The 69,601-nt window shown below is 54.6% G+C and overlaps 2 protein-coding genes across 2 annotated transcripts; one reads left to right on the top strand and one right to left on the bottom strand.

The window, feature by feature from the left end:
* The first annotated feature begins 25,733 nt into the window (after positions 1-25,733).
* LRP3 (LDL receptor related protein 3) lies at positions 25,734-37,348 on the top strand. The gene is made up of 7 exons (XM_042970157.1): positions 25,734-25,806; positions 27,711-27,758; positions 32,951-33,089; positions 34,426-34,640; positions 34,989-36,105; positions 36,319-36,451; positions 36,698-37,348. Exons 1-7 carry the CDS (start codon positions 25,734-25,736, stop codon positions 37,280-37,282), a joined length of 2,310 nt encoding a protein of 769 aa, XP_042826091.1. The 3' UTR covers positions 37,283-37,348.
* A 1,019-nt stretch (positions 37,349-38,367) lies between these two features.
* On the bottom strand, positions 38,368-54,598 carry SLC7A10 (solute carrier family 7 member 10). The gene is made up of 11 exons (XM_042970158.1): positions 54,439-54,598; positions 44,400-44,604; positions 42,289-42,440; positions 41,951-42,076; positions 41,727-41,880; positions 40,858-40,981; positions 40,674-40,777; positions 40,235-40,331; positions 39,869-40,018; positions 38,990-39,167; positions 38,368-38,749 (listed from the first exon to the last, which is right to left on the bottom strand). The coding sequence occupies exons 1-11, from the start codon at positions 54,587-54,589 to the stop codon at positions 38,619-38,621; spliced, it is 1,572 nt and encodes a 523-aa protein (XP_042826092.1). The 5' UTR covers positions 54,590-54,598; the 3' UTR covers positions 38,368-38,618.
* Positions 54,599-69,601: the final 15,003 nt, after the last annotated feature.

Raw genomic sequence — 69,601 nt, 5'->3', positions numbered from 1 at the left:
TATTTATTTGAGAGAGAGAGAGAACACAAGCACAAGCAGGGGAGGGGCAGAGAGAGAGAGAGAGAGAGAGAGAATCCCAAGCAGCAGGGGAAAGGCAGAGAGAGAGAGGGAGAGAGAGAATCCCAAGCAGGCTCCACACTGTCAGCACAGAGCCTGACACGGGGCTCAATTTCACAAACCATGAGATCATGAACTGAGATGATATCAAGAGTCAGACGCTTAACTGACGAAGCCACCCAGGTGTCCCAGTTTTAATTCTAACATCTCAAGTGTTTACACATATATTCCAGATAAACAAAAGCTTCTTGGGGATCCTCAATAATTTTTAAGAGTGCAAAGAGATCTCAAGATCAAACAGATTTAGAACCACTGTTTTAATGCAAAAGCTTTGGGGGCCTTGAGGGGTTTTAACAGAGGCAGGATAAGTGAGAGTATTGGGGGGGTGTGGGGATTGCATGGATTCCCCTCAATGGGACAGTTTCTCTGAATTGTGGTGACAGCTCCATTTTCATTGATTGGTGACTCTTTTGATAACGTTGAGTGCATCATCTTGACTCGATCACATAATTATGATTTAAGAAAAGTTTAACCATACCAGTAAATCCCTAGGATGAAAATTCAAATAAGAAATATATAGACTGAAATATATGAGAAGCAAGGCAGTGTACTGGGTAAGAACACAGAATCTGGAGCAAGGCTGCTTTGCCACATACTGGCTGTGTTTATTTCTTGTCAGCGATCAACACTGGGCACGTTTCTCAACCCCTCTGTGACTCAGTTTCTGCACATGTAAAATGGGGATAATAATCATAAATACCTCATTTTGATTGCAGGCTGGCTGGGTCCTAAGGCCCAGGAGGGGTCCCGCAGGACGAGCCAAGAGGGTCCTTGGCTTTGTGCAGGATGAAAATCAAAGGCAAGCAAGCAGTGAGAGCAGAGTTTATTGAAGATACAGAGAAAGCAGATACAGACCGAGCATCTGGGAGACTCAGAAAGGAAAGGGAACATGAGCTATGTCTTTGCTTGGGGGTCAGGAGTTTTTACCGAGGACAGTGGTCTGGTGTATGTGTCCTCTCAGGCATCCAGAAACTGGTCGAACAAGGGTGAGTGCTCAAGTGCCCTCCATGAGTCACATATGCCCTACAGCCAGGGGTGGGGAATAAGTTAAAGAATTCTCGGAGCTCGCACCAGTGGGTTAACAAGGCTTAGGGAGGAAAGCCACCACAGGGTGAAAGCGCCCAGCATAGAACAAAGCATAGAGCAGAAAGCCGCTTCCATAGGATGAAAGCATCTGAGAACAGGTAGAGGCGGAAAGCCACCACAGCAGGGTGAAAGCACCCAGAATTTATCATTAAGTAAAACAAAGCATAGAGCAAAAAAGCCGATACAGGGTGAAAGCGCCCACAGCTAATCAGCGAGAAAAATACCTGGTTAACCCTGAGGTAGCATGCCCTATCTGTCTTAGCCCCTAGAAAAGTTACGATAAACTTTTATCTTAACCAGGCACCACGGTGCCTGGTGCCTGCAGTAAACGGCCATCTGCTCGGTGCCTGGACTTTAATTTGTCTTGACCCAAACCCCTAACACTGCATACCTTGGAAATCACTGGTTTATTGTCTCTTTCTGCACGTCCATCACATATGTAAGCCTTCTGATCCTAATAAATATGGAGAAAGGACCCTCACTCAGGGCTCTTGTCTCCTTCCGGACATTAGCCCCTCTCGTATTCAATTCTGTGTCCACTCTCTTGCTGGACAAGAGAGAACTCTGGACTCAAAATCTGTGACAGCCAGGGATCTTAGCGTCAAGGGGTTTGAAATCAGTGGTCTTGGAGAACATTCATGATGACCTGGCCCGGTCACTCCTTTGATATCTGTTGTGCTGGGGGACTCCAAAGAAATCATTAACTCCTTGACTTTTACAAGGAGGACACACATAAAGGCACGTGTAAGGTGGGGATGTGGGTCCTTGAAAGAAGCAGGAAAAGAAGCACAGGAAAAAACCCAGCTTTTTCTTTCATGGGGTCCCTTCGGTTTCCCTGTCTCAGTTTGATCGTCCTAAGGACTACGTGTGTTATGTTCACCCTTACATCACATAGAGTGAGTGCTATTTGGGGGCTTACTGTTCTGTTTAGGTCTTTGACCATTAGGGAGGGCAGTATGCTCCCCTTGGTCTGCCAATTCAAATGTTGATTTCCTCCAGAAACACCCCCACCGACACACCCAGAATAAGATTTGATCAACGGCTGGGGCACCCCAGTGGCCCAGTCAAGTTGACACATAAAACTAACTCTTTTTATTGGGGTGATGGAAACAATCTTCATCTTGGTAGGGGTGTGGGTACGTATTTATCGAAACTCATTTAATTGTACACTTGAGATTTATGCAGTTCACTGTATGAAAATTAATCTCAATAAAAATATTAAAACAAAGTCACACTGATAGCAATCAGGATCTTCATCCCGGTCTGTCCTCCTCTCCTGCCCAGCCCCCCATCCTCACCGCCCAGCTCCATGCGGATTCAACTCCTCTTGCCTGTTGCCTGTGCCTTCACAACAGGGCTGCCCCATTACCTCCTATTTCTACGTTCGGTGCCATTCCAGCCTAGGGGGTTCCAGGCACAGGTGCATTTGTGCAAGGAGGGCATGGATGTGCACACCCTGTTAGCATCTTTCTGGGGAGGGCTTCACGTACAACGCCTGGAGAGTGGCCTCAGCCTTGGAGAAGAGCGCTGCCCTGAGGCCAGGGAGGCGTCCACAGTAGAGTCTCCAGAGCAGGGTCGGGGGAGGGGTGGGAAGCGGGATCTTGGCGGAGGTGGGGTGGGGCGGAGGTGTTGGCGAAGAAGGGTTGGTGGGGGGCGGACAGAGACAAAAATCAGTCATTGATTTTCCTCACCCCACCCCAGTCATGTAGTTATTTTTATAGATCAAACCTCAGTCATATAGTTATTTTTATAGATCAAACCCTAACATTGAATGTATTTGTACAAACGATACATTTCACACCACGTTTTATTTCTTACAATCAATTAGATTATACTTTTATATAAACAACGCATCAAAATTTAATTTAAATTCAGCAAACATGGAGTGAGCGTGTCTATTAGGGATAGGACGATGTACCACATGCTCTGAGGCTGTAAACATGAGCTTAGAAGGGTCTGAGGGGGCAAACTCTGGCTGGCTGGGCTCTAAGATGGGGAGCAAAGGGCAGGTGTGGGGATTAGCGTGGACTGGTTTCCAGCCTTCCATGTTTTGGTTCCTCAGTGGTCTGTGCTCCTGAGATAGTCTCACTTCCCTTCGAATGCAGGGTGGCTCCTTAGAAGGCTGTTGTAATCAGTTATTAAAAAAAATAAAGCGGCCAATAAAGTTGGCCACCAGCTCAGTTTACTCTGTGTGTGACCTATTACCTAGCGTACCCGCGTGTATCGCGGATGGCGTTGCATAAAGGAGCTTGTGAACCTGGCTTTAAGGAGGCTTCTGGAGGCTGGTTTCTGCTCCAGGGAGAGAAAGTCTCGGCAGAGCTTGCGTGGGTCAGCCCCAAGGACACACAGCTAGGGTGGCCTTGAGGGTGGGAGTGGGCACGTGGGATGGCTGTGAATCCACGCCCGTGAGAATCATGCCTGGAGGTGGCCAGGCTTGACCAGATTGCTGGTGGGGTACATACATACCCCCGATTTCCCTCTTTCAGTGAATCCCAAAGCTCTTTTCAATGTACCATAGTGAAAGGATTTTGTTTGAATCGGGATAACATATAGAAATAGAGTTGTAGGAACCCATTTCATCAAACAAATGTTTCTAGACCATGTTTATAAAACCTCATTACTGAGCTAAGAGTTGATTCTAGATCAACAGCATTTCAAAATGAGCTTGGAAGCTAACAAAGAGACCGGCCATTATGCTTATTATAGTTCTTTTCCCTTATATTCTAAAACCAACAAATTTGTAGCTAGCCAGTGGTAACCTATTAGCTACATAAACATGTACGAGGACTCCCAGTAATTTTGAGATAATGCTGGATTTTGTATTTGCAACCAACCCCAACAATATGGCACATCTACTTTTATTGTTGTATCTTTCAATCTATAATTTTTATAACAATTTAATTTTTTTTTTAATTTTTTTTAACGTTTTATTTATTTTTGAGACAGAGAGAGACAGAGCATGAACGGGGGAGGGGCAGAGAGAGAGGGAGACACAGAATCGGAAGCAGGCTCCAGGCTCTGAGCCATCAGCCCAGAGCCCGACGCGGGGCTCGAACTCACGGACGACGATATCGTGACCTGAGCTGAAGTCGGCCGCTCAGCCGACTGAGCCACCCAGGAGCCCCAACAATTTTAAAACAACACTATAATTCTTTAAAACTACCTTCCACCACCATGGGGCGCTTGGGTGGTTCAGCCAGTTAAGCATCCAACTTCAGGGGCGCCTGGGTGGCTCAGTTGGTTGGGCGTCCTACTTCGGCTCAGGTCATGATCTCGCGGTCCGTGAGTTCGAGCCCCGCGTCAGGCTCTGTGCTGACAGCTCAGAGTCTGGAGCCTGTTTCAGATTCTGTGTCTCCCTCTCTCTCTGACCCTCCCCCGTTCATGCTCTGTCTCTCTCTGTCTCAAAAATAAATAAACGTTAAAAAAAAAAAAAATTAAAAAAAAAAAAAAAAAGCATCCAACTTCAGCTCAGGTCATGGCCTTGCAGTTTGTGGGTTCGAGCCCGGCGGCGTCGGGCTCTGTGCTGACAGATTGGAGCCTGGAGCCTGCTTCGGATTCTGGGTCTCCCTCTCTCCCTCTCTCCCTCTGCCCCTCCCCTGCTCATGCTCTGTCTCTCTCTGTCCCTCTAAATACATGTTAAAAAAAAATTAAAAAACCAAAAACGACTTCCACCACCAAAATGCTAAACATCCAACAGGAGGGAACAGAACATGCAAACGCAAATGCAAATGCAGGAACCAGTGCTTGGCGAAGAGGTTGGTGTAAACAAAGCAGTGTGCTACTGGCTGAGTTGTGTTGCTGAGTTGTGTTGCTGAGTTGTGTTGCTGAGTTGTGTTGCCTGGCATTTCTATCAGCGCCTTCTGGAGGCGGGTCCAGTCGAAGGGGAGAGTGTCAGGCACGCGGAGGGCATGGGGACAGCCTCTGTGGCAGCTTACAGGACCAAAGCCCTGTGGGACGGGAGGTGACCTGTGGCAAACGCCTGGTCTCAGGCTCTGCGGTTGTGCGTGGAGATGCGCGCTCCTCGGGATTCCTTCAACTGAAGGAAAAGAGACTGTCACTTGCTCCTGACACGAGGAAGTCCAAGGGCGCGCGCTGGCTTCTGGCTGGGGTGGCTCTGGGGTCCCCAGCAATGCTATTAGCTCCTTCTCCAGCCCTTGGCTCTGCTTCCTTTGGGGTTGCCTCCACGTCAGGGGGCACTTGGCTGCTGGTGCCTCCAGAATGACATCCTGTTTCCCCACCAGCTCAAAGTGGAGAGTTTCCTGCTGCTCCCAAGTCTTGGACTGAGTCTTGTCAGCAGAGCTGGGCCTCAGGTCTTCTCTGGATGTGATCTCTGAGACCAGGAGAAAGCATATATGATGTGCAGTAATTGGGTCAGGCCTGGGTCACGGGCAGTTCGCTGAGATGTGGCAGGGGGGAGCTGGTCAGCTCATTTTTACCCACTGAGCTGAGCCCGGGGCAGTGAGCGCCCAGAGATAACTAGAGATGCCTTTCTAGAAGGGGGAGAGGGTAGGTGGAGCCCGCATTGTCCTCTCATGGTCCTGGTGACACATCAGCATCTACTCCTGAATGACTTGAGAGACCTTTGAAAAAGACCTTTGAAAATCCCAAGGGACCCTTGGAAATCCCCTTGACTGCTAGAGGAAGAAAGATACATGCAATGTGATATGTGAGTGTTTATTATGCTTAAAAACCCACAAATGGTGTTATTTTCTATGGGCACACGTATAAGTATGTAAAAAAACTTTTTTTTTTTTTTTTTTAGAGTCAGAGGCGTAGATACTAAATTCATTTCAGTAGTTACTTCTGGAAAGGTAGGGAGGAGCCTGGGATGAGGTGTCAAGAGGGCTTTGGTTTTGTATTTAGTGGACACATTTTAAAATTTAATTAGAAATAGTTTACATATAGTAACATTTACTTTTGGGGGTGTATAGTTATGAGTTTTGACAAATGCATGAAGTCAGGCAGCCACCTCCACAATCATGACAAAGAACAGTTTCATCATCCCCCAAAATCCCTTGCAGTTAACCCCTTAGTGGTTAACCCCTCCATGAATCCCAGACTCTGGAAACCATTGGCCCACTCTCCATTCCAGGGGTTTTGTCTGTCAGAGAGTGTCATATAAACGGACTCATGTGGTATGTACCCTTTTGAGTCTGGTTTCTTTCACCCATGTTCAGATTCATCCATGTTGTCTCATGTATCAGTAGTTTGTTTCTTGTTTTCTGCTGGGTAGTATTCCATTTTTTGGGTATACCACAGTTTATCTTTTTTTTTAATCTTGTTTTTTTTAACATTTATTCATTTAAAATTTTTTATTTTAAATTTCATTTTAAATGTTTATTTGTTTTTGAGAGAGAGTGAAACAGAGCATGAGTGGGGGAGGGGCTGAGAGAGAGAGGGAGACACAGAATCTGAAGCAGGCTCCCGGCTCTGAGCTGTCAGCACAGAGCCTGATGCGAGGCTCGAACCCACAATCCATGAGATCATGACCTGAGCCGAAGTCGGATCCGACTGAGCCACCCAGGAGCCCCCACGGTTTATCTTGTTGAAGGAGATTTGGGTTATTTGTCAGCCATTATGAGTGAAATGCTATAAAAATTCCAATACAGGTATGCGTGTACATGAGTTTTCATGTCTCCAGGGTAAATACCTATAAGTGGGGTGGCTGAATCACAGGGTAAGCGTAGGTTTACCTTTATGAGAAACTGCACACTGTTTTCCATAACACCCACATCAGCAATTTTGAGAATTCGAGCGGGCCCTGCAACTTTACCGGCATTTGGTATTGCCAATGTTTTTATTTTAGCCATTCTAATAACTGTGTACTAGTTTCTATCTGTGGTTTCAAAGAAACTTTTTATCTTGAAATAATCTTAGACTTACAGAAGAGTTGCAAAAATAGTGCAGAGAGCTCCCGTGTTCTCTTTACTCAGTGCCCCTGCTACTAACATAGTACCTAATTCACAGTATGTTTATCAAAATGACATTAATATTGGTGCAATACTAGTAACTAACCTACAGACTTTATTCAGATTTCCCTAGTTTTTCACTAATGTGCACTTTTGGTTCTGGCATCCAATCCAGGACCCCATATTGCATGTAGTCTTCGCGTCTCCTTGTTCCCCAGTCGTCGTGACTTTGTGTTTCATGATTTTCACACTTTTCAAGAGTACTGGTCAGGTATTTTGTGGAATGTCCCTCAGTTTATACTTGTCTGATGTTTTCTCATAATTAGGCTGATATTATGATTGGGGGAAGCATGTCACACAGGTTTATTTATTTATTTATTTATTTTTCAATATAATTTATTGTCAAGTTGGCTAACATACAGTGTATACAGTGTGCTCTTGGTTTTGGGAGTAGATTCCCATGATTCATTGCTTACATACAACACCTAATGCTCATCCCAACAAGTGCCCTCTTCAGTCCCCATCACCCCAGCCACCCCCCCATCAACCCTCAGTTTGTTCTCTGTATTTATTTGGGTTTTTTTAAAACACTATTATTTTCTGGGTTTGCCAGCTCATTTGTGTATTCTCTGTCCCCCTAGAATCAACCTCTTCTTCCAAAATTCCTGGTTCCTTATATGAAAGAACAGCATTTAGAAATCAAGATCTGGCTACCACCTTACACCTGTCAGAATGGCTAACATTAACAACTCAGGCAACAACAGATGTCGGCGAGGATGCGGAGAAAGAGGATCTCATTTGCATTGTTGGTGGGAATGCAAGCTGGTGCAGCCACTCTGGAAAACAGTATGGAGGCTCCTTAAAAAACTAAAAATAGAACTACCCTACGACCGAGCAATTGCACTATTAGGTATTTATCCAGGGATATAGGTGTGCTGTTTCGAAGGGACACGTGCACCCCCATGTTTATAGCAGCACTATCGACAATAGCCCAAGTATGGAAAGAGCCCAAATGTCCACCGATGGATGAATGGATAAAGAAGATGTGGTATATATATATACAATGGAGTATTAGTCGACAATCAAAAAGAAGGAAATCTTGCCATTTGCAACTACATGGATGGAACTGGAGGATATTATGCTAAGTGAAGTTAGTCAGTCAGAGAAAGACAAACATCATATGACTTCACTCATATGAGGACTCTAAGAGACAAAACAGATGAACAGAAGGAAAGGGAAACAAAAATAATATAAAAACAGGGAGGGGGACAAAACAGAAGAGACTCATAAATATGGAGAACAAACGGAGAGTTACTGGAGGGGTTGGGGGAGGGGGGATGGGCTAAATGGGTGAGGGGCACTAAGGAATCTACTCCTGAAATCACTGTTGCACTATATGCTAACTAATTTGGATGCATGTTAAAAAACATTTTAATAAATAAATAAATAAATAAATGAAATCAAGATCTGGATGCTGGGTGTCCTTATTGATATTGGAGTGTTGCTGCTTCTAGGCTGTCTCAGCAGACAGAGGTGAGGATTTCTATGTACGTTTTCTAAACATGCATATACACATATCTCTAACAAATGAGTTCATACTGATTTTTTTTTAATTTTATTTTAGAGAGAGAGAGAGAGAGAGAGAGAGAGCATGAGAGCAATCATGGGAGGGGCAGAGGGAGAGGGAGAGAGATATAATCGCAAATAGGTTCCATGCCAAGTGCGGAGCCCAATGCAGGGCTCATTCTCAGGACTATGAAATTACGACCTGAGCCAAAATCAAGATTTGATCGCTTAATCGACTGAGCCACCCAGGCGCCCCCATGCTGATATTTCTGACTCCAATCCAGCACCATGGTGTTCCCTTCTGGCACCACCCCCCCACCCTTGCGTCTTTTGTAACTTCTTTCTGAGTAAATAAAAAGACTTTCATAATCTCCAATATTGTCTCCAAATATCTACTTATTTGCTCAACTCTAGTGTACGTGTAACATACCTTTGGAATTCATAACCGGTATCTGATGGAGAAACAGATTTACCAACCAGAGCGCAGTTTCTATGTAGTTCTTTTTTTCTTTATTCTTACAGAATCTATCAAAACAGTGTCTTAGCTCCTTCCTTCCTCACCAGGTTGAGTGTGCTTAAGCCATCCGTCTTAGACAGATTCATTTGTCACTGTGTGCATTCTATCTTGGATGCCTCTGATGTTCTGCATGACTTCTAAAAATTTTCACACAGTAAAATTGACTCTTTGTGGTATACAGATCTATGGATTTTTAAAAAATGTTTATTTATTTCTGAGAGACAGAAAAAGAGCGTGAGCCAGGGAGGGGCAGAGAGAGGGAGACACAGAATCTGAAGCAGGCTCCAGGCTCTGAGCTGTCGGCACAGAGCCCGATGTGGGGCTCCAACCCACAAACTGCGAGATCACGAACTGAGCCCGAGTCGGATGCTTAACCAACTGAGCCACCCAGGCGCCCCTGGATCTATGGTTTTTTGACAAATGACACTGATTTGCCTATGTTGAAACTGCCTTGCATTCCTGAGATAAACTCCATTTAGTTGTGATATACTATCCTTTTCATAGATTGCTGGATTAACTTTGCTACTGTTTGGTTGAGGATTTTGCATCTGTGTATGGCGTATTGGTCTGTAGCCTTGTAAAGTCTTTCTCTGGTTTCGGTATCAGGGTAAATCTGGTCTCATATAGTGAGCTGGGGAGTTTGCCTCCTGTTTTATTTTCCTGAAAGGGTTGTGTAGGATTGGTATGATTTCCTCTTTAATTGTTTAGTGGAGTTCACCAACAAAACCATCTGGGGGTAAAGCTTTCTTTGTTGGAAAGTTTTCATTAAAAATTCAGTTTCTTTAATATATATAGCACTGAAATAGCTTTATCTATTTCTTTCAGTGAGCTTTGGTAGCTCCTTATAAGGTTAGACATATATTTACCATGCAATCCAGCAATCCCACTCTTTGGTATTTACCTAGGTGAATTGAAATCTGGTGTGCATGCCAGGAACTTTCTTGTTCTTTTTTTTAATTTTAGTTTTTTTTTGTTTGTTTGTTTTTGTTTTTTGTTTGTTTTTTTTTGGAGAGAGGGTACACATGAGTGGGGGAGAGGAGGCAAAAGGAGAGAGACAGAGAGACAGAGAGAGAGAGAGAGAGAGAGAGAGAGACAGAGGGAGAATCTTAAGCAGGCTCTACACTCAGTGAGAAGCCTGACTCAGGGTTCAATTCAACGACCTTGGACCATGACCAGGCCCAACGACCAGGATCATGACCTGAACCAAAATCAAGAGTCAGACACTCAACAGACTGAGCCACCCAGTCACCCTCTCCCTTTTTTCACTTTTTAATTTTATTATTATTATTATTATTATTATTATTTAGAGAGAGCATGAGAGGAGGAGAGGGGCAGAGGGAGAGAAAATAAAGAAAGTTTCAATTCGGAAGTTCATGGCAAGGATTGCCTGGGTGGCTCAGTTGGTTAAGCATACAATTCTTGATTTGGGCTCAGGTCACGATCCTGGGTTGTGGGATTGAGCCCCGCCTCGGGGTCCGTGCGGAGTGTGGAACCTGCTTAAGATTCTCTCTCTTTCTCCCTCTGCCCCCTGTCTCTGTCATGTGCTCTCTTTCCCTCTCAAAAAAAAAAAAAAAAAGTGCATGGCAAGTTGTCAGACCCACTACTGGAATATCTAGGAATGGCTTCTGCTTGTTGCGAATTCCCAGGGCTTCAAGGTCAGACGACCCTAGCCTTTGACCACAGATGAACACCTGATCCAGGATGGCCTACGGATCATCCATGGCTAGGAAAGCAGCTAGCTAGGTCAGGCTGGGCCAGTCAGAGCCCTCCCATAGAATTAAGAACTCGAGTGGCTGTCCTGTAATGCGCAGACCCAGGTGCTGTGGGTGATGGTGTTGGTGGCCCTGGGGTACCATGTTTTCTGCCACGAGGTTTCAGGGAACCGAAGATGCTGGGGAAGATGCTGGGGGAGAGGGGCTGGGATGAGAGACCGAAACCACACAGTTTGCTCCCACATGGCTCTGGCCTTGCTGTGTTGAGCTTTGAGGCGCACCCCAGGCCAGAGTCCCATAGGACAAGTTAAGTTGGGTTTCTGTTACTTGCAATTAAAAGTATTCTAATGCTCAAATATCTTTCCTTAGACCCTTCGTGTTTTCTTCTGGAGAGAGAGTTTTTCTCTCTCCTGTCACTTTCACCTGTCACATGTCACCTGTCACTTTCCCCCTTTGATCTAAGTGGTAGAGCACTGTGGCCAAGCAACACCATGTCGCTCCTTACTTTTCCTTTTCCTAAAGTGAAGAAAATCCTTTCTGGCCGACTACATAGGGGTCTTGCTTGGAGAGGGTGCTCAAATGTCCAGGAAAAGGATGCTGTCAGGAAGGACACGAAGACGTGCCTTGAGTTCATCTGAATTGGGGCTGAGATATATCAAAGAGTGACAGTGACAATGGGGATAATGATTTGGGACTTTTGTCTACCTAGGAGCAGGAAATGCACGTGTTGCCGTGAAGGTGTTACAGTTCTCTTGAGCAGTTATTATTATTGCTGGCTGTCATTGTCACTGTTGTCGCAACCAGACTGGAGGGAGCACTCTGAGTTCACCGTGGTTCTGGGTGTGCCCGTGTTCTCCCTGCCTCCAAAACCTGACTCCTTCCCACTTGGCTCCCTGTGGCCACACTTTCGATTGAATCCCATGAGACTTTGGCTCTTGCTCACAAAACTAGGGAAACTGGGCTTATTTTCTCCTCTTTATTTATAAAAATTAAAAAAAAAAACAAAGAAAAATGTAAAGAATCACCTCTTGGTTTTCTAAGTGACAGAATGTTATCTAAATGAATATTGGCATGAACTTTTGGGAGGGACATTTCTGATGGTCATTCTGTGGCGGAAGCAAAGGACTCCCCTGTTTTTTGTGCGACTTCTTTTGTTGACGGTACAGGGACTCCAGTGGAAGAAAGCACACCTCAAGGATTTCAGTGACTTCCTCTCTGCACACAGCTCACCAGGTGCCAGGCTTGATGTTAAGTTGCACTTGGCCTCAGCTACCTAAGGAAATGTAAATTTGTATTTCCGGGGCCAGATAACTTGCTTTTTTTCTTTGTTATCTGAGATTTAGGAGCTGGAAGGAAACCTTTAAGCTTCTTGGCGCTGATTATTTCAGCCGCTGTGATGCTAATGATTCACATATTGAACAAATAAAATACCCTGGAAGCCTGCTAAAGGAGGAATTTCCAAACACATTCATTCTGTTGACAAAGGTGCCCTTCTGAGAGGCTTAAGGAGGCACAATTCTATTTGGTCTTGTTCCTGAGGGTAGCACACATACCTCTTTATTTCCGAATATTTTTTTTTCCTTGAAAAAGTTGTAAAAAGTAGAAACAGGCAATTCACCAAGGAAGAAAGGCAAACGGCCAGAAAACATATGAAAAGATGCTCAATCGAATAGAAGCAAATTGAAGCAGTGAGATTTTTTTTGTCCTCCAGCCACATTAGAAAATATTACATAAAGGCTGATGATAACTCCCAGAGTTGCTGAGAAAATGAGCATTTTTATGTCCTACCTTCTAGGTACAATCTGACAATCATTGTGTAAACTGCTCCCTTTGGCTTGGAAACTGTACCTGTGGGCGTTCGTTTTAAAGACCCCCCTCCCCTTTGTGGGGATGAAGACTGAAGTCATTTACTGAAGATGGCTTAGGAAAGAGACTAGAAACAACCTAATGTCCACCAGCGGGGACGCGTTAGGCAAATGACATGCACAGCTCTCTGCAGAGTGTACAGCAGGCACCAACGAAGGTGCTGAGCTCTGTGTGCGAATGTGGACACACGTCACTGATGTATTGCCAAGCAGAAACCATTACAAAACTGTGCTCATTTGTGATTCCACTTGGGTGATGAAATCTGCGTGGAAAAGTAGGGGCGCCTGGGTGGCTCAGTCGGTTGAGCGCCCGACTTCGGCTTGGGTCACGATCTCACAGTTTGCGGGTTCGAGCCCCGCGCGGGGCTCTGTGCTGACCGCTCAGAGCCTGGAGCCTGCTTCGGATTCTGTGTGTGTGTGTGTGTGTGTGTCTCTCTCTGCCTCTCTCCCATTTGTGTTCTCTCTCTCAAAAATAAATAAACATTAAAAAAAAACAAAACCAGAAAGTAGTCTGGCCAGGCACAGAAGGACAAATCCTGCATAATTCCACTTAGCATCACTATAGTCAAATTCACAGAGACAGAAGGTAGAATGGTGGTTGCCGGGGGCTGGGGGAGGAGGGAATGAGTGTTTTTGTTTGACGGGTACAGGGTTTCAGTTTGGGAAGATGAAAAAAGCACCGGAGAGGGATGGTGGGGATGGCTGTACCCCAGCGTGAATGGACTTCCTGCCACTGAACTGTACACGTGAAAATGGTTAAAGGGGTAAATTTTACATTACATATATTTTCCCACAACAAAACATTTTTTTTAAATTTTTTAATGTTTATTTATTTTTGAGATAGAGAGACACAGAGCATGAACAGGGGAGGGGCAGGGAGAGAGGGAGACACAGAATCTGAAACAGGCTCCAGGCTCCGAGCCGTCAGCCCAGAGCCCGACACGGGGCTCGAACTCACGGACCGTGAGATCATGACCTGAGCCGAAGTCAGCCGCTTAACCGACTGAGCCACCCAGGCGCCCCAAAACATTTTTAAAAAATGTTTATTTATTTATCTGAGAGAGAGAGAGCGCGTGCGAGAGCGTGCGTGTGCTCGAGCATTCAAGTGGAGGGGGGAAGGGTAGAGACAGAGGGAGAGAGAGAAGCCTAATCAGGCTTGAGCCCAATGCAGGGCTGGATCTCATGAACCGTGAGATCATGACCCAAGGCGAAATCAAGAGTCTTAACCGATGGCCCCACCCAGGTGCCGCCCGCCCCCCCCAAATTTTTTAAGTAGCTGAAAGGATATCTGCCAGAATACCATTGTTATTTTCTGTGTGATTAGTTTTTGTTTTCTTTACAATAAGCAGATATTCTGTGAGCCCATCCTGGACGACCAGCGAGCTCTGGATTCATTGAATACCTCTATTTTTGTTTATATTTTTTGTAAATGTGGTCATGTGGACTTGGAACCTGCTCCCACACTTTCCCTCTTTCTGTTTGCCACAATTTCCCTGAAAAGCAAATATCTCATTCTTGCCCCCCCGCCTTACCACCTCCACCCCCTCCCTAAACTTCCACACAAGAGGGGCTGAGGGGACAGACTTGGCCATAGGTCCAGACACATGGCCCAGTGGAACTTCGGTCTCAGCCCCTGCAGCCTGCTTTTACCCACATGGGCACCAGCACCTGTTGTAGCCACCAGGGGAATTTGTTGGGGAGGGAGAGGAGGACATTTGGGGGTCAGTTCACATAAGTCACAGCAGCTGGTGCCAGCTGGGCACTGGCAGATCCAAGGGGCGGTCCCAAGGACCAGCGCCAAACTCTTTGTCACCGTCCCCCGCCCCACTTTCTGTCCCCACCTCACGCCTCTGCTCTCTCTGCTCCAGAACCAGTGCCTGAGAGACAGACAGCTACTAGCTGACCTTGGTCGCATGTATGTCAATGCTTTCAGGGGGCAGGAGAGACTGTGTCGATCAGTAGGCCTCTGAACTTCTCAAAATGGCAAGGGGCAGAGCATCCTCAAAAGGAAACTGAGGCATGGGACCAGGAAGGGAGAACCACCTAGCCAGTGAACCTGTCCACGCAGCGATTACGTTCCAGAGCCCAGGACTTCTCCACAAGCTCTTCCCTCTGCCTGCAGCACTCTGTCTCCAAACCTTTGCCCGACTAGCTCCTTGTTATTCACCTCTCAGCTTGAAGGCCACCTCTGCAGGCTGTGGTCCCCGTGGTGCATCTCTCTGCCGGGCCACTTGAGATCCCCCCATCCTGAGCCTCAGTTTTATTTTCTCTAGTACACTTACCTTCACCTGAGGGTGTTGTGCTCACTTACTCACCTGCGCGTTTGGAAACATGGAAATGTATTCTCTTACAGGTCTGGAGGCTGCAAGTCCAAGGTCAAGATGTCAGCAGGCTTGGCTTCTCCTGAGGCCTCTCCTGCGGATGGCCATCTTCTCACTGTGTCTTCACGTGTCTTCACTTTCTCTGTGTGCTCACACTTCTTTGTCCAAATTTCCTCTTTGTATAAGGACACAAGTCAGATTGGATTAGAGCCCATCCCAATGGTCTCAGTCTAATCTAATTACCTCTTTAAAGACCCCATCTCCAAATATAGTCACATCCTGAGGTACTGGGAGTTAGGGTTTCAATGTACAAATTTTGGGAGGATGCAATTCATCCCATAGCAGTCCTCAAGCAGGGTTCTGGTCTTCTTCCTCCATTGCTGTGGAAGAGAGGACTTGCCTAAAATATTGTCTGGTGCATGATGAGGATTCAAATATATTAGGAGAATAAGAGCAAAAAAGAAAGGGAAGGAAGGAAGGAAAGAAGGGAAGAAGGAAGGGAGGAAAGAAGGAAAGAGGAAGGAAGGAAGGAAGGAAGGAAGGAAGGAAGGAAGGAAGGAATTGAGGGAGGGAGGGAAGGAGGGAGGGAGGAAGTGGGGGAGGGAGGGGCACTGTGGAGTCAAGGTCTGACGGGTGTGTCCAGCCTGGTGATGGTGCTGTCCCCAGAAATCTCTGAGGCTGAGTGAGGATGAAATGAGCTTGTAATTATAAGAGATGGTGTCCATGCCTCATCATCGGCAAGAGCTCAGGACCGATCGCTAGCTCTGGAGTTGGGGTGGGGAGATTGGACAGATGTTTATGGATACATTCAGATATGGTATCTGCAAGACAAATTACTGCAAAGCTTAGTGGCTTAAAAACCGATATGTTTTTAAGTTTCATAGCTTCTGTGGGTCAAGAATCTGCTGGGCCAGGTGTCTCTGACTCAAAATCTCTCACAAGGTTGCAGTCAAGGGGCTGCAGTTTCATCTGAAGGCTCCACGGGGGGAGGATTTTCTTCTCAGCTCATGCACTGGCTGTCGGTGGGATTCAGTTCTTGATGACTTTGGCCGGAGACCTCCCTCGTCCTTGCCACGTGGACCTGTCCACAGAACAGCTCACAGCATGGCTCCCTCAGAGTGAGCAAGTGCCTGGGTGAGAGATGACAGGAGAGGGCAACCCAAGATGGCGGCCATGATTTTTTGTAACCTGATCTTGAAAGTGACATCCATCACTTTTGCTATTCATAGAAGAGAATCTCTAGGCACAGCGCATGCTCAAGGCGAGGAGGGTCCACAAGAGCACGACTTCCAGGAGTCTGGGATCAGCGGGGGCCACGGTAGACCACAAATCCCCTGATGTCACGCTAAGGGGAAAAGCCCAGTTATGTGTCCCCATGACTCAGAAGCCATCCCATGAGCCAGAATTACTGGCAATAGCAAAACACTAAACAGTGTGAATGTCCTCAGGATGTAATAAAGCATACAAAGGTGGTGGCAATCTGTGTAGAGAAGAATAATAATGAAAAAGTTAAAAGGAATTGGGTGTTTGGGTTCGTTGAGAAGCAGACACTAAAATGGGGTTAGATCTATAAGAGATTTCCTGGACAATAAAGAGGAGGGAGCCCAGGAAAGGTGGGAGAGCCTTCAGGCCTGATGTGGACATGACCCCCTGCCAGGGGAGGGGTCCCACATCTCACAGCACTGGACTGGCTTTAGTACCCCTGCCGTGCTCAGCTGCATGCTGGGAACAGCGTGTGGGAAGTGAGATTGCGAGCCATGCATTTTCGTGGCCCCTGGATGAATAGACTAGATCTGCACATATCAGTGTGGATAAATCTTGACGACATAGTGCTGGGCGGGGAAAAAAAAAAAAAGCCAGTTATCAGAGGATACAAGCTGTATGTCGCCACTTATGTAAAAGTTTCAAACACACAAAGCGATATGATGCATTGGTCACGGGTACATTGTACGTCACAAAAGTATAAAAAGGAAGAAGAGGAAGAATGTGCGCAGAACTCAGGCTGGGTCAGGGAGGGAGAATGGGACGGGGCGGGGTTCCCTGGTGGTGATACCTGATCCTAGGGGATGTTGGGGAGACTCCTTTCCCACGGGAGACGGGATGAAAGAACAAGATTTCCGGATGTCACGCTCTTGTTTGCTTCAACTCAAGTAGGTCAACACCTGCTGACCATTTCCCACTAGGTGTGAGCAGAGCTGCCTCGGATGGCGGGCACGTAGAGGGCACCTCTAGGAAGGAGCTGACAGCTCAAGGACATGGACAGCCATGAAAATTAGCCTGTAAATTACAAGAGGATGACGTGTGCAGCCCCAGAAGCCTGTTCAAAGTACAGAAGGAGAGGCGCCTCAGTGGCTCAGTCGGTTAAGCGTCTGACTCATGCTTAGGTCATGGTCTCACGGTTCGTGAGTTCGAGCCCCGCATCAGGCTCCACCCTGACAGTGCAGAGCCTGTTTGGGAGTCTCTCTCTCTCCCTCTCTCTCTGTTCCTCCCCTGCTGGCACTCTCTCTCTCTCTCTCTCTCAAAATAAATAAATAAACTTAAAAAGAAAAGTACAGAAGAAGCTGTTAGGTGGTGGTGGTGGGGGGGGGTCTTGTCTCCCTCTGGGAGGGCAGAGTTAAGGCTGGCTTGGGTTCTGAGGATTGAATAGGAGTTTTCCCAGAGCGGGGGCATTCAGATAATGGCTAGTGTTTCTCTTTGTGTCAGGCACTGTTGTAAGTGACTTGCAGGTTTGAACACTTTTAGTTCTTACTGTGACCTCGTGACTTAGGGACTGTCGTGCCCCTATTTATAGGTAAGGAAGCCAAGGCTCATAAAAATGAAGAAGCTTCTTACACGGGGAGTGAGTTGGGAAGCCAGATTGAATCCTCTACGGGTCAGTTCCAGAGTCTCTGTGCCTAACCATGCCACTTTTCCTGCTTGTGGGATGGTTTGGGTGACTTTCGCTGGGACCAGAATGATCTGGGTCAGAACTATTCCATTTTGCAGTAAACACCACTAGACCACAATACAAGGGCATTATTTTCTCTTTCTCATTATTCTCCTCCAGTTTTTCTCATCTGATTGAAGAGAAAGCCTCAGGGTTTTTTTCTTTTTTTTAAGTTTACTTATTTATTTTGAGAGACACAGAGAGAGCGGGGGAGGGGCAGAGAGAGAGAGAGAGAGAGAGAGAATCCCCAAAAAAGAAATTCTCAAGTTTTTTTAAAACATGTATTTATTGTTTTTCAGAGAGAGACAGACCGTGAGCCGGGGAGGGACAGAGAGAGAGGGAGACAGTAGAATCGAAAGCAGGCTCCAGCCTCTGAGTTGTCAGTACGGAGCCTGACGCGGGGCTCAAACCCACGAAGCATGAGATCGTGACCTGAGCCGAGGTCGGATGATTAACCACCTGAGCCACCCAGGCATCTGAAAGTCTCAGTTCTGATGCTAGTGTGCCTTGAATCCTCTGGACTACTTCCTAAATCTCCCTGGTAGAGATTAGCACACACACACAGACAAATGGACCGACAGAAAGACAGACAGAAAAAACAGAGGGGTGCCTGGGGTGTGCAGTCCGTTAAGCATCTGTCTCCTGATCCCAGTTCAGGTCATGATCTCACCGGTCGTGGGATCGAGCCTCGTGTTGGGCTCAGTGAGCGAGGAGCCTGCTTGGGATTCTCCCCCTCTCTCTCTGCCCCTCCCCTCCTCGAGTCTCTCTCTCTCTCTCAAAATAAGTAAATAAAACTTAAAAAAAAAGGAGAGAGAGAGAGGCAACAAAATATACAATGTTGCTTGTATTTATGATGATCCATTTACAGCTAGAGACTGGATTTACAAAATTTCTTTTTGAAGTAGAAATATTGAAATAGAATAAAATGAGCCGATTTAAATGTGGCCATTAAGTCCATAATAAAGGTTTGCTGCTCATAGCACTGCACTGGTCGTCCTGTGTCCCCTGGGGGGGGGGGTGTCCTAGTGTCCCCTGTCCTAGTGTCCCCTGTGTGTGGGGGGGGGGTCCTAGGAGCTCTAACAGAGACAAGTGGCCTCACTAGGAGCCACCTGGAGCCCCTCAGTGGGCTGCTGTCCCACGCAGCTGTCAGCCCAGAGCCCGACGCGGGGCTTGAACTCGCAGACCGTGAGATCGTGATCTGAGCTGAAGTTGGAAGCGAGCTTGGACTCCCTTCCCCTCTAACCCACTTTGACCCACTCCTGCGGGTGGGAGGGCTTGTCCCGATGGCTTTCCTCATCCGTCCAGCCTTGGCTTTCCCGGGTCTGCGCGTGTGCTTCTGGTCTCACACTCTTCCAGCCTGCCACTCTTATCCCTGGGGCAGCAACAAGGTTAAAGAACAAACCTTATCTGTTAACCCACCTCGGGGCTCTGCGGTGCTTTGCGCCATTAATAATTTAGTGAGGTGGACTGAATTGGATTGATTCTCCTCCAAATCAATACACAAATGATTATTGTTTCAGGGCAATTCTGAGTGCTTCAGCAAGGCCGAGGGGAGCTTTTTGATTGAAAATTGGAGCGGCACTCATCATTCAAAATTACTGTGGAGAGGGTCATGTAAACCAAGGGGTGACCTGGTGCTAACATTTTTATTGCAATGAAAGTCTTTTTTTTTTTTTTTTTTGGAGTGGTACTTTTACGACATACTTACCATCACTGTTCCAGACCTTTAATTTTAAAATTACTGCTCAGTACTGAAGGCGAAATGATTTTACTGCCGCTGGTCTATTAAAGTTGTAAGAATCAGCAAGGACTCGGAGAGCGTGGCTGGATGTGCATGGCCGCACCAAGCCCATCACCACGGGTGTGCCTGTAGATGTGGTGGGGCCGGGTCAGCGGGCGAGGGCTGGGGGTGCCTGGGCATCTCAGGAGCAGGCACTCAGCTCCTGCCCCAGCAGCCCCTGGCTGACCATGGCTCCAGGAGGGGCAGCGTCACCAGGAAGCCACTCCAGGTCCAAAGCAGCAACCCAGACTGGCTGCCTCACCCCTGCCCCTCCCCCGAGTTTAGGTGGAAATGTCACAACCCTGAATTTTGCCAGTTTATCTTTAGTATTTTTTTTTCACTCTGGTAGAATATGCATAACACAAAATTTACCATTAAACACAGGGTTTTTTTTAACGTTTTTTTTTTTTTTTTTTTTTTTTTTAATTTTTGAGACAGAGAGAGACAGAGCATGAACGGGGGAGGGGCAGAGAGAGAGGGAGACACAGAATTGGAAGCAGGCTCTGGGCTCTGAGCTGTCAGCCCAGACCCCGACGCGGGGCTCGAACTCGCGGACCGCGAGATCGTGACCTGAGCTGAAGTCGGACGCTTAACCGACTGAGCCACCCAGGCGCCCCTAAACACAGTTTTTTTTTTTTTGTTTCTTTATTTTTGCAAGAACATGAGTGGGGGAGGAAGGGGACAGAGGATCTGAAGCGGGCTCTGCGCTGACAGCCCGATCAGGCGCTCGAACTCACGAACCGTGAGATCATAACCTGAGCCACAGTTGGACGCTTAACCAACCGAGCCACCCAGGCGCCCCACGAAACTCACCATTGGAACCACTTGCAGCATGTGGTTTCAGTGGCATTCAGGACACACTGTTGTGCAGCCTTCACGACTACCCATCGCCTGAAAAGGAAATTCTCGTACCCGTTAAACAGTAACCCCCTCATCTTCCCCCCCACTGCCCCCACCCCAGCCCCTGGCAGCCACCATTCGACCTCCTGTCTCTACGAATCTGATTATTTAGGCACCTCCTGTAAGTGGGATCATGCTGTGTCTGTCCTTTTACGACTGGTTACTTCGCTTAACACAACGTCCTCACGGTGCATCCCTGCTGTGGCACGCGTGCGAATGTCCTTCCTTTTTAAGGCTGACTGATATTCCGTTGTGAGGATACACCGGGTTGTGCGTCTCCGGGGCTCTGTCAACGGATGCTTGCGTTGCCTCCACCCTTGGGTCACTGCGCATAACGCTGCTGTAAACATGAGCGGGCGAGTATCTCCTGGAACTCCTGCTTTCATTTCTTCCGGGTGCAGACTCAAGAGCGGAATTGCTGGGTCCTTACATTCCCATGAGCAGCGTGCATGGGTTCTAATGCCTAGTTATTTTCCTTCCTTCCTTTCTTCCCTCCCTCCTTCCTTCCTTCCTTCGTTCCTCCCTTCCTTCCTTCGCTCTCTCTCTCTCCCTTCCTTCCTGGCTTTCCTTCTCTCTCTCTTTCTTTCCTTCTTTCTTTCTTCCTCATAATGGCCATCCTAATGGATGCAAAGTGGTGTCTCATTGTGGTTTTTGATATTTTTAGTATTTTAAAATCAAATAAACCATAACTCTCTTTCTCTAAAGCTATTTTTTCCCTCTTACCTCCTTTCTTGTCCTCCCGTCACCCTATTCCAAAAGTTGTACATTAGCTGCCATTCGGAAGTCCCTCAGACACAGGTTTCATGCTACTTTCTACCTGACATTGTATATTGTAAATGGCTATTTTAAAATGTCATCTGAGAGGTGCCCGGGTGGTTCATTTGGTTGAGCATCCGACTCTTGATTTAGGCTCAGGTCATGGTCTCACGGTCGTGGGATCCAGTCCTGTGTTGGGCTCTGCTCTGAGCGTGGAGCCTCCTTGGGATTCTCTCTCTCTCTCTCTCTCTCTCTCTGCTCCTCCCCCATTCTCTGTCTCTCAAAATAAACTTAAAAAAATAAAATCAAATGTCATTTGAGCAACTTGGATTTTAATGTGTATGGGAGCAAAATACCCATTTAGGAGACACTGTCCTGTGAGGCTCCTCTGGGGTCCCAGAAGGGGTCTTAGAAATCGCCCAAGGACAGTTTCTGTTCAAGAAGAGACTGACTCAAATGTAGACACAACCGTCTTATCACCTGAGTGAGTGAGGAGCTGGCCTGGGGAGCTTGAGTGCTTTTCTCCAGGGGAGACCGGAAGCCTGGCGGCCAGTCAGCAGGTCCACATGGTGGAGGGGCTGCGCACAGGGAGAGAACCTCTCTCCAAATGCTCTCTGGCTCTGCGTCTTGGCTGTCCTCCTGGCAGGTTGAAGGAAGAGTAGAAACTAGCTCTGGGGCAAAGTGGACATGCTCCGAGGCCAGGACAAGTCGGGTGGAGGTAGGGGTGCTTGGAGAGGCTGATTCACAGGATCACGAAGCTCAGGTTAAAAAGTCTGAGGCCTGTGCTGGAGCGTTTTCTGCAGGGGGCATGATCCACTTTGCATGATAAAAATGTGAGCTGTTGATTGGGAGTCAGGGGACCACGTAGGAGGCTTCTGCAGAGATCTTAGAGAGAGGAGATGGTGGCTGGGACCAGGAAGGAGCGGTGGTGATGGAGAGAAGTGGCAGACGTGAGACACGAGGTAGGGACTAGCTATCCAGACTCATTGATGGATTGGTGTGGAGGGACTGGGGTAGGGATCATTGACTCCGTAAATGATGTGACCGTGAGCTGAGCAGGGCCCAAGGGGAAGGTGCTGACTGTAGAGTGAGAAGTGTCTGGTTGAGAGTGCAGTTTGGACAAAGAAGCGTTTTCCCTTCTGGAAGGCACCTGCAGGAAGACTGGACTAGGTGGTCATAAGACTGTTTTAGTTTTACTCGCCAAAGTCACATTTGGCCTTTGATCCCCAAGTAAATTCTAACTGTCTGAAGTCAAGAAAGACAATGACCATCCGACCTGGCAACCAGTTGGAAAAGAGCGGGCTTGAATTTGCATCTGCTGGTAAGTGATGGAGGACGACATGGGACTCTCCGGCAGCGGTGGCTGCCTCCTCGTCCCGCAGAGGCCCTGGGGCATGTGGCTGGTGAATGAGCATCGGCGGTGACCCCTTTGTTCTGGGCAGGGGTTTATGTGAGACAACTCCGTGCCCCTTCCCCCTCCTCACTCCGGGAATAGATGGCTGAAGGCCTCAGTGGCCCACAGTCCACATCTCATGAAACACATGTGCGTGACAGCAGCTTTGCTTCCTCCTGACTAGGAAGGCCAGCTTCCCGCCAGGAGGACCCAGAGCCCCCGCCTGCGCCCCTCCATCTGGGGCCTCCCTCATCTGCCCCAGCCGGGGTGCAAGTTCTTGGGGGGGGTCTATTGCTGCCATCACCATCTTTCCAACACTAAATTCTCGATTAGTTGGAAGATTTGGGGTTGTGATAGACAGAAAGCCCCTGGTTACAACTAACTGATGCTGGGGCTGATGCAGGATATCTGTCAACAAGTTACAGGATCTTTGAGCTAGGGTGTTGAGTCCTGCAACAGAGACTGGACTGCCAGGAGCCATTTCAGAAGTGCTTACATGGGTTCCCGGAGAGGACTGGGCCAGGGCTACATTGGGGAACCCTAGCGAGGCCTCTGCCCTGGGTGCAGCCTCTGGAGGGCACTAAACTGGAAATGGCGTGTCAGGTAGCTAAGATCTCAATATGGGTAAGGAGTAGCTTTGTGCCAAAAATTTCGTTAATCAAGATAAACCATGTCTTTAAAAGTTTTTTTTTCAAAAAAATAAACGCAGGGGCGCCTGGGTGGCTCAGTCGGCTGAACAACTGACTCTTGATTTGGGCTCAGGTCATGACCCCAGGGTCATGGGATCAAACGCCCGGTTGGGCTCTGTGCTGAGGGTGGAGCCTACTTGGTATTCTCTCTCTCCCTCTGCCCCTTTCTCTCCCCTCCCCCCCTTTAAAATAAAAAAAAAAATTTTTTTTTAATGCAAAAAAATCTATGATGAACAAAACATCAACAGTTTAAATGCAGAGAGGTGGTGGTTTTTTGTGATCCTGCACTCTTGTGCAATGGAAGCCGTTTCCAACCAGCCCAAAGTTCCCAGGTAGCTGTGCTGTCCCCTGCTATGTGGCTTTATGAGGGTTGATAATGGGGTGTGGACAGATTGGGCAACTTGGGACTTTCTATGTAGTCATGTTTTGTGATTGTAGAGCTTTTATTAACCTTTCCACTCAGTTTAAAAGATGGGAGCATATTTTGATACATGTATACATTTTGATAAATGTATACAAGGACTCACATTTTTCCTTTTGCCTCGGGCTCCAATAGGACTCCCCATGGCCTTGGTCTCAACCCTGGATTCTTTTCACGGCTTGGAAAACATGCATCTAGAAAGCAATCCTCAAGTGGAAACAAAACTTTGGACCCTTCTTGTCAGTTCTCCAATTCTGTTGAATATTTTTGCCATGCATAAATGCCCATTACATGAGAAGTCAGCAGTCTGGGGAAATCGTGAAACCAAATTATCAGTAGGCTAGTGCTCTTTACCATAAATGAGTCATTTATCTCGTTATTTGATTCTTAAATCGTTTACTCTGTCTCTCAAGAAGTCTGCTTTGGAAAAATCACCAAAGGAATTAGAAGAGAGAAAACACACACACACACACACACACACAGTTGACCTGCACAGTGAAAGTGGGTCTACAACTTTCACTAATACAGTATCAGTTTCTCTTTACCTTCTCTCCAAAAAAAGGAGAATATCAGGAGGAGTGGTGGTAATTGAAGAGGGGTCCTGAACCTCAGCTCAGGGCAGGCATGGAGCCCCATACCAAACCTCCATGTCAGGACCTCTGATTTCACATTAGTCTCAAGAAAGGGTGGCTGACCCTGCCTGACCGTCAATGGCCTCCTCCACTCTTCTCCCTGTCTCTCCCGGGTTTCTGCCTCTTCGGGACCAGCCCGTTGGTTGACCCCACTCCCAGCCCCAAGCCTGAGAAGCAAGCCTCCTTTCCATTCCCCAGGGCCTTGACCGGCTGATTAGGTGGTCTCGGGGTCCCCGGAAGGAAGGGGTGGTTTTCCAGAGGCCTGCTTGCTAGATGTTCCGCAGTATCTCTTCCCATGCCTTGCTCTACACGGAAGGATTCATTGTAGGGACATGCCAGGGCCAGGTGGGCTATAGCAAACGAGGTGGCAGGTCAGAGGGGCAGGAACAGGGATACCTCACCGGGCAGACGGGCCTTAGCCCTGCGCCACCTCGCGCGGTCCTGCCCTCAGGTGCCCTCCCCTCCCCTGCAAGCGGCCCCGCGGGCTCCGGGAGGGACCAGTTCGTGGGCCCCAAGAGCGGGCCAGGCCAGAGCCGACGGGGCCCTGGCTCGAGGGCGGGGGGCGCCGACTGGCCGGGTCGGCCGCGCGGAGCTGTCCAGCACCGAGGCGGGGCGCGCGCCCCCGGCCCGCCCCGCCGCCTCCCCCGCCCGGCCAGCGCCACTGCGGCTCGGCGGGCGCGTCACGTGGCTGGCGCGGCGCGGCCTCCGGGCTCGGAGCGGGCGAGGGGCCGGCCGCGAGGACCCACAGACCCACGGACGCACCAGCGACGGCACCCGGCCGCGTGGGCCGGGGGCGCCGGGGCCGGGTGGGCTGCGCGCCGCGGGGCATGGGCGCGCCGGGGGCCCCCGGGCACAGGCCGGCGGCGGCGCGGCGCCGGGGGCGCGGGGGCAGCGGCGGGCGGGGGTCCTCCCTGGCGGCCGCCGCTGAGCCCCCGCGGGGCCCGTGACGCCGCGGCCGATGTGGCCCCGCGCGCGCTGCGGGCCTGCACCGCCGCCTCACAAAGACGCTGCCGGAGCCGGAGCCGCCACCCGCACCCGGCCGGCAGCCGCCGCGGGAGCCCGAGCCGGAGCCGGAGCCGCAGCCGGAGCCGGAGCCGCAGCCGGGGGGGCAGGAGGCGGCGCCCGCGGGCGGCCGGCCCCGGCATGGAGAAGCGGACGACCGCGGGGCCGGAGGGGGCGCCGGGCGCCCGGGCACAGCTCGCCGTCGTCTGCCTGGGTGAGTGGGCCGCGCAGGCCGGGTGGGTCCGCGCCCCCGCCTCGCAGCTCCGCGCCGCGCCCTGGGCGACCCCGGCCCGCGCCGCTCCCCCGGGCTCCGGCCGGGGCTTCCCGGACGCGCCCTGCGCGAGCAGATGGCCCCCTGGATCCCCGGCCTGCTGGGGTGTCAGGCCTGGGTGGGGGGCGACTCTGGCAGCCGAACCCCGGCTCCCGCCCGGCTCGGAACAGCGCGCGGATCCCGGGGCGCGGGGCGCCCGGGTGGTGCGGGCGGCCGGGGTTGGCAGGCAGCGGCTTTCCGCCCGGCCTGCCGGGGCTGGGGCCTCCGGAGCTGCGGACAAAGGCGAGGCGGGCGGGTCTGCGGCCGGTAGTCCCCAGAAGAAGGAACTGTTTCCTGCCGGGACTTGAGGCGGGGGCGGGTGCTAGCGGGAGCCGCGTTGAGGATGCCGGCGGGAGGCAGCTGGGAGAGTGACTCCTGTCTTCCCTTTGTGTCTCTTAGACCCAGCGGGGCAGGCCTGTTCAGCCCGAGTGGTGTGTCTGGGGAGGACCCGGGGACCTGTCCAGGCCTGGCACCTGAGGGGGACGGGGAGGGACTCCTGCCCTGTCCGGGAGTTTTTCTGTCCACCTTTCCACCGCCCTGTGTGGGGGAGAGGGAAAGAAAGGAGTTAAATCCTCAACCCACATGGCTCCTTTATTTACCATGAGGAGGAGGAAGGCCATTATCTGAGCTTGGGGTCATCAGGGGACACCCTATGGTGTCACTAGTGAAGATTCTGTAAGCCCCGTAGGTTTGCTGAAGCTACTGAAATGACATAGTAAAAAAGAAACCTGTCAGCGTTCAGCTGCACCCTCCTCTGCCCTTCAATAATCAGGGAGCTCTGAGTCTTCTGGAAGGCCCCTTGCCTCAGCTGTGTGAATGGCTAAGGGCTGGGACCCCACCCCTCCAAAGCGCCCACTCCCCAGTCTGTTAGTACCATGTGCTCTCTGGACTCTGAGCTGCTGGGTGCTGGGCTTCCCCCAGGGGGCCCTCCCTGCCCAGATGTGGCATGGGCTCTGCCTAGCAGAGCCTGGGTGTTTTCAGAGGGGGCATCTATCTGCCCCTGCTTCCTCACCAGTTGGGGGCTGACCTGGGCAGAGATGCTCTCTGCCTCCCTTGGCATCCTTGATGTTGGGGGAAGGGGGCATCCTGAACCCCGGGAAGCTGAGTTTGCCCATATTCCCCTCTTGGTCCTATAACCCCCTTGCAGGAAAGCAGTAGTTGTGAAAGCAAAGGACCAAGGCCATGCAGGTGGATACTTGAGGGGGTAGGTGGCAGATTTCTTTGCCTCTCTTCTCAAGGTCAGCATGGCACAGTGAGTGGACCTTGAATCCTGCTAACTGTGCATCCCTATAAAATGTGGTAATCAGAACTGCTTCTTCCTGCCCTGACTGCTGGTAGACCCCGTGGCTGGCAAGGCCCCTCAGAGGGAGGAAGCCCTTCCAAGTGGTAGGGGCCCCCTTGCAGGCAGAGCCCTTATCCAGGCTGAACCAGGGTGGTCCAGGCATGAATTCCCAAGCTGGACAGGGGAGACAGAAATACACCCCATCCTACAGGAGTTAGAATTCCCAGGCCTGGGGAGCAGCCAGAGTGCAGCCAACCTTGAACCCCACTCTCTTTGGCTGTGGGAGTGGGGGGTGGGTCCTGAGACCCTCTGGGGCCCTCCCCTCTGCCCATCTGGCAGGACCGGGTGGGAGTAGAAGTCTCTGTGGCAGCAGCACTCTGGGCCTTGCCCTGCGAGATGAAGAGAACCAGCCAGGGGTTTGGCCGTGTTGTCCTGTGCCCATCAAGGGCTGCTGTTGGCTCAGTGCAGGTGTCCGGGTCCCCAAGAGTCACTGCTCCCTACTGACTCCTCCCTGTATTTCCCACAGTGAACATCGTCCTCACTGGGCGGCTCAGCAGCGCAGTCCCTGCCTTAGGTGAGTAAGATGCTTCTCTCTTTCTTCCCTTCCTCCCTGTCCTTCTGGTTTAGTGACCTCTGAGGACAGGCCTTCAGGGCCTGTCCACCCCTGAGGTCAGCTGGCCTCTTTCAGCTTCAGTCCTTGTGCATTTTTTCTGCAGCACAAAGGAGCCGTTTGGCCCTGGGCAAGCTTACACCTCCTTGACTCTCAGTTTCTCTTTTTAAAATGGATGCGATAATAGGATCTACCTCAGAGCCTGCTTATTAGGGTCAATGGGCAAATGAGGCAAGGTGCTCAGCATGGCAATGACACATGGTGGCTTAATGCCACTAGCAAACTGTCACAGGTCCAGTAGAATCGACAGATTGTGCTTCCTGTAGACTGTGGGGTTCCCTGAGGCCACAAGGCACCATGAGATGCTTGCCTGTTTTAAAATTATACCTGGGATTGAATTTATAAAGGTATGAATGGGTGATGGCACAGAGAGGCCAATGCCATTGACAGACAAGTTTGTTACCTATGTGTCTTGAGAGGGGGGAAGTCAAGGCAGGGAAGGGGAAACAACTCAGAATGGGCTAGTTTGAATGACTCTGGCAGGCTTGAGGCTACAGGGGTGGGGTCCAGTTGCCGGGTACCTGGTGCCAGGATCACCCAGAGCCGGGAAAATACTGACTTGGTTGTGAGTTAGAAAAGTAGGTGGCTCAGCCTGGGTTCAGCTGGTCTGTCTGGGCAAGACCAGCTTCAGGCCAGCTGGTGTGCAGGAGAGAGATGAACACTTTGGCTGATGTTTTGGCCCTGGGATCGGTGGTTGCCAAGTAGACCTACCGAACCCAAGACACATGGTCAGAACTGCTCCTCCCTGCCTCCTCCTGTCTGAGTGGGTCCAGCCATCCACGGGCCATCTTTGTGCTCTGGCCCAATGCCAGGGCCAGCAAAGACTGTCAGGAGCAGGAGGGGAGACTGAGGCCATCAGGGTGTTTGCTCTTTGCTGAGGGGCTGCTGCGGGGAAGCCCAGGCCCTCAGGGCCCTGGGGCCACCAGGGGGCATCTGAGGAGGGCCTTAGGGAGCTGGGGAGAATGTGTGGTCTCCAACGTGGGGGGGTCGGTGACTCATTTGCTGTCTGCAGGGCTGCATAGTGGTTTGGAGGCACCTGGGACTTCTCGTTCTGCTCAGTGCCTCGTAGCAGAAAGCCACTGAGGCTGGCTCAGGGAGAGGGATTTCTGCTGGCCAGGGTCACTGGGATGGGGAGGCCCAGGGCCCACAGAGGCTGCTTTCAGAGGCCCATCTCTCAGATGTGGCTCCGCAGGCTCCCTCCTGGTTCCCCCTGCACATCATCTCCTGCTCCCTGCTGTCTGGCCTCCTCTGCTGACACAGCTGGCCTGGGGCCCTGCCTTACTCAGCACCGAGCCAGCCCCAGTGCTGCCTGGTGTCCTGGCCCTCACCGCTAACTGCCCAGTCTCCCCATCCCAATTTTCCAGAGGAGGCTGACTGGCCCTGCCGGGGTCAGGGGTCTATGACCACGGTAGAGAGTGGGAGGGAGGGGGGGAGGGGGGCCGGGTCTTACAGACTGTGAGCCCCAGGTGAGGCCTTCTGCTGCTATGGTGGGTGGGCCTGTGACCTCCAACACATCTGCCACATGCCCGTGCCCCAGGTTTAGAACAGTGTTGCTATAGGGACAAGGTTCCCTCGTAGTGCCAGGGAGACAAAGACAGCCATCCAGGTCTGCACATTTGGTCGTTTTTAGCCAGGGTCCACATTGTTCTCAGCAGGCCCTCATTCCCCAGTTTCAGGGGCTGCGGTTCGCATCAGGGCGCCTATGCGTGGCACCCTGGGAGCCTGACTGCGTGGCGGCCTAGGTGGCCACAGGTGGCAGTCTGGGGCCCTAGCTCTCCTGGAGTCTAGCTCTGTCCCGCTAGCATTGCTAAGAGCATTGGAGAGCAGCTTCTGGCTGCCTGAGGTGACCACCCAGACACCCCTGAGGGCCCAGCTGGACTGCCTGGAAACCTCACGGGTGTTGGCCTCTCAGCCCCTGTCCTGCCGCAGGTCGTCACCTCCCGCACCCCGGACTCTGGGCTAGGCCGTGTGGCTGCCGTGGCGCCAGCTTCCTGACCTGGACAGCGTGTCCGGGCTGCCTTCCACTCCCCTGGCAGCTTCCCCGAGCACCGGGGTGGGGCCCCCAGCTCTCTGCTGTGCAGTTAGAGCAGGCAGGTTGTCTGGAGTATTGATTGCCTCTGGAAACCAGATCCGCAAATTGTGCTCTATCGGGCCTTGCTCATGCTTCCTCAAGAGCATTTCATGACTCTTTGGACCGGGAAAGAAGGACGCTCGCTGGTCTGAAAGTGCTCATTCATCCCTTGCCCCCCTGAGCAGGGCCACCCGGGCCTGAGGGCCGAGCGGTCTTCTGCTGGAGTGAACACGGGTCACCTCCATTTAAAGCTCAGACAGGCCTCTCTGCCCCCTGACACCGCACACCCTCTATCCTGCAAACGTACAGTCCTCCTAGCACCTGTCACTACCTGCCCATCATCACACACTCTGTGGGATCCTCACCCCCCCGCAGGGCGTACCCCTACTCACCGCATCACATGAATATCTGCCTAGAGGCTGCCACTTTCCTAGAATTTCCCGACTACCTCTGAGACAAGCAGCACCCATGGGCTCCACTTTACTGATGGACAAGGTGAGGCCTAGGGTTGAATGGAGTGCCTGGCAATGTGGGCCCTGGAACTGGATTTGTGAGGCCTTTCCCCCACCTGTGCCTGGGTCCCGGGGTGACTTGTTGGGGTGGGAGTGAGGCTGCCATCATGCAGAGGCCTGGAGTTGGTTGTCTGAGCTGGTGGCAGCCTCCAGGCTCACGGCCAAGCAGCGTCCAGTCAGGAGGCCCTGACCAGAGCTCACAGCTCCCTCTCTCTGGCTCCACGTTCACTGTGAGTGGGCCAGGCTGATGGCTGCAGAGGACATGAGCTCTGTGCCCCCACTTTGGAGAAGAGCAAACCGAGTGCTTTCGCTGCCGCCTAGGTGGGAATTTCTGGGCAGCCTTGGGGAGTGCTCAGGGGTAAGGCTGTGTGGGGGACATGCTGTCAGGGGCTTTGTTGAGAGGTAGGGCTGGACTGGCTGCTGCCTCGTCACCTGCTCCTGACTTGACTGGTGGTTCCAGAGACAGGCTGCCTGACTCTGGAAAGGAGGATAGACGTAGGTCAGGAAGAAGATTCTGGCTGAGGCAGGTGATGCCTGTAGAAGATGCACGGGCCTGGCTTTCTGCAACCACTGTGGGTGAGGACCCTGGCCTGAGTGTTTTGTCCCTGAGGAAGGCCTCCAGGCCAGGGTAGGTACAGACTAGGCCCTGCTTTGCTCCAGGCCCTGTCCCAGGGGCTGAGGGTCAAGGCAACAAAGGGTGGTTCCCACCCTGGCTGACGGAGTCTCCTGACTTCTCGTTAATCATGTCCTTTAGAGATTTGAGCCAGCCATACTAGGCTCTCCCTGCCTGTGAATCTCTTGTCCAGCACCATCCAGGAGGAGAAGCTTCTTCTGGTTTCATAGCCTCACACCTGCCAGGCCCCCTGGTCAGCACCCAGGGTCTCGGGGGGGGGGGGCTCATCTGTCAGAGGGAAGGGGCCCTTGTCCTTCCCCTCCTGGGTGCTCTACCTATTAATCTACCTATTAAGCAGGTGCAATAATGCTCCTGCTTAATAGGTAAGAAATCTGAGGGTCAGGAAGGCTGGCCTTCTGGGCCACAGGTGAGTGCCAAGCAGAGAGGTCTGGCTGGTGCCTTGGTGACCAGGGACTATTGGGGCTCTAATGGCAGCCCAAGGGTGCCCAGCCGTGTTTTAGGGTTAAGTGTGGTGTTTCTCTTCTAGTCCTTTGATGCTTTTGTGAGCTGTCTGTGGGGGTTTCCACTTCCCTGTTAGTCAGAGTATCAGATGACCTGGACCTCCAGGTCACAGTCCTATGAGCACGGGAGGCGGCTGGAGGCTTCCACTCTCCTTTCTGCAGCCGTGCAGTTTGGGGTCCCAAAGAGTCTTGTTAAGAGCCAGCAGAGAGACCCTGGTTTCTAGGGCGACAGTGGAAGGTGCCAGGCAGTGGGAGAGTGAGGAGGTGGTGTTACTGACCTCAGTTTCTCCATCTGTATAATGGGCCCTGCCTTTGCCACAGGTTTTTGTGAGGATCAGATGAGGTGGTGTGGTGGAGGGCTGCAGGGGCTGGGAGGGGTGGGTGTGGCCAAGTGCAGGGACCTTGCCTGACACCGGGGTCAGCTCTGCAGTCTTCAGGCTAGGCAGGCTCAGCTGGAAGCAGAGGCATGGATAATGAAGAGGGTGAAGTGAGGCTGGCAGGGCTGGGCGTGGTGACACTGCTTCATCATACTGGCTGGAATGATAACCCGCACTTGTCCCTGGTGCGTGGGTTCACGGATGGCAGTGAGAGGCCGATCCTACCAGGGGACCAGGGTCGAGTCTGACTCCGCCACCTACTGCTGTGTGGCCACAGGAAGGTCACTTATCCTCTCTGAGCCTGTCTCCTTGTCCGGTTATGACATCTACCTCCAGTGGCTTCCCACTTACGCTCAGGATGAAACCCCAGTGCCACACAAGGTGGGAGCAGACTCAGCCTATGTTTCCAGCCACATCTGGACACTGGCCTCCCTGCAGGCCTGTGTTATGATCTTTACTCCACCCAGAGATCAGCATGTCTGTTCTCCCGGCAGCCTCCATGGGGCAGGGCTTTTGACTGTCTTACTCAGCACACCTAGTACTTGTGCCGGGCACTTAGTAGCTACTCAGTAAATATGTGCTGGGTGAGCAAAGCCCCTCCCTTCCCAGGGCTGAGGCCTGTATTTATACCTGTACCAGGGAGGGCAGGCAGGGAACCACAGCAGGACTGTCCACGCAGGCTGCACCCCGGAGGTGCCAAGGGGACTGCCGGTGGGTTCATTCACAGCCCTGCCGGGAGTGGGGAATGAGACCTACACTCTGGTGCACGGGGCAGGGTTGGGAGCTGAGGCTGCCCCAAGTCCTTGTGGGTCCTTGGCCCTCCATACGGAATTCCAGTGAAGTCTTGAGGTTGGCCTTGCCCTGGCCATGGCTACCCTCATCTGACTTGATCCCACCCTGGGGCAGGCCTGTGCTCAAGCCATGGGGGGGATCAAGTGGGCCTCCCACCTCACCTCCCACCCAAACGGGAGGACAGCACTTCTCAGCCCCTTCTCCCGACAGCTGCCTGCAGCGGAAAGCTAGAACAGCACACGGAACGGCGCGGTGTCATCTACAGCCCAGCCTGGCCCCTCAACTACCCGCCGGGCACCAACTGCAGCTGGTACATCCAGGGTGACCGTGGGGATATGATCACCATCAGGTAAGGGGACCTAGGGCATCAGAGGGAGACTCCGTGGGCCTTACACAGGCTGAGTGAGTGTGTATGTGAAAGAGTGTGTGGGTGTGTGACGGTACATGCACGTGAGTGCATGTATGAACAGGTGTAGAGGGCATGTATGAGAGCACGTGTGAATGCGTGCATGTGAGTGAGCACATGTATGAACAGGTACAGAGGGCAGCTGTGAGCAGATATGTGTGTAAGTTCATGTGTGTGGGTGCGTGTGAGCATGTGAGCGTGCCCCGGGCTCTGTGGGTCCCTGCAGCTGGTTGCCTCTCCTGCTGGACTTCTGCGAGAGCCTCTCTCATGAGGAGTGGGGGCTGTCAGTCACCTCAGCCCGGCCAGGGAGAGAAGCCCTGGGGACTGGTTGGCGTGGTCCAGCTGTCCCTGAGGTGGCAGAAGTGTCCTGCAGGTGGCTTGAGGCCAGGCTGGCATGGAGCCTAGAGCAGGGTTTTTCCCTCGGGGTCTGGGGGCAGTCTCGGCAGGAGAGGGAGCCAGGCAGGAGCCCGGTGCTGTAGCTGCAGGGATGTGCAGAGGGTGCTGGGATGAGGTGGCTAGACAGTGGAACTGAGGCTGGAACCCCTGGCCTGGGGTGGCCATGGGGTGTCTGGCTGAGGTGTCACTCTCCTACATGCCAAAGCCCAGCAGGCCCGGGTACTCCCTAGCTCCAAAGCACAGGGATGTGATGCACACGATGGGGGTCTCTCCTGGTGGTCCTGCCAGTTTCCCTGTGGCCGCAGGGCCGTGGCTCTCAGGCACTCTTTCTTCAAAGACTCCACCCTTAGTGGCCACTTCTAGGGTACTCCCTGGCCCTGTGGCCTGCCTGCCCTACAGCCTGGGTGGGAGGCCAGCTCCAGCATTTCTCCCCAGGAGACAAGCTGTCACCCAGATGTAGGCTAGGCCAGCCCTGTGTGCGTGTGCCCCCTCACTGGATAAGCCTGTGAGTTTGTGCTAGGTCTGTCCCAGCAGACCCAGTATGGGAGGGATCTGGACTCTTGGGTCTTGCCCTTGAAGAGACAGTGTCAGGGGAAGGAACTGACTCCCCCTCCACTTTGGCTTTGGGGTGGGCACTGTGTGTGCGGATGGAGGGCAGAAAGGTGAGGCCCTCCCAGAGCCTCAATGGGGATGTCCACGGTTGTTCTGATTCTTCATGCAGCCACCCTCAGGCCCCTGGATGGTGGCTGGGGTCCCACTAAGAGGCCCAGCGTGAAGGAGTAGAGGGACCAGTGTGGCTGGCCACCCTTGCCGTAAGCTCAGGTCTGTGGGCTCCCTGCCTGCCCGCCCACACCCATGGTCCTTCTTCCTCTCTGCCCGGCAGCTTCCGCAACTTTGACGTGGAGGAGTCCCACCAGTGCTCCCTGGACTGGCTCATGCTGGGCCCAGCAGCCCCGCCCCGCCAGGAGGCCTTCCGGCTCTGTGGCTCTGCCATCCCGCCTGCCTTCATCTCTGCCCGGGACCACGTGTGGATCTTCTTCCACTCTGACGCCTCCAGCTCCGGCCAGGCCCAGGGCTTCCGTCTCTCGTACATCCGAGGTGATGCTGGCAGCACGGTGGGGCAGGGCACCACAGAGCCCGAGGGCTCCGAGGGCCCAGGCAGTGCCCTCTCTTGGCCCACTCCCTGCAGGGTCTTCCCCTCGAGTTCCCTGACCCCACTTCCTAGACTTGGCTAGAGTGAGTGGCTCACCCCTCACCCTTCGGTCAAGTCAGGGATGAGCCCACTCTGGCATTTGAGGGGTCTCTGCACCTCCGGTGGCCATGGAGAGGCCCTGCCACCCCAGGACAGGGGAACCACCCTACCTGCTCCTGGCCCCCGGTCCCACGCTGGAGCGAGGCTTTGCTCTCCCCTGACTGCCCCCTTCCCCCATGCTCTTCACCCCACAGGGAAGCTGGGCCAGGCGTCCTGCCAGGCAGACGAGTTCCGCTGTGATAACGGCAAGTGCCTGCCCGGGCCGTGGCAATGCAACACTGTGGACGAGTGTGGCGACGGCTCTGACGAGGGCAACTGCTCGGCGCCTGCCTCTGAGCCACCCGGCAGCCTGTGCCCGGGGGGCACCTTCCCCTGCAGCGGGGCGCGCTCTACGCGCTGCCTGCCGGCCGAGCGGCGCTGCGATGGCACGCAGGACTGCGGGGACGGCTCCGACGAGGCCGGCTGCCCCGACCTGGCATGTGGCCGGCGGCTGGGCAGCTTCTACGGCTCCTTCGCCTCCCCGGACCTGTTTGGCGCAGCCCGTGGGCCCTCGGACCTTCACTGCACGTGGCTGGTGGACACGCAGGACCCGCGGCGCGTGCTGCTGCAGCTGGAGCTGCGGCTGGGCTACGACGACTACGTGCAGGTGTACGAGGGCCTGGGCGAGCGCGGGGACCGCCTGCTGCAGACGCTGTCCTACCGCAGCAACCACCGGCCCGTGAGCCTGGAGGCCGCCCAGGGCCGCCTCACCGTGGCCTACCACGCCCGCGCCCGCAGCGCCGGCCACGGCTTCAACGCCACCTATCAGGTGAAGGGCTACTGCCTCCCGTGGGAGCAGCCGTGTGGGAGCAGCAGCGAGGGGGCCGCGGGGGACGCGGGCGAGCAGGGCTGCTTCTCGGAGCCGCAGCGCTGCGACGGCTGGTGGCACTGTGCCAGCGGCCGCGACGAGCAGGGCTGCCCCGCCTGCCCGCCCGACCAGTACCCCTGCGAGGGCGGCAGCGGCCTGTGCTACGCGCCCGCCGACCGCTGCAACAACCAGAAGAGCTGCCCCGACGGCGCCGACGAGAAGAACTGCTTCTCCTGCCAGCCCGGCACCTTCCACTGCGGCACCAACCTGTGCATCTTCGAGACGTGGCGCTGTGACGGCCAGGAGGATTGCCAGGACGGCAGCGACGAGCACGGCTGTCTGGCGGCGGTGCCGCGGAAGGTCATCACCGCCGCCCTCATCGGCAGCCTGGTGTGCGGCCTGCTGCTGGTCATCGCGCTGGGCTGCGCCTTCAAACTCTACTCGCTGCGCACGCAGGAGTACAGGTGGGCGGGGCCGCGCCGCCGCAGTGGGGAGGGGCGGGGCTCCCTGCTCCGCGCTCAGCCGCGAGGGTTGCATCCGCCAGCTCGGGCCGCGGCTGGTGGACTTCTGTGCGTCCTGGGAGGTCAGAGTGGAGGGCTGGGAACCCCGTGTATGTCGGAGGGAGAGTGCGGTCCTGGCCAGCCCCGCCATGCTGCCCTCCTGCCCGCGACTTTCAGGGCCTTCGAGACCCAGATGACGCGCCTGGAGGCTGAGTTTGTGCGGCGGGAGGCACCCCCGTCCTATGGGCAGCTCATCGCGCAGGGCCTCATTCCGCCCGTGGAGGACTTTCCCGTCTACAGTGCGTCCCAGGTGAGCGCCAGAGGGTGAGATCCCGCCCCGGGCGGGGCTCCTGCTTGGACCTCAGAGAACGCCCAGACCAGGAGACTTAGGGGCCAGGTCGGACAGTGCATGGCCCAGGGGTCGAGGGAGGCGGAAGGTGAGGCCGGGGCAGGGTGATGTGGGGGGGTCACCACGGACAGCCACGTTGGGGAGAACGAGTTGGTCTCTTGGGGTCGTGCTGACCTCTGCCCTCTCAGCCACCGCCCCACCCTCCAGGCCTCGGTGCTACAGAACCTTCGCACAGCCATGCGGAGACAGATGCGCAGGCACGCCTCCCGCCGAGGGCCCTCCCGCCGCCGCCTCGGCCGCCTCTGGAACCGGCTCTTTCACCGGCCGCGGGCACCGCGGGGACAGATCCCACTGCTGACCGCTGCGCGCACCTCACAGACGGTGCTGGGGGACGGGCTCCTCCAGCCTGCACCGGGGACCACCCCAGATCCCCCAGCACCCCTCACGGACACAGGCAGCCCTGTGGTGGCTGGGGATGGGCCCCCCGGTGTCCCAGGCCATGCAACAGAGGCGGGATCTGCTGTGCCACCCCCCTCCGGCCTGCGGGACCCAGAGTGCAGGCTGGGGGACAAGGGCAGAAAGGCCTGCAGGGATTCTTTGGTGGACAGCCTGGCCCCTGCCGAAGCGCCTCGGGAGCCCTGCTCGGCCCAGGACCCTCACCCCCTGGCTCCCACTGCCAGTAGCACCCTGGGCCCCCACCCACCAGAGCCATTGGGTGTCTGCAGGAGTCCCCCACCACCCTGCTCCCCAACGTTGGAGGCCAGTGACGATGAGGCCCTGCTGGTCTGCTGACCTGCTGGACATGCTGGTGACCGCCACAGCCCCGCTTTGTAACCAGGGAATACACAGTCGTTTCTACCCTGCCTCCGCGTCCTTCTTTGTTGCAGAGAAGCCACCCAGAGGCCCAGCTAGCCTGCTGCATCGGCACCCCCAGCCCTGGTGGACACGGCGGGCCAGGGCTGTGGGGGTTTGAGTGAGGATCGGGGAGGAGTGAGGAGCCCCTCTGCAGGCACCCTGGGGTCTCACTCTACCTCTTTCTCCATTCTGGGAATCCATTTCTGAAGAAGCAGGAGAGTTAGGGCAGGGCTCTCTGGAGTGATCTCTGTGGCTTCTTGCTTCATTCACCCTCTAGGGTGCCAGAGCTGTGCTGGACTGAGCAGGGTTATGGGTGCCACAGACCTAGTCCATGGCGGGGACCTCTGTCAGTGCTCAGCCCTCCCCGTCCTCCCAGCCATCCCTAGAGGAGCAGGCTAGGAGGCTGCTGGCCCCAGCCTCGTGCCTGTGGTGTCAGTACAGGCCCAGCCAGGCAGATGCCCTTTGCCCTCTGACTGAGGGGTTAATCTCCTGGGCATGAGGGCAGGGCTGGGAATGTGGGCACAGGGTAGAGGAAGCCCATGGTCTCTTGCAGGCCTTGAAGCCCCTGGGAGATGCTGCTGGATGCTTTCTCAGGTGACAGTGGCCAAGCACCAACTGACAGTGGCTAAATCCATCCCATCCTGCCGCAGGCTCTCAGTTTCCCCTGTAAATCAGGGTGAGGCCATGGGCTCTGAAGTCCTGTCAGTCACTCCACAGAGATTTATGGGGCCGGGGGAAAGGCAGTTCCAGCAGAAACACCTGGACTGACCTCGGTGGTTGAGCCTAGAGCTGGCGTTGCGGGTCCCGGGGAGGGGCGCACAAGGTGTTTCCCAACCCCAGTGTCCCTTTGGGTCAAGGCTGGCTCTGGACCCCACAAGGGAGAAAGGAAGTGCCTGGTTCAAGTGGCAGAGCCATAGGCCCCCTCCAGAGCCTGCTGGGGCACCTTCCTCAGCCAGCACCACACAAGCCCCACTGGGTCATGCCCACCAGGGACTCACCTAAGACAAGCACACCGCCCACCAGCCCTGTTTTATTCATAGACATTTCCAGGAAAGTGAGCAGGGCAGCACTGACAGGGAGCCCAGCCAATATCTCCAGGGCTCTCTCAGCACAGGACTCAAAGGAGTCAGATCTCTCTCTCTCTCTCTCTCTCTTTTTTTTCAGGACAAAACAAAAAAACAAAAAACAAAAAAAACCCAACTTATTTTGCAAAAACACCTCCTCAATAAACAACATGTAAACAGAAACAGCTGCTTCAGGCTCCGCAAATGTCTCATTGCGTTTTCAAGGGCTTGTCCCTGGTGGGCAGTGGGGAGGGCTGGCACGGGCCATTTTCCTCTTCCTCAGGGGCTCCCTGGGGGTAGACCACAAAGCACAGCTCCTGGCCCCAGCGTGTCATGGATTCTGAGGACAGAGAGACAAACAAACAGATAGACCTTGGGATCCGACCCTGTGGGGCAGGGGCCCTCAGGGAGCCGCTCCCTTTGGGTGGATCCTGGACCCTGGGGCCACATCTTGGGGAGATGTCGGATGGTGGTTGGACCCCCTGTTGTCACCGCAACTGCCGGGAGGTCCTGCTCCAGGGCGAGTCCCTAACAGGTCACATATCTGGCCCCGCCACCTTGGGGAGGCTGCCTGGCTCACCTGTGAGTCTGTGCACACACTTTGGTTTGCTTCTCCAGAACACTCCCAGGAAGAAAACAGGCACCCCCGTGAGGATGATGATGACGCCGACTCCACACACCATGGGCTCCGAGATGAAGCTGAAGACCAGCAGGAATGCCCAGAAAACCAAGTACGCGATGGGGACCAGGAGGTTCACCTGGGGGAGAGCGACGGGACTGCTAACGGAGGCGCAGGACCTTCCCTGGGCCCTCCTGCCCCCCCACCCCAGCAGGGGTGGGGGGAGGGGGATCCCGAGGTGCCGCCCTTTTCTGGGAGCTGAGGCTTGAGGGTCTCCTGCTCTGGCAGCAGCCAAACATGCTAGAAACAAACTCATGGGATGGCCGTTTTGCCAAATGGTTGAGGGTTTGTCAAAGTTTCGGTGGCTCTGAGTTCCATGCAGTAACTATGTGTTGCTGGCTGCTTGCATTTGGCTGAAAGTCTGTCTCTCTCTCTCTCTCTCTCTCTCTCTCTCTCTCTCTCTCTCTCGGTGTTTCTTGTTTTTTAGGCACTGAGCACTTCTCCAGCTCCAGGATTTATATGCAAACAGAATATTTGCATTTAGCTTGATTAAGGCTCTTCTGTCTTTGTGTGTGCTCATGGAATTCTGTGTCTTAGCCTCGTTTTCCTGTCTGTAAACTGGGAGTATTCAAAGCACCCACCTTGTGGGGCTGTGATGAAGGCTGAATACATCAGCATACTTAAAGCCCTGAGCAGGGTGCAGCATGTGGCCAAAGCCGGAATACCTAATGCTGTCATCACTCCCATCCCCACCCTGACCCCCACCCCACACCCGCATGCCCAATGAGTGAAGGGGCGGCTCTGACAGTGCCGGCCAGCCCATCCTCCCCCAGGCCTCACCTTGATGGGCCTGTGGAGCGCTGGCCGCCTCCAGCGCAAAACGAGAAGGCCCAGGATGGTGACACCATAGCAGAGGTAGTTGATGAAGGACACGTAGTTGATGAGCGTGTACGTGTCTCCCACAAGCATGATGACCGCTGTGGCCCCGCACTGGGAGAGGACCAGGCTGAGGGTGGCCTCCCACCTGCCTCCGTCAGCCCTGTGGGCTGTCCTGGGCCTGCCGGCTCAGGCCAGGACGTTGGTGAGCCCAGGCCCTCCCCACTCCCTCCGTGGGCGGCCCCCCAGGGCCAGTGGGAATCCCTGCCATTACCACACTGCTGGGTGGCCCCGGCTCCCCTCCCTGCCAGCCTTGGTCCCACAACTTACACAGACAAGGAGGGCAGGGATGGGTGTGCAGTGTCTGACATGGATCATGGCCAGCAGGCTGGGCAGGTGCCCCTCTCGGGCCCCAGAGAAGCACAGTCTGGGACAGAGATTGGTGGGGGCCGTGAGCCCAGCCTTGGGCCCCCTACCAACCAGATCCCAAACCTCAGCTCCACACCTGAGGTCCCTCTTGAGCTGTCACCTCTGACCCCTACTCTGGGTCCCAGCAGCCCCACTGGCCAGTTCTTCCCTGTCTAGCCCACCTCCCTTTTGCTTGCTGTAGTTGAGTTGGGATCACATCTGTTACTGGGGGGTTCACTGTCCCAGCTTCAGGTGGGACCCACCTGGCAGGATTTGACTTCCTCTGGCCCCCAGTACTGATCACACACACCAGGGGGACCTGCCTTCCCTCACCATGACCCCTCCCACCCAGTCCAGTCACCTGGAGGAGGTGAACAGGTAGCCATTGATCCCTCCAAAAGTAGAAAGTGCCACGGAGACGGGCATGACCCAAGAAAAGTAGCCCAGCAGCTTCTCCCCGAAGGTCTGAGTGGACACAGAAAAGAGGTGGTGCGTGAGGCATGGCGGGACGGGCAGGAGCCGGGTACCAGCGGGACCCCACTCACCACGGCCACTGCGTTCGAGGCCAGCAGCTCCTGGGGGGACATGGCGGTGAAGTAGGCAACATTGGTGAAGGTGTACACAAAGGTCACCAGCGGGATGGAGATGACAATGGCACGAGGTAGGTTCCTGGGGGCAGTGGAGAAGTGTGTCAGCATCAGCCCTGGGGTGGGGGCTGGAAGATGGGGCCCAGGGACCCCAGCGAGGGAGGAGCTTTGAGTCTCCATCTCCTGGGTCTGCTGGTGGACTTGGGACAGATAAGGGGCAGCACTGCTGTCTCCCTGCCACCCCCCAGCCCCAGCTGGGCCACGCGCTGATGGGAGGAAGGGCAGATGGGGGAAGGGCCACGTCAAACCTTGAGGGGCAGGTCTAATGTCAGGACATAAAGAGAAAAGTGAATACAGCCAAAATCAGCCTTGAAGATCCCCAAATCCCCCTGAGGCCCGGTCCCTAGACCTGGGGTCTCCTGGGACTCCCTATCAGCCCCAGCCCCCGCCCCAGTGCAAACTCCTCTCTGTTGTGACCCTGGGTGAGTATCGGATGAGCCGTGGGCTTTATCAGTAGGGACCGTGTTATGTGCACATGTGTAAGTTTTGGGCAAATGCAAATAGCTGGATCCATTTTCAGTGGGACAGTGATACTCGGTGTTTCTGAGGCCCGGCAAGGGGCCGTGACTCACCCACAGCCATGCAGAGCAGGGCCAGGCTGGAACAGTGTCCCGGCTGTCTTTCCAGAGCCATCCCCGTGGGGCAGCACCATGGTCAGGTAGGTGACCAGACTGAGCCATAGGTGGCAGCAGGTCCGTGCAGAGAGGCTGTCTCTCCCATCGCCGCACCCCTCCCCTTCCCAGGGCCCGGCTGGGTGTCCTACTCACTTTCGAGGGTCAACCAGCTCCTCAGTGACGTAGTTGAGGAAGTTCCAGCCACTGAAGGCAAAGGAGCCCTGGAGGAAGGCCAGGGCCAGGTGACCCACGGAGGGTGTCATCCAGAAGTCAAAGGCATTGCTGGGTGTCAGCTCCTCAAAGTGTCCTGGGGGGTCCACAGGTCAAGGGTCAGTGTCCTCTCCCCACCCTGGTGCACGGCCCCACCCAGGCCCTACCTTGGAAGATCTGGACGAAGCCCACGCCAATGATGAGGGACAGGGCCAGCAGCTTCCCACCGGTGAAGATGTCCTGGATGCGTGTGGCCCAGCGCACGCTGGAGCTGTTCACCCATGTCAGGAGCACTGAGAGGAAAGGAGAGTGGGTGGGTGGGCCTCAGCCGAGTCCAGCCCAGGCTGTAGGAGGGCGGCATCCCCTGTAGCAGCTGGGGTGCCAGAAGCCCACCCCCTGAGGCTGAGCTCACAGGGGGCTGGAGGCTGGAGGCACCCCCCCACGCCCCCGCAGTCCTCCCACACAGGGGCAGGGGGCATGGTGCGGCCCCAAGGTGGGCGCTCACTCAGGCAGGCCATAGAGAGTGCACGGGAGGCAGCAGCTGGGGGGATGCAGTTGGGGAACACGGGCTGCAGCACGTAGTTAGAGAAGGTCATGGAGATGACAGCCAGGCTGGTTGGGTACATGATGAGGACCGCACTCCAGAGCAGCAGGAAGCTGGAATGAGTGAGGGCCTGCCTGGCACAGGCATCCCGCACCACCCCCCCCTCCCCGCCACCTTGGCCAAGCAGGTACAGGTGTGGGAGCAGGGCTGCGCCCTGGGCCGTGGCACCCAAGGCTGGCACGGGCACTCAATGCCGGCTTCGGTCCAGGAAGGCAGGGCTGGCCCCGCTGGGGTCTCCACTCTATCAATGGACTGCTTCAACAGAGACAGCATTCAGCACAGTTAAACAGCTATGGGCTGCCCTTGGGCAGGTGTCCAAAAGGACTTGGGAACCAACCACCTTTCTAATGGCCATCTAGCCTCTGGTCACAGGCTGTTTTCCTGAGCTGGAGCTGTTCTGGAACCTTTAGTTACGGCTCCAGCTGGAGCTCTCAGCAGAGCCTATGGCTGCAGGTAGCTGGCTCTGAGCTGTGACCCCTGAGGGACCGGACCTTCCGAGGAGCTGTGGCTGGGGGTTGGGAACGATTTATGTCCCTTCTGCCCGAATCTCAGCACCACAGGATGCCCACATGGGAGCAGGGACTCTGCTCAGGCTATGAGGCCCAACCTATTCCGGGGGGGTCCTGCCTGCACTCAGGGGAGGGCCTGTCTCTGGGGATGCTCCTGGACCTTGAGGGTGGGGACTGCCTCATCCAGGGACACCACTGACCTCTGGACCACCATGCTCTGTAGATTCGTCTTGGTCCTCACCTTTACTCTGTGGCGTCTGCAACCCTAGAAGCTAGGTGCCCCTGGGGCGGGGTCTTGGGTCCTCCTCTCCCGCCCACCTTCTTCTGCTTTCTCAGGTCGCAGTTGCCTCCAAGAACCCTCTCCCCAGAGCAGAGAACTCATGGGCACACCCACAGGGGTGTGCACGCCCTGCCAGGGCCCCGTCTGCCACTACCCCATTAAAGGCTCTGGACCACATCCCTCAGGACCAAATTTTGCACACTTTAGCCTAGACTTTTCCTCTGGGATCCGGACAACTGCCCCGCAAGGCCTGACTACATCATCTCCCCGGATATGCCGCAGACCCCAGCAGCATGGCAGCCTTCCCCCAACCTCCCCGTCCCGGGAACTGCTGTCAATGGAGCCCACCAGTGGGAAAGCGGGTGTCACCTCTGCTGTACCCACCTCTCCCTCATGCCACACTGGCCACCGCGTCTTCCGCATTTAGGCTCTTACAAGGTTCTGGGATCTTCCTATGCCTTTATTCAGGCCCTCGGAATGGTTCAGCTGGACAACTACAATAGCTTTGACCCCCCCACCCCGTCCCCAGGCTCCCCCAGCGCCTCCAAGCCCCCACACCTACCATGGATCTGACCTGCCTCTGGCCACACCAGATAGTCGAGCACACCCTCCAAGCCTTGGTGCAAATGTGTTTTCCCTGGAAACCTTTTGAGGTGGTGCCACCCATTCCCTTAGCTGCCGGCCCCCCCCAGCACACCCTCAAAGCAAGGATCTAGGTCCTCATCAAGTGTAGAGGGGCTCTTTCCCTTCTGCACTGTGAACAAGTTGAGGGCAGGAATGGATCTTTTTCTCCCTGGTCCTCAGCACATAGTAGGTGCTCAGCTAATGCTTACTGGTGCATAAAGGAATGCTGGGGAGCTCCTCAAAGGAGAGCTCTTGCAGGGCATTGATAGGAGTTATCATGCCCCCTGTCCCCCACCACACACATATGGGTTTACTAAAATCTAGGCTGTCCTTGCCTTATTGCTAGCCTCACCCAGGTGCAGATTAGGCTTAAGGAAATATTTGAAAGGAAGCACAGAGAGGTCAGGGGGCCAGCCGGAGTGTCCTGCCCACCCTGGCCTTGGAAGGCTCCCCAACACCCCCACCTCCTTCTCTCCATCCACCCCATGATCTCCCTGAGATGTGAGAAAAAGAGGAAACCAAAGTCCAGGGCCCCACTGGCCATCCATTCCGGATTGTCATGCCCTCCCCCACTGACCCCACGGGTGCCCCAGACTCACCCAGCCAGGCCCCCGAAGATCTCGGTGACATAGGCATAGTCCCCGCCAGACTTGGGGATGGCGACTCCCAGCTCCGCGTAACAGAGGGAACCCAGGGCAGTGACGCCTCCACCCAGGACCCAGACGAAGAGGGCCAGACCCACAGAGCCCGAGTGCTCCAGGACCCCCTTGGGGGAGATGAAAATGCCCGAGCCGATGATGTTCCCTGGGGTCGGGAGAGATGGGGAGGCATCAGGTCTGGGGTCCCCTTAGCCCAGCCTTCTCCTCAGGCTTCCAGATGCTACAGTGAGGAAGGGAGCCTGGGCTGCTCCCTGGAGAAGGAGGAGGGGGAAGGTGAGCCTGGAGGCAAATGGATGCCACTGGGCACCTCAGACCTTGCAATCCCCACTCTGGGCTCATTATCCCCCCTTCTCCAGGCCCTGGCCTTGTCCTTGCAATTCAGGAGATGAGTCCTGTTCTGAGTTCCTCTGCACCCCCACCCCCACCCCATTTACTCCCACCAGGCGGGGAAGCACAGGCGAGGAAGTTCCATCACCCGAGCGGTGGCAGACTGGCAGCCTTCCTGTGCATCCTCACAGGGCCCAGGCTCAGCCCCTTGGCCCTGGCCGAAGCCTCCAGACTTGTCAGCCTCCAGCCACCTGCTCTCCTTCCAACCTGCTGGCTAGAGCTGGCCTCCTAAAGCAAGACCTTGACCATGACACTGTCCTGCTACTTTCCCATTGGCCAAAGTCCAAACTCATGGAGTAGCTCAGGGAGTGGCACCACCTCCACAAAGCCCTCCTTGACCATGCCAGTTTGGGGTCCTCCTCCCATGTCACAGTCCTGTCCTTCCCCAGACCTTGTCCCGTACTTTCTTTCTTTATCTTCTCTCTCCCCTTTCCTTAAAAGGGAACCCGCTTCCTGGGCTCGTCCCTGACCTAAGACCCAGACTGTGGACAAAGACTCTGAAGAGACCTTGTTTCCCGGCACTGTTAAAATGTGTCAGGTCCTGGGCAAGGGCCGGTGGGGAAGAACTGGTGCACTTTCAGGACCGGGGGTTGGTCAGCAGCCATCGCTGAAGGAATCGGGTGGGCAAGGGCAGGCTGGCAGAGACCCGGCCAGCCTGGGGTCTGGACACAGACCGCCTCTCCCTTGAGACAGCCTACTGGTTGCAAAGAGGAGTCACTGCTCTAATCCCAGGGGAAAGCCCAGCTGGCGCTCAGGTCACCTTTCCAGATCCATCTATACAAGAGGTTATCGTGAGGATTTGGCAAGGAATCTAGGAAGCCCTCTGCTCACTTACAGCTGTATCCAGATGTACCTAGCATTTTTGGCGTGGTTCTGTGTACTCTCTGCAGCCATACCTGCTTGGGTTCACCTCCAACTCCCGGTGTGTAGTAAGTGCTCAATACACAGCTGTTGAGTAAACTAATGGATGAGTGAAAGGCCTGATGTCCAAAGTGGCACCAATACCTTGGCATGAAAGACTGATTTTCTCATCTGTGAAGTGGGGCAGCTTTCTCTACTCGACTCTCCTGGAAGAGGAGGGGAGTGGCCAGCCTCTGAGGCTCAGAGGCCAGTGGAATCTGCCTTGGTCATGGAAGCCCTCCCTGCCCTTGGGGATGACTCTGAGTCTTGCGGAGTGTGGTGGGTGTCAGGGGGTGCTCTGTTGATTCATGGTGTCTGGGAACGCTCAATCAAAATGCTCAGAGGGCCAAGCTGTGGTCTGCAGAGCAGATTCTCAGGATGAACAAGGCTCTGAATACCCACTGAGCTGTGAGCTCCCTGGCAGTTAGGGCAAAAAGGGCAATGTTCTGGGTGACCTGGGTCTCACCATCTGTGCAAATAAATTAGGTCACATCACTGGTGATTTGCACAAGGGCCCGCCCAAGAGGAAATAATCCCAGAATGCGCAGGCCACAAGAATAAAAAAGCAACCCTGCTAGGAGCTGGGGCTCAGCCCCTCAACAGGATCACCCCCACCTGCCAGGTCTTGTGGGACAGTGCACACCCATCAGGGCAGAGCCTGCCTGTTCCACCTGCCAGGCCCACAGGCAGGTCTGGCCAAGGACACAGCTGTGGCCACCAATCTGCATGCATTCCTTGTCCACGGTGCTACCCCCCACCCCGCCCCCGGCCGACACAGATTTCCAGTCTGGACGGCCACGGTGCCCCACTTGGTTTTCCAGTCACATCCCAGGAGCCCTAAATACATCCAGATAAGGACGAAAGAATTCCTGTCCCCCAGCCCCCAGAGGTAAGCTGTGCCCTCAGCCAGCTTCCAGGGGGAGAGGAGCCGCCTCCCTTATCTACCCGGGGGGCCTGGGGCCTGGGTCAGCTTTCTAAAGGGTCTTTGAGTTCGCTCTATCCGGCAGCAGGGCCTCTGTTCTCAGGACCTGGTGGAGTGGGATTTGCCAAAAGCCAGTGAGGTTGGAAGCCAGCGGGGGCTGGGTGGCCTTGGAAGGAGCTGGGTGCATTCAGGCTGGGGACATCCAGGGACCCGAGCAACCCAGCCCATGGGGACCCCAGCGCTCTATACAGTTCAGCACAGTAGGGCCTCATGGGCATAGCCCTTGGGAAGCTACACCTGGCATCTTGTCCTCTAAAGCTGGGGTCTGAAAAGGGACACATCACTAGCCTGTGCTCAGGAGCGGGAGACTCCAATGCTGGCCCTGGGGGATGGGCCAGGGGATCATTTTGTTTGGACACATGGCCTCAGCCTACAGTGCAGGACTTCTCCCCACATGGCTCAGCGGAACACGTGTGTCAGCTGGTGCCTCTGAGGTCTTTGCGGGCTTCTCCCTGTGGGCCTGGACAACCTCTAGCACCTTCCCCCGGGTCTGTGCTGGAAGGTGGCAGAAAACCCACTGAAGTCCACTGGCTGCTCTGGGCACCACATGGGCTGGGTGGGGCTCTGCAAGGATCCACAGGGGCTGTGGGCTTGGGTGGGCGGTAGAGGGCAAGGAGGAGGACGCCGGGGGCGGGGGTGGGGCCTCCAGCATCTGAATGATTCCAGGAGGCGTGGCGAAGGGACCACAGAGCTGTGAGGGATATGGCAGGGGTGCCTGCCCAGCCCTCCCAGTGGTGGTGGGTTCAGGCCTCCCTTCTCAGCCCTCGTGTTCAGGCCCAGCAGGATCAGCTTTGCTGGACTCAGGACACAGTAGTGGACAAGGCCAGACCTTGGGGAAGCCTGCTCTGGAGAAAGAGGCGGAGGGGCAGGAAGCGGGGAGCATGGGCTGGGCAGGGAGAGACTACCATGCGCCTGGTCAGATGTCTGCTGACAGTGGGCTGGAGAAATGCAGGTTCCAGGGTCTCCACATTCCCACTCACCCAGTGGGTCCTCGCAGGGCCACAGCGCCAGCACAGGTGGGTGAGGATGTGAGTCCCCCACCAGGAAGTCCCCCTTCAGTCTCCTCCCGCCCCTCTTCCCTCAGCCCACACCGGGTGGCTTTTATCACATTAAGATGTTTGGCCTGATGGGGCTTACTCGGCTCCGTGGAGGAACGAAGAAAGGGCCATTGTTCTTCTGGCTGTTGCGGTGCGCGCTGACCTATTTTTGGGAGGCAGTGGCCGACCGTGGAGGTCGCAAGGGTGGACGGTGGAGGTCATGTTGGTGGAAAGAGCCAACTGCCCTCGGTGCGTGTGGGTGGAAGGTGCAGAGTCTGATTTGGGGAGGGGGACAGGGAGGTCCCATCAGGCCAGGCTGCTGGCACCACCCCTCATCCCTAGAAACACTTTCAGCAGTCAGCTGTGTGACCTCAGGCCAGTGCTGCCCTTCTGGACCTCAGTTTCCCCTTTCACCAGGTCAGGCCACTGAGCTAGTGGGCAGCAGAGGGCTGGCTCAACCCAGACTTTGGCAGAGGTGTTGCTGGGCAGGGTGGACACATCCCGCACATTTGCAAAGGCCTAAGGAAACACAGTCTGCTCGGGGGCCCATGTCCCTCACTGTGTCAGGTGTCTCCTCAGCTTGCTAGTTTCCCAGAAGCTGCAGGAAGCCCTCCCTGACCTTCCACTTTGGCCCCTATAACCTGGATCCTGCTCTACTCCCATGGTACATGGAGGATGGCCAGGAAGTGATTTTTGGCTACCCTGCATGGGTCCTGAGTCCCCAGAGGGTAGGGTCTGTGATGAGAAGCCTCAGCCCCTCAAAAGGACAAAGAACCCACAGGGCCTAGGTCATCTTACATACGCCTTGCCTTTCTGTGCCTCTTTTAGCGAGCAGGCTGACAATGGGGGTTCTTCCTGTCACACTGGCCTGCTGGCCTGACAGAGAACAGCTCTGGGGCTCCTGGGCCTGATCAGGGGCTGGCCATAGGCCAGACCTCCTTCCCTTGCTCTGGGCAACAAGTCTCAGCACCTCCCCGTTAGGATATGACCCATGAGGCCTCTGGGAAAGAGTTTCAAATTCCCTTCAGTAGGTCCCTGAGGCCACAGGCAGAGGCACTAATTGAGAATCCCCAGATCTGGGTTCGAATCCCAGATCCCTCTTGGTGGGGGGCTGTGGACAAGATACATCACCTCTCCAACCCTTCTTGGCTACAAAGTGGGAAGAAAAGGCAGCGATGCAGGGATGCCCCCACGCTGCTTCGCATATCAGAGGCCCCAGGAAGTGCTTATGGATCTCACTACTGTCATCAACCTTGAAGATACCCCAGGCCACCCAATCTGGCTTTTGGAGACCTGATCCCCATGGGACCTCTGTATGCTGGAGTCCGTAGCCAGAGCTCTGCTTTAGGGACCCTGCTGTCCCCCTGGGTGAAGCCCGTGACTCCAAACACATGAATGTCCTTAATGAGCATGTGTAGGCATCCCTCTGAGGAGACAGAAGTGCCCATTGAGGTTCTTGGCAGAACTCCAGGGAGGTGAGTGGGGATGCCTCCAGGACATGTCTGGAATTGCCAAATGACTGGCGTGTACTTCCGGCCTAACCCACTTTCCTTTTAAGAGAGGGATGAGCAGAAGTGTGGAGCTCTCTCTGCCTGGCTCAGCCCAGCCCAACCCCACCTAAGAAGCCTCGCCTGTGCCCCATCTCCAGGCTGAGTCAAGGTCACCGATGAGCTCCACAACGCTGGATCCAGTCATGCACCCGCAAACCGCATCTTACCTGCCTCATCAGTGGCATCTGGCATGTTAACCCCTTCCTCCAGCCTCAGCCTCCCGGCCCTCCTCCCACCTTGCTGGCTGCTCCTTCTGGACTCCTCTGCTGGTCCTTCTCTTTCCTGACTTCCAGATTTTGAGTGCCTGTGGCTCAGCCCCGGGGCCTTGGCCCCTTTCCTTCCACACTCCCTCCCTTGGAGACCTCATCCAGTCCCCTAGCTTCTGTTGGCAACTCCCACATTTATATGCCTACCATGGACCTCTTCCCTAAACTAAACCCGCATATCCAACTAATTACTCTACAAATAGGCATCTCAAATTTCCCATGGTCAAAATGAGATTCTGGACTTCCAACCCCTTTCCCTCAAGAACCTACTTCCCTCACAGTCTTTCCAGATCAGTACATCGCAAACCTGGCTCCCAAAGGCTCAGGCCCGAACCTGATGTCACCCTTGACTCTTCTCCTTCTCCCACACCTCATATCTAGTTCATCCCAAATCCTTTGGTTCCACCTTCCAAACACATCCAGAACTGAACCTCCACTCAGCACCTCATTGCCACCACCCTGCTCTGAGCCACCACTATCTCTTTGGGTGACTCAGTACTCTCCTGACCAGGTTTCCTGCTTCTACCCCTGCTGTCCACAGCTTCTCCATAGTGAGCCCCATCTCATTCCATCCCATTCCATCCCATCCCACCCATCCTATCCCACCCCATATCCTATCCCATCCATCCCATCTCTTCCCATCCTCTTCCATATACTACCCCATCCATCCCATCCCATCCCATCCATCCCACCCCATCTAATCCATCCCATTCCATCCACCCCATCCCCTCCCATCCATCCAATCCCATCCCATATCCAATCACATCTCATCCCATATCTTACCCCATCCATCCCATCCCATCCATCTCATCCCATTCCATCCTTTCCCATCCCATATCCTACTCCATCCATCCTATCCCATCCCACCCCATGTCATCTCATCCCATCCTGTCTTATCCCATCCCTCGTCTGCTCAAAGCCCTCTCCTGTCTCACAAAGAGAAAAAGGCAAAGTTCTCACTGTAGCCAGGAAGGCCCACACAAATTGGGCCCCTCCCACTCCTGACTCATCTCCTACCTACAATCTTCCCCACCCCCTATCTTAATTTTGTCACCTTAGCACTTATCATTATCCCATTGGCCGAACATTCAGTTTGTTTATCATTTGCTCTTTCTCTCCCATGCTCGAATGTCAGCTCCAAGAGGACAGGGCTTTTGTCTGTCCTATTCCCTGTTGTATCTCCAGCACCCAGAACAGTGTCTGGCATTGTTCTGTACCTAGATGAATGAGTGTGTCCAGTGCTGGCAGCCCCCCACCCCCCATTGTAGCTTGAGCTGACTTGACCCCCAATGGTGTCCCGAGCACCAAGGGCATCTGATCTGGGCTGGTTGCAGCCTCAGTCTGTTTGCTCATCTGTAAATCAGGGGTGTGAGACACAGACAAGCTCTTGTGTGGCTTTATGTCTCTTCAGGGTCCCTATGAGGAGGTGCTGGGCTTTTGCAGAGGGCCATCCTCTGAGCATACCAGCCACCACCAGCCCTGGGGACAACAGAAAGGGGCCTGGTCATGGTGGGATGAGCAGGATATGGGGTTCACTGAAGCAGGCCTCTGAGTCCCTGAACACTCCTGAGCCTGACACAAAAACACGAGCATGGGCTGGATACCCGAGTCCAAGGGAGAGAGTGGAGGACAAAAACGCCTGGTGAGCACACCCAAAGTGATTCCCACTCTGCTGGACCTGGGCATGCCCATTCCTTGGGTGTGGATCGGGAGAGGCAGCTGGCCAAGGTTCTTGAGTCAGGACAAGAGATTTTGTACGTACAGTCCTGGGTGGGAGTGGGGAGTCCCGGGAGATTCCTTTGTCCATTTGTTCATCCATCCACCCATCCATCCATCCATCCATCCATCCATCCATCATAAAGTGGGGGACTCGGGTCAATCCTCGATAAATCCCAACCTTCTTCCATCAAGGGCTCTGAATCTGGCTCCAGTTTTGCCCAGCACCAGAACAGTATGAAGAAGGGCACTGGATTAGAAGATTGGGTCCAAATCTGGTTCCAAGTCCCAAGTCTACTGCCTGCAGAAGTGTCATTTAACTTCCAACCCCAGTTTCTACATCTGTAGAATGGGTATAAACACTTTCATCTTGCAAGGTGGGCATGAGAATCAAGTGAGATAAAGGGGGAACACGATTTCATGATGTAGTAAGGGGTGTTTTTCAGGCTAGGCATTAGACATGGTGGTGTCTTACATAGCCCCTGCTCCACTGGCTCACTTTCCCCCAGGCCGGCCTGTTCCCCTCCAGGTGTGCTTGCTGGGGCCAGGAGGTGCTGTTCTAAACACACTTCAGGCAGAGTCTGACTCCAGCCCAGAGCCCTTCCATATCATTCCATTCCCGAAAGCTCCCACTCCTCAGCCTAGGACAGGGCAGAGGGTACAAGGAACGAGAATTATAGGATCTTCTGGAAGGGGCTATTTGAAGTCTTCGAGATAACAAGTGCAGGATCTGGTAACAAGAAAGACTGTGGAGTAGAATATAAAGGCCTCAAGACTTTTAAAGCTAAAATATGACACTCTGGGGGTGCCTGGGTGGCTCAGTCGGTTAAGCGTCCGACTTCGGCTCAGGTCACGATCTCACGGTCCGTGAGTTCGAGCCCCGCGTCGGGCTCTGGGCTGATGGCTCAGAGCCTGGAGCCTGCTTCTGATTCTGTGTCTCCCTCTCTCTCTGCCCCTCCCCCGTTCATGCTCTGTCTCTCTCTGTCTCAAAAATAAATAAACGTTAAAAAAAAAATTAAAAAAAAATAAATAATAAAATATGACACTCTGGAGACATTTTTCACTTTGACCAGGTGGCCCAGGGCAGGAAGGTGGGATCAGATGTGTGAGATAGATAGACTCCACAGAACAGCATGGGGAGGGGGAGAGGGTGGGGTCCCCAGGGCATCAAGTGGGAAGAGCAGTGCAGACCCTGACTCAGCCACAGAGGCCTCCTCCCTCATGTCCCGTCCCCTTCTGGTTCACATCCATTCTCTCCTCGTCCGTCTCCTGCCTTCTGGGACCCTTCACAGCTCCCCAGGCAGGGTCGTTGGACCACCAATGAGTGTCGCAGGTGGGGGTCAGGTCTTCTGGGTTCTCCTCCTGAGTCGGCCACCCTTGGCCAAGTCACCTCTTACCCCAGCTCAGTCTTCAAGGCCTGGAGACCAAGGGGGCAGTGGACCTGGAACAGTGGGAATGGACTGAAACGGGGCGGGGCGGGGGGGGGGGGGTGGGCACCACAAGGGCAGAGCTGGGATGCACGGGGCTATTCTTACGGGGTCCGTCCTGCAGAAGACATGTGACGGTGGAGGAGGCCTCCTCTGGTCCCACCGCCACCGTCAGGGTCCTCTTTCGAGGAGAGAGGAGCCAGTGGCCTCCACCTGCCCTGAAGCAGATAGGGTGCGGGAGGAGGCAGAGTAGGAATACAGCTCAAGGATGCCTGCTTAGCTGAGGTAGCCCAGGAAGAGCCGTGTCGCGCCCTGCACCTTCCTGGCACTGTAGCTGGCTCCAGACACGGCCAGCCTCTTGACTCCATCATGTGTGGGCCAGGCAAGACTCTAACCAGTATCCCGGCCAAATCCTTGGGACCAACACTTCCTCCCAGCAGCAGACAGGCAGGGACGTCCTAGGGCAACGAGGTCACAGGAGCGGCTCCTGGAAGATTCCATTCCAGGGCAAAGGGGGTGAGATGGGGGAGCTACCTGGACAGGGGTTGCGTTCTGGGGCAACCTTCTGCGTGAGCGTGGGGATGGCCACGAACCAGATCCCAGCCCCAGTTCAGGAGCTCCCAGTGTGGGGGCAGCAGAAGAGGAGGTGAAGACTCCAGTCTGCCCTTCTGAGCCTCCAACTTTCTTCATCTTCAGGGGTCTGAGGATGGGTGGTGGGCAGGGGGGTACACAAGGCCTCCCTGGCTGGCGAGGGGGAGATCTGGCAGGCAGGATGAGAGCAGTCAAGACCCCCGTCATTCATCCCCCCACTCTGTCTCCTGGAACACAGGGGATGGAACAGACTACTCCCAGGAGGGTCTCTGAGGCACTTGGTGTGGACACGGGCACAGGTCTAGGTTACCTAGTTCCTGAGGAGTCAGTGTTCATGACTTGGGCCTTGTCCCCCGAGCCCTCTGCTGATCCAGAAGTCCCCATATGGGGGCAAGACACACGGACCCATTCTTAGGTGGGAAAGATGAGCCCAGAGGATGTGAGTGCCTGTTGGGATCCCTGCCCAGGAAGCAGGTGGCTTTTCTGCAGGCTTGGTATGCCCACCCCATCACTGGCCTTCCCAGTCACTGACTCTCCCCAGGGTCCTGCCACCAAACTCTGCAATAATTACATACTCTGAACCTATTTCCCCACTGGGCTGGCTCTACCTGTCCAGTCTACGCACAGGGCATCCTGCTTTTGAATAAATCACCCACACTGTATGGCACCTGGGTCCCACACACAGTAGGGGCTCAGCTTGAGCCACAGCCCAGAACTTGGGGCCTTAACCTGGGTCAACCTATCCAGTCCCCGTACTTACAAGGCTCCTGCACTCAAGGCAGGATTACAGTCACCTCCATTTCATAGATGAGAAAACTGAGGGCAACTCCCCTTGCCGAAACCACAGCAAATTAAAGGCAGGAGGGGGATTCCCAGGGGTGGATGGGACCTGTACCTCTCTCAGGTGCAAACATTTGGGGCTCCAGGAGAGGTGGGAACGAGAAGTCTTACTGCCACCGTGTGAGGGGTGACACCACAGGTGCTCTGGGCATCTCCTCACGCGTCCCACGGTCGCAGATCATAGGGGCGCCGGGAGCGGGGTGCTCCTTGTTTCGGGCGGCAGTGCGCCCCAAGCCTTTGGCCCTGCCACGCCAGGCACCCGCCCGCCCGGGGCCCCGCTCACCGATGATGATGGTGCAGGCGCTCACCAGCCCGATCTCCTTCTTGAGCGCCACCCGCTCCGAGGCGCCGGGGCCCGGGCCCGGGCCGGGGGAGGGCGAGGGTGCAGGGCCGGGGTTCCCGCGCCCGCTCGGCTGCTGCGTGTGGCCGGCCATGTCGCTGTCCCGCCGCGTCCCCGCTCCCCGCGCTGCCCAGTGTGTCCGACCGGCCGCCAGTCCGTCGGTCCGTCCGTCTGTCCGTGCGCTCGCGGCCTTCGCAGCCCGGACAGCGCCCACAGGCGGGCGCATGCGCTGGCGCGGGGCCCGGGCCCTGGGCCCCTGGCTGCGGGGGCCAGGGAGGGGCGGAAGGAGGACCGGTCGGCAGCCCCCTCCCCCACCTTCCTTAAAGGGAACTGCCCCCACCCCCCTGCCTGGGAAGGAAGGAGAGGACTTGGAGCAGACCTGGGAAGAACTTTCCAGTTGAACGAAGGAAGAGGCCCTCCCACTGCCGGAGTTACATCCAGTCGTGGGGTGAGAGTGGGGGAGCAGAGCTCAAAGGCAAGACTGTCCCTGCCCTCAACGAGACTGAGCAAGTTGGCAAAAATAATAGCTGTGTGTTTACTGGGACCCTCTGTGTGCCAGCGCTTCCATACTCCTTGAATCCTGGCACAGACCCCGAGTGCCCGCCTCCAGGGAGAAGGGTGGAGGTTGGGTCCATTCTACAGGTGGAAGTTGAGGCCCAGAGATGCGTAAGAAGCATCACAGAGCAAGTGGCAGGGCCCAGACGCAAAGCCTTTCTGATGCTTCCTTGGCCTCTGGGTGGTGATGGTGGGGTATGAGATACAGCTCTAGGGGGGATGGGGCTGCGTCCAGGAAGCCCTCGGAGGGTCAGGAGACCCTAAGCACCCACCATCAAAAGTCTGGCCTCCAACCCTCGTCCAGAGCCTTGAGAGAATCCCGGAAGAGGTTCTGCCCTAACCTCCCCACCTCCCCGCCCCCGCCCCGCCCGGCTGGGCTCTGGGCTGTGTCTGGCAAGTTCCATCTGCAGATTGCTGGTCACAGGTGAGAGTGGAGGCTAGGGGGACTAGAACTCAGGGCTTTGGCGAAGGAAGGGCCCCCGCAGTCCAGGCCCGCTCAAGGAGATGGGGCCACCTCAACTGGCCAGGAGACACGGAGAAGGGGGCTGTGGCTCCTGAGGACGTGGAGGAGGTCGGGCGTGCAGGGCCCCAAAGAGGCTGCCTCCTCCCGGAAGCCGTCAGGGCTGTGCAGCCCCGGACCGCGGGGCAGACGGAAGGGGGGCCGCGTCGGGGGCCACCGGGGCGGCGGGCGGGGCGAGCCTGGCACTGCGCGGCCGGCGGCGGAACAGCTTTTGTCCTTTCCTGGCGGCCGCCGCGCCGCGCCGTCCCCTGCATGTGGATGAGGTCGCGCCGGGCGCCCCGTCCTTCCCCCCCGCCCGCGGCTTGCGGGGGCCCCGCCCGAGTCCGACGGCCGCCCGGCGGCCCGGCGGTGGGGCGGGGGCTGGGGCCGGGGTCTGGGCTGCGGGCGGAGCAGCTAGGTGCGAGCGTGGCGGTGCAGGGAGTTTGGCCGCCGAGGAGCGACCTTCGAAGTGGGGGGGAGGGGGGGCGGGGATCTGGGAGTAGGGAGCGGGAGGACCCTGGGTGGAGTGCTGGGGGGACGCGGAGGGGGAGGCCACCGGCGAAGCTTCAGCCTTCGCGCTCCCGTCGTCGGAGTCCCGCATTCTTGGCGCCCTCTGCCTCCCGCCCCAGAGACGCGTTCAGCAGCCGGCTTTCTTAAAGGAGCCTCGCGCAGGGGGCGGGACAGGCGTTCAGAGGACTCCTGGATGTAGTGGAGTAGGATGGGAAGCCAGGGTGTCGACCTGCTGGTCTGACCCTCCCCACCCAGTTGCCTCTGCAACACTAGGGTCTGCTGAGAGAGGGTCCAGCCATGGCTAGTGCACTTAGGGATTGGCCTGAGCCTCACCCGGGAGCCCGGAGCAGGCTCCTGAAACGTGGAATGCGTGTGTTTGAAGAGAAGGGGTGACTTTAGGGTACTGGTAGGATGGAAATTGCATGTTACTGTCCAGACCCACAGTTCAAGAGGACATTTTAGTGGAATCGAACTAGAATCGCAAGCCCCAGCGCAAATAAAAAGTTGGCAAGATTGGTCAGTGAGTACTTTCCCACATTAACAGAGAAAAAGAAAGAAAATCATGAGATCCTCTCAATAGATTCGGGAAACAATCGTCCATGATTTAAACAAACAAAAAACTCTTAGCAGATTATAAACAGAAGAGAAGAGAAGGTACTTCATCTGATAAATGTTTCTACCCCAAACCCAAAGCCCTCAAAGGAACAAACAAACAAACAAACAAAACCCCCAACCTGACAGCTAACATCACATTAAATGGTTAAATGTTGAATGCTTTTCCACTGAGACTGGAAATGTGGAAGAATGTTAGCACTCATCAGTTCTGTAGAACACTGCACTAGAGGTCCTAGCCAGTGCAATAAGGCAAGAAAAAGAAGTAAAAAGGCTCACCTTTTAGTTAACCACAACTTAGAAGAACGATAACGCCAAATGCTTGTGAGGATGTGGAACACCAGGAACACTTACTTATTCACTGCTTGTGAGGATGGAAAATGATGTAGCCACTTTGGAAGACAGTCTGGCAGTTTTTCAAAAAAAAGATTTTTTAAATTAACACTTATTCATTTTTGAGTGTGAGAGAGACAGAGTGTGAGCAGGGGAGGGGCAGAGAGAGGGGGAGACACAGAATCTGAAGCAGTCTCCAGGCTCTGAGCTGTCAGCACAGAGCCCGACGTGGGGATCGAACTCACAGACCGCGAGATCATGACCTGAGCCGAAGTTGGACCCTCAACTGACCGAAACACCCAGGTGCCTTGGCGGTTTCTTACAAAACATATTCTTAGCATAGAATCCAGCAATCATACGCCTTGGTATTTACCCAAAGGAATTACAAACTTATATCCCCACAAAAACCTGTGCATAGATGTTTATAACAGCTTTATTCCTAAGTGGCAAAACTTGGAAGTAACCAGAATGTCCTTCAGTAGATGAATGGATCAATAAATTGTGGAACATCCACCCAGTAAAATAATACTCAGAGCTAAAAAGAAATGAGCTATGAAACTATGAAAAAACAGAAAAAAACATAAATGCATGTTACTAAGTGAAAGAAGCTAATCCAGAAAGAAATAAAAACATATGAAGATAGGAAAGGAATACATAAAACATATGATACATTGGGTAATATATATACATATATATATATATACATACATATATATGTACATATATATACATGTATATATATGTACATATATATGTATATATATACATATATATGTACATATATATATATAAATGTAAAGTTAGTTAATTTAGTAAAGTTGCTGGATACTAGTCCAATATATAAAAACTAATTATATTTCTATGTACCAACAACAATTAGAAAATAAACTCATAATAGCGTAAAGACCAAGTACCGAAATCTAGTGCGTTATGTGTACAATTTCCATACAGAAAACTATAAAACATTACTGAGAGAAATTGTAAAAGAGATAAATTAATTGAGGAGTATACTCTGTTCATGGATTAGAATTTAAGATGTTGGTTTTCTTCATGTTGATCTATAGAGTTGATATATAGATCCAAAACACATTAATCCCAATGGTTTGTTTTTTTGTTTTGTTTTTGTTTGCTTGGATTTTTTGAGGGGGTGGGTGGAGGTGAAATTTGACAGGCTGATTCTAAAATATATACTAAGGAGGGGCGCCTGGGTGGCTCAGTCAATTGAGTGTCCGACTTCAGCTTGGGTCATGATCTCACAGTTTGTGAGTTCGAGCCCCGCATCAGGCTCGTTGCTGTCAGCTCAGAGCCTGCTTAGGATCCTCTGTTCCCCTCTTTCTGCCTCTCCCCCACTCATTCTCTCTCTCTCCAAACTGAATAAACATTTATAAGATAAACTAAAATATAAGATAAAATAAAATATATATGAAGAAGAACAATGTGGAAGGATTTGCTACAGCTGGAAACAAGGATAAACAAATCAACCAGTGGAACAAAACAGGAACTGCTGAGATAAACCCATCCATCTATGGGCCCCTGGTGTATCACCACGAAGTTGACATCACAGAGCAGTGGAGAAAGCACAGACTTTTCAATAAATGGTGCTGGGTCAGTTGAGTATCCATAGTGAAAAAAATACTCTTCATCGCTACGTTATACCATATCCTAAAACCAAGTCCATGGATGTGCATGTGAAATGTATGTGTGAGAGATAAAACAACAAAGCACCTAGAAGAAGACTCGGGAGAGAATAGATTCACTTTCCTAAACAGGACACAGAAAGCACTATTGGTAAAAAAAAAAAAAAAAAAAAAAAACACAAAAAACAAAAAACAAAAAACAAAAAAAAAATGCAAATTGGACTCCATTAGAATTAGAAACTTCTATTAATCAAAAGGCATGATTAAGGGGGGTGCCTAGGTCAGTTAAGTGTCTGACTCTTGATTTCGGCTCAGGTCATGATCTCAGGGTTGTGAGATCCAGCAGGCTCTGTGCTGGGCACAGAGCCTGCTTAAGATTCTATCTCTCTCGGGGCTCCTGGGTGGCTCTGTGGGTTGAGCATCCGACTTCAGCTCAGGTCATGATCTTGTGGCCCGTGAGTTCGAGCCCCATGTCAGGCTCTGGGCTGACAGCTCGGAGCCTGGAGCCTGCTTCGGATTCTGTGTCTCCCCCTCTCTCTGCCCCTCCCCTGCTCATGCTCTGTCTCTCTCTCTTTCTCTCTCTTTCAAAAATAAACATTAAAAAAAAAAAGATTCTGTCTCTCTCTATCTGCCCCTGCCCCCTACTATCCCCACTTACACAAGTGCAAATGCACTGCCTCTCTCAAAAAGGCATGATTAAGAGAAGGGATACGTAAGCCACATGTGAGAGGAGTCATTTCAATACACACATCTGATAAAGAGGTTTTATCTGAAAGAAATATGAAAGCTACTACAAATCAGTAGGAAGACTTTGAATAGGAGCTTCACAAGAGGATATCCGATTGGTTGGTAAACTCCTGAACAGGTGTGCAACCTTATTAGTCATCAGGGAAATGCCACCTAAAACCGGAACGAGTTACCACGGCACATTCACCGGAGCGTTTGAAATTGAACACCAGTGTTGGCGAGGGTGGGAGCAACGTTGGGGGGCTCCTGTGCAGGGCTGGAGGGAATGTGCACTGGTACCTTCCATCTGACCGTCCCCCCCCACCCCTGCTGCATCTCCAAGTGCCCATGGCCCAGCATCTTCATTTTGTATCAGATGCCTGTTGGGAACCACCTCAGATCCTCTAGCCTCACCTTGCTTACTTTTTTTTTCCCACTTCAAGTGCAACCTTCTGGCTCTTCCCATTACCCCCCGGGGCTTCTCTGCTACCCCTGAAGTGTGAGGTAATGAAGGACCAACCTGGCACCCACAGACTTGTAACCAAAGTGTTGGGCTTCCTCTTTGATGATGACAGATGGGAGCCAGTGGACAAATTCTTCCCATCCCTCATCCCAGATGGACAAATCATATCCTAAAGCCTCTTGTGAGAGGGTCCCATGGGCCCAGCAATCAGATGCTTCTGGTGCCGAGTGGTGGCCAACCCGGAAACTCATCCTCATGTTGGCCCTCTTGCCTTCCTCTCTCCTTTCCCCCCCTCCCTTGACTCCCTGCGATTGCACCCCCTAATTAAGGAGTACCACCTGGGACGCCTGGGTGGCTCGGTCGGTTGAACGTCCAACTTCAGCTCAGGTCACGATCTCACAGTTCGTGAGTTCGAGCCCCGCGTCGGGCTCGGTGCTGACAGCTCAGAGCCTGGAGCCTGCTTCGGATTCTGTGTCTCCCCCCTCTCTGTGCCCTCCCCACCCCCCCCCCCACCCCTGCTCATGCTCTGTCTCTCTCTCTCAAAAATAAATAAACATTAAAAAATTAAAAAAAAAAAGATGTTTAAAAAAAAGAAGTACCACCTAAGCTTTGGCCTCAGACTCTGTTTGTGGAGGACCCGGGCTGAGATGCACTCCCGGGTATATACCCAACAGAAATGATGTATAAATACACTAAAAGACATCTACAATATTGTGGTCTCCATGGTAGCCCCAAACTGGAAACCCGTGTAACCATTGTCTGCAGAATGAATACATCAGAGTATATTCAGATCCTGGAGGCAATGAACAAAGGAAGCGGGCGCTGAACAAATGAATAAATAAACGAATTGCTACCATGCCCCAACATACAGAAATCTCATCAACATAACACTGAGCAAAAGAAGCTGGATGTGGTATTATGTTCTGGGGTGATTCCATTTACCTGAAGTTCTAAAACAGGCAAAATTAACGTATGCTGCTAAAAGTTAAGATAGAGGTTACCCTTGGAGGTAAGGACTGGAGGGGGGTAGGAGGGGGACCCTGGGGTGCTGGTCATGTTCTCCCGGTTTTGGATGCTGATCATAGAAGTATGTTCAGTTAGTGAAAACTTGTCAAGCGGAATACTTACGATTTCTGTGATTTTTTTTTCTGTATGTAGGTTCCATTCACTTTAACAAGAATAGGACATTAAACATGTCCTGGGCAGGTCCCTGGGTGGGACAGGATTTGCTTGGTGGGGCATGTGTTGCCTTGTAGGGTCCTTACCCACTCCCTCCTATCTCCACTCCCAGAGCTCAGACTGTCCCCACAAAGGGGGGGGGATGTCTTCACCACTCCATACCACACACCCCAGGCACCTGATGCTTTCCACCACCCACCCTTTCCTTAGGGCTGACGACAGCTTCTTTGCTACCCCAGGATTGCTCTAGAGTGCAAATCTAATCCCCTTCCCCATCCTCAACTGTCCCGGCTCAGTGCAGCCACGGTGGGGGGTAGGAGGGGGTGGGTGGGTGAGGGCCAACCCTTCCCAGTGATATCTCAGCAGGGAGACCATTTAACTAATGAGTCATGAGTCATTGAAGATCCGTGAGGTTGAGGGAGGGGAGTGGCTCATGAGCCCTCAGTGCCCACAGCTGTCTTGGGGGGCAGCTTGTCCAGACCCTGGGGTTCCTGGGCCCACTGGTCAGAAGAGAGAAATGGAGGCAAGGGGTGACTTTTGGGGGAGTCTGGGACTTTTGTGCCTTCCTGAGTCACCCTGGGTCCTTCCCTGGCCCCTTTACAAGCATGGACTTGTGTACCTCCTGTTGGTGGTGGTGGGGGCTCTGTGGGAACCAGGAACGTTTGGAAACATGAAAGTTGGGGTTTGGGCCTCTTCTCTGGAACTGGGCTCTCCTCTCCCTCCTGACGGTCCCAGACCTATCTTGCTGGCCAGCCAGGAGGCTGGGCACCCCTCTGGCCCTGGCCTTCACTCAAGGACACCTGCTATTCCAAAAGATGCCACCAGAGGGCAGCTTCCCTATCCCTGGTTTGAACCCCGGTGGCCTGCCTCTTTCTGATGTCAAGCGATCTAGGCCTCGGCTGGACCGTGTCCTACCGGGTTGGAGAGGGCAGGACAGGCTTCCTCGGACCAGGACCAACCTCCTGGGACCACTGGAGTCATCTGGGAGGTAGAGAGTCCTTCCCAAGGGCTGCCCAGGCTCCCTCCTGCTGCTGCCTGAGTGGGGAAGCTTGCCTCCTGGCCTGAGAGAGACAGGGGAGGCCCCCGGGCCTGTGGGTGCTGGCCTGGGTCAGGAAACTCATAGTGAAACCAGAGAGATCTTGTAGTGAAATTCATTCCGCGCAGCACACCTGCCCGGGGCGGGCCTGGGGAGGGACTGGAAGGCAGGAGAGCCGCCTGTGGTGGCGGTGTCGTGGGGAGGGCCCAGAGCCTTATCTGATGGGCCCCAGCCTTTCTCACAGCTCAGTGGAGCCGCCCTGACAGGCCGACCATGGCCCGGTGGGCAGGGGCTCTGCAGGCCCCGCGGGCCCAGGCGCCCCACCTGCCCGGTAGGCAGGGAGGCAGTGCGCCTGGGAAAGGCGCGGGCGGTGGAGTGGGTGCCACTGGAGTGGAGCGGGTGCCCAGGAAGGCCCCTCGAGGCCCCGGTGTCTCAAAACACCAAGAAATGTCAATACCAGTTGCAAAAAATTGGGGCAATCTAGGCGTGCCCTTCGAACAAACTCACACTTTTGATGTAAAAGTGTGACTGCACATCGCCTGGTACTGCTTGCATTTGAGAATGCATCAGCTCCTGGGACACGGCAGGAGGTCATTCCATGGGTGTGGGCTGTCTTTAGTCCTGTGGGTGGCTTGGGGACCACGTGTGGAACATCGCTGGGGGACCACACAGATCTGAACATGACGCCCTGGACAGGATGGCTCTTTGGCTGCCCCCTCCGCCGGAAACACACACACCTAGATCCCCCTCTTGTGGGGGTGCCCCCTGCGCTAACTGATGCCAGGGCCGGTGGGGAGAACAGGGGGATCTGACTGCCTGGGGTTGTGGATGTGAGCTGCTCTGGAGAAATGGGGTCCCACTTCTCCAGGGATCCTGTCTGATAGGGCCTGCAGGGTCCCGGGTGCCCCCCAGAGGGTCTGAAGAGAAGCAATCTCAATGTCAGAGGGGTCCGCCCACCCTCAGCCCCTGGGCGCCCTCCTGAGACCGCCTCTGGGCACAAGGCACCAGCCACTCTGGGTGGGCTGGGCTGAGATTTGTCTCTGCTGCCCTGCTGCTCCCGAGCTGACAGCTGACGTGAGTCACGGGGGGGGGGGGGGGGAATGGGGGGGGCGGCGGGTGCTGGGAGCCTCCAGTCTACCCAGCACCATTGCCAAGGGCCCTTGCATCTGTTGGAACTCTTTCCCAAGATGAAGATGGTGTGTTTTCTTGGGGCTCATCTTACAGAAGAGAGGAGTGTAAAGTGAGGATTCTCAGGGCCTCAGTTGGCTCCAGCCTGCCCTTGGGTGGGGGCACAGTTAGCGTAGCTAAGCCTGGGCCAGGCTGTGGGAAAGGAACGGGCTGTTGTCTGGGGGAGATGGGGCAGGGCTGAGGGTCCCACGGGCAGCTTCCAAGTGGATCTTCCTTCACACCTGGGCCTCCTTCCCTTCCCTTATCCAGAGGACACCCTCCCTCCTCCGCTGAGGCAAGAACCTGGGGGTCTCACCTCAACTCCTCCCTATGCCCCACCTCCCGTGAGCACCTAAATCTGGTCAATCCAATCAGACCCATGGCCCCAATCTTATAATGTCTTCTTGCGAAAATAAAATTCACAGCCGATATAACTTACCTTCATACGTTAAAAAATCGATACCGTGTTCTAACTTCGAAACCAGGGAGAAAGAAAAGGAAAGTAATGAATAACTTCATAATGTGTATTCGATTATGAAAAATGCTTGGGTATGATCTCCAGAGGACTCAGACGCTGCTGGTGATGCAGGAGCTTCGCAGCTAGAGCTGCTGCAGACACAGACAGGGATTGGCACAGCCTCCCAGGCTCGGATGCCCGCGGAGGCCACTGCATCTCAGGGACGTGATTTTACAAACCGGGGAGCAACGCTTGGTAAATTTCCAAATGAAACAAGATTCCATCTCCGCTAGGTTTTCATGCGTGTTGCATCCCTAAGAACTTCTGTGTTGGAAAGTGGAAGTAGCTTCCAGACTCCGATCAATACTAACAGAGTTTTCACCTACAGCAGGATTCCTCAGCCACGACGCTAGGGACAGGCTGCTGCACCGTAAGATGTTCGGCAGCGTCCCTGGCCTCCACCTGCTACATGCTGGTAGCACCCCCACCCAGGTTGTGACCATCAGAAACGTCCCCACACGTTGCCAAAGTTCTCCCAAGTGGCAAAATCACCCCCCGTTAGGAACCCCTGACCCATCTGAGTGTCCAGTGGAATATTTGCACGCTGTGTGGGATGCGGGTCATCTTGCCGCGGGGCAGAACGCTGCTCACATCCCAGGTCCCCACCGCCGATGCCTACAGCACCCCATTACCGCAGCACCCGGCGATTTCCCCTCCGTTTCTGAAATGCCTATGGGAGCAGCAAGCCACTGCTGAGAGCTTCTCACCTACCTGGTTCTCGAATCCAAGGCTGGGCGGGCAGCCATGCCCAGAAGCCCCTTCCTAGCACACTCTTAATACCTACTGTTCTGAATTCTCCCTGGGGCCCTGTCACCGCCCCCTCACTGGCCCCTGCAGGGCCATCTGGCCCATCCCCACCACAGCCCCCGTTGTCTCCAGGCTCCAGCCTCGCCCGCCTCACCCCTGCTGCTGCTCCTTAATTCCAGACTCCCCCTTCTCATCTTTTCCTCACTCTTTTGCTCTGGGTTACCCTGGAGATCCATTCAAGTCTGGAGGAGCTTTCTCTTCCAGAAGGAGGTGTCCTTCCTGGGGAGCCCTTCCTGAGCTGTCCCCTCCCCTGCACGGGCTGGGCCAGCATTTCCTTCCAGGTGTCCCAGTGCCCATGGGAGTATCCGGCCAGGCCACGTTTCTCCTCCGTCCCCCGCCCCCTCTCCACCACCTTCATCAGAGTCTGGCTCCAAGAAGGTGGCACGACTGAATCTGTGGTTCAGTTCAATTCTATTTTCATTCACGGAGGACTCCTGTACCCCCCCCCACACACACACAAATCTGAAGGGGGTCATGCTAAGGGGTAACCTCTCCTGGGTTACACCATTGAAGCGGAGCAGCTTGGGAGCGACCTGGAATCTCGTCCCCCTGCCCAGAGCTTCTGCCCCTTCTCCTGGAGAAATGGGGGGAGGGGCAGTAGGTGGACATTGGAATTTCTCCGGCCAAAAGTGCCAGGGAAAGACCTGTTCCAATCCAAGTGGAGCTGGGGCTGAGGGAAAGCACTAGGGAGGCAGAGGGGCACCCTGATTCCTACCAGGGAGGAGCCTTTAAGAGGCTGGCCTCCAGTCCAGCCTCTGGCACCTACCCTTTGTGGAGCCTGAACTCCCAGCTCCGGAGGTATTCTTGGGGCACAGAACGTGGGCATGGGCAGTGGTCACAGGGACCTGGGCTGGACTTTGCCTCATTTGTCCCTCCCCCCCACAACTCTGCATGCCCCTGACCCAGGTTCACACCACTCCTCAGCCCTGGGTGGGGACTCCATCCTGTCCTGTGTGTGTCCTGGCTGTTGGCACACTTCCTCAGTGCCGTGCAGGGACTGGAGGCCAGGTTGGGGGGGGGCGGATCAGGGAGGGGTGTACATGTGGACAAGGCCCCGTCCAAGCTGTCAGGGTTGCGTGCACAGTGGTGAGGGACGTCTGGGTCCTGGGAGGAGGGAGGGAGAGACCCTGATCCCCAGAAGACTGGGAAGTGAGCTCCTGTCTCTGTTAGCGTTTGCCAGGTCTCAGTGCCCCCAGCTGCAAAATGGGGAAAGTGACCCTTGTCCTCCTGTCCTGGTTGCTATTGGAGAAGGCGGAGGGCATACCTGAAGTTGGTCTTTTCAGGCCCAGGGGGCTCTGGGGTCCCAGGCCCCAGGCAATGCCCTGCGCTCTGGGTCATGAGTGCCCCATGCCTCAGTTGGTTGGGCTGCCTACCAGGCCTTTCCCCCAGTTCCTCAGGCTCCTCTTGGTGACGCAGGCAGCTTGGCCCTGGCTCAGCTGAGGTTGCTTTTGGCTGATGTGGATGTACCCATTCCTGGGCCTGGCCTGGCTCCCACACCCCTTTCCCCTGCCCACTGTCCTCAAGAGTCTCCCCCGCCCCCCCGCCTCATTCATGTGGGCCTTGCCTATGAGCTGGCTCTTCCTAGGCTTCTAGCTAGGGTGTCAACCCCCTGGGTGCCAACCTCTTGGGTCCTTGCTGGTCCTCAACCTTGGTCTTGTGCTTCTGGTCCAGGTTTGTGAGGCCCAGTGGGAGGAGATGGGCAGAGAATCCAAGGTGTCATTGAGCCCTGCCTTCCATGCCTCCCTCCCCAGGGTGGACCAGCTGGTCATGACGCACCTGGGGATGGGGTGGGGCTGGCTGGCAGGAGCTGGTCTTGGCGGGCACTGGAGAAGGCCCTCTGCCCAGAGGGTCTCAAGGACACCCCCTTGGGTCCCTCATAGCGTTGTCACCATGTGTGGGAGGGATGAGCCTTGAGAGAGGGTGTGAGAGTGACTGTGTGGGTGGGAGCCCCAGAGAGCCCGCTGAGGGGACGGGTCCGTGAGAATGTGAGTAGGTGGAGACCAAGGCCAGCGGTGCCCTTGCTATTTGGGACAGGTCCAGGGAAGGAGTTTTGGGATTGGGGACACGGTGCATCAGGAATACTGGCCACTAGGTGTCACCAGGAGCCCATGGGACAGAAGAAGGCTCCTGGTGAGTGGCCTGAGCCCCTTGTCTTCCCAGGTGTGCCCACTCCCACCGGCAGGGGCACTCCCTGGTCTGTCTGAGCCTCCACCAGCAGCACTGAGCCGGTGGGGAGGCGGTGCCCCATCCAGAAGGAGACATTTTCCACGGAGGCAGCCCGTCCTACCTCCCGCCCACACAGACCCTGGCTGAGGACACAGCTGAGGGGGTGGGAAACAGCTCCTGGCCACCCAGCCCCCGCCTGGCCCTGCTGCTTTCTGCGGGCACCTCCAGGGGAGCCCTTTGACCTGCACCCTGGGCCTGCCTGCCTGCCTGGGGAAGGAGGAGGGTAGAGTCCCACTGGCACCTGCCCACCTCTGTCCCCACCCAGGCCCAGCTCGGCAACTGGATTCCCAAGGCCCCATTCAGCCTCCTTCAGACCCAGCCCCCACCCCCTGCCATGCACTCACCGATGCCCTTGCCCATGCATTCATGCAACGTTCAACAAGGACCTACTGTGTGCCCGGCACTGGGGATCCAGCCACAAACAGGACAACTGGACTCCGCCCTATGGAGCTTGCGAGCTGTAGAATATTAAAGTTGCCAAATAAATTAACCAGAGAATGTGTGATAGAGATGCTGTCACGTAGGAAATAAACCATGAAGTAACTGGGAGGGCTACTTTGGGGGGGTTTATGAACAGGTAAAGAGGAGAATCAGTCATGCGAACATTCAGGACAGGCAGCTGGAACAGCTTGTGCAAAGGCCCTGAGGCAGGAAAAAGCCAAACCTGTTATCAGCGAAACACTGAGGCCTTGTGTAGGGAGGGTGCAAGGATCAAGATTGGAGGGTGGGAGGAAACAGACCAGAAAGAGCTTCAGACCACATTGCCTTCTTCTCCCCAAGGACACTCAATGGGGAGAGGTCTCAGGGGCTATCCCTTCTGCAGGGTGGTGGAGCCTTCCTGCTGGAATGTGGCTGATGGGCCTGTTCTATTCAGAGCTCATGATGGCCACTGAAGAATAGGAGGGCCCTCATGGGGGACCTGAGAGGACCTGGCCCTCATATCCCTGTGGGCTGGGAAGCAGGTAAAACCCCAAGAGGGCCTTTCCCCATTGGTCGAGGGCTCCCCAGAGCAGGGCAGGGCAGGGCTGGTCTGTCTCAGTTCCCAGGCTCCTGGACACTCTTCTTGGCTGAGAACAAAAGGAGGGGGGTAGGTCAGTCAGAGGGAAGGGCGCAGAGTTCCTGTCCTGAGTCTCTCCACTGCTCAACACCCTATAGCGTCTCTGCACCCTTCAGAATAAATCCAAAGACCTTCCCATGGCAATAGCCTTATATGCGGTCCCCTAATCCGGCTTACCTCATAAACTGTTCTTGTCCCCTGCTTGGCTCCAGACCCACTGCTCCTGAAGCAGGCACACTCCTGCCTCAGGGCCCCTGTCCTTATTGTTCTCTCCGCTTGGAATGCTCTTCCCAAATATCCTTAGGGCTCATTTCCTCACCTCCCTCAGATGTGCTCACACATCACCTTCTCGGGAAGTTTTCTCTGTTCATGCCTTTGCAGAGCACATCCCCAACCCCCTCTGTACTTTGTCCCCACAGTGTCTTGCTTCTCTCCCTGACCACCATCGGAAAGTCTGTATGTTTAGCTTCTTTCCTTTTATTGCCGCCTCCCCCACTACCTGCACTAAACCGTAAGCTCGGTGATCTGTTTTTTTCACTGGATCCAGCCCGCCTAACACAGTGGCAGCACACGGCAATAAATACTTATTGAGGGAGTGAATGAAGGAAGGAATGAATGGATGAGATGAGTGGGACAAGCCTACCCCCATCCCTCCTGGCCGCCACCGGACATCCTTGGGTCTTAGCCCCCATCCACCTCCAGCAGAGCCCCGAGGTCCCCAGGCTTTGTCATGCTGGCATGTCCTGCCATCAGCCCTGGAGGGAATTTTAGGGAGGTGGCCCCCATGAGGGGCTTCCAAGGACCAATCTAAGCTGGAAGTGGTGGGCCAGACTGGGGGCTGCAGTGGCAGAGCCACTGACCACGGCACATCTGTTTCTGCTTTATGCTCCTGTGAACCGCAAACCCCATTCAAGGGCTTCAGGCCCCCCTGCCTGGTGTGGACTGTGGGCGTCGTGATGTGCCTGACAGGTTGCATGGAGCCACCGGGGGCACGTGGGGGGAGGTGGGAAACCTCACGGCGGGGAGGGACAGGCCACAGCTGTCCTGCATGCTCTGGGGGTGGGGTCGGTGGACTCTCAGGGGGAGAAGCGCTGGTATCAGGGTCTCTCCAGGGCAAGGCCCCTGGAAGCCCCTCATACACATGCCCTCTTACTGGAGGCTGTGAGTAGAAGGGGGCAGCAGCCCCCACCAAAGGGCCAGGCCTCAGGGCACCCCAAGGCTGCTCAGCTCTGAGGTGGATGCCGTCCCTGTGTAGAGCCTCTTTTGGTTTCCAAGAGGTATTGAAACCAGAACCAGCCCCCCCCCCCCAAAGTAATATTGAACACCTAGCAGGAGATGATGGGTTGAAACTCAATGAATTGTTCTAAAAGAAGATCTGACTCCGGTACCCTCATAAACAGACTCCTAGAGCTGAAGGGTCAACATCTGGCCTAGGAATTGAAATATATTTTTGGAGAAATGTCTTCACAAGCCCAATACTGAAAAACAATGCTCTTTTGGGGAGGAAGATGAGGCAGCACCAACTTTTGGGAACCCTTGCTTGGAGGGACCTGCGGGAACCCCAGGGGTTCCCTGGAACGTGGTGTGAAAATCAGATACACCCACCTACTGCTCACTGCGGTGAAGGGGGCCCTTCCTCCCGACAATGGCTTGTAAAGCCAGTCTGTCGTGCCTGATGTTCCCAGTAGGGGTCACTGCTCGGAGGTGGTCCCAGCCGGGCCTGGTGGCAGCGAGGACAGCTCCAGACCCCAGTGGGCCACGGGCCGCAGCCTCGGTGCCAGT

Source organism: Panthera tigris, chromosome E2 (genome assembly GCF_018350195.1).
Source record: "Panthera tigris isolate Pti1 chromosome E2, P.tigris_Pti1_mat1.1, whole genome shotgun sequence".
NCBI classification, from domain to species: Eukaryota; Metazoa; Chordata; class Mammalia; order Carnivora; family Felidae; genus Panthera; species Panthera tigris.
This window is presented reverse-complemented; position numbering and strand designations above follow the sequence as displayed.

Coding starts and splice junctions, on each gene's coding strand:
- SLC7A10 (XM_042970158.1), bottom strand. CDS start 54,589: ATGGCCGGCCACACGCAGCAGCCGAGCGGGCGCGGGAACCCCGGCCCT. Junction 41,881..41,950: donor CTTCGTCCAGATCTTCCAAG/GTAGGGCCTGGG, acceptor TGGACCCCCCAG/GACACTTTGAGGAGCTGACA. Junction 40,019..40,234: donor TCCCTGCCCTCCTTGTCTGT/GTAAGTTGTGGG, acceptor GTCCTCTCCCAG/TGCGGGGCCACAGCGGTCAT.
- LRP3 (XM_042970157.1), top strand. CDS start 25,734: ATGGAGAAGCGGACGACCGCGGGGCCGGAGGGGGCGCCGGGCGCCCGG. Junction 27,759..32,950: donor CAGCGCAGTCCCTGCCTTAG/GTGAGTAAGATG, acceptor TTCTCCCGACAG/CTGCCTGCAGCGGAAAGCTA. Junction 33,090..34,425: donor GGGGATATGATCACCATCAG/GTAAGGGGACCT, acceptor TCTGCCCGGCAG/CTTCCGCAACTTTGACGTGG.